This window comes from Nicrophorus vespilloides, unplaced genomic scaffold, assembly GCF_001412225.1.
Source record: "Nicrophorus vespilloides isolate i.1.1-1 unplaced genomic scaffold, Nicve_v1.0, whole genome shotgun sequence".
Classification (NCBI taxonomy): domain Eukaryota; kingdom Metazoa; phylum Arthropoda; class Insecta; order Coleoptera; family Silphidae; genus Nicrophorus; species Nicrophorus vespilloides.
Window position 1 is genome coordinate 53,261 of NW_017096075.1, and position 69,934 is coordinate 123,194.

The following is a 69,934-nucleotide window of genomic DNA, read 5'->3' on the forward strand; positions in this document are numbered from 1 at the left end:
GGTTCCCCTTGGCATGTCCCGTGCACACAAACATTGTAACATGTTCTAACGCAAGATTTTCGTCCATCGCCTATATATCCCCTGCGACATTGACAACTAAAAGAACCATCGGTATTCGTGCAAATTGCTTCCTTGTGGCAGTCGTGCAGACCGAGGCCGCATTCATCCACATCTGGGCATTGAGCATAGGCCCATTTTGCGTTCGGAGTCTCTATTGCGATAGAACAATTTCCGCGTGGATTGTTGAAATCACCCTGTACGCATTTCCCGGAAATCGGGTTGGAAGAATTATAACACCATCCGCAATTCAATGAACTCAGACACGTGGAACAATTGGTGTGATGAGAACAGGATTTGCATTGTTCATGCGGCCTGGCAGAGGCTATTATGTTGTGATCTTGCGGAACCATAGGAAATGCCTGATCCAACCATTCCCTGCACAATCCGAATTGGTATTCACTGGTGTACACGGAGAAGCTGAAACATTGCTCTGTTGCCTCGCACCAAACGCACCGTCCTTTTTGTTCCAAGCAGGCGCTGCAATTGGCCCTTTTGTGACATGGCATTGGACATTGTTCCAAAGAAACGGCCGATTCACTGGATAAACCGCGCCTGGTGCACCTAGCATCTTCCACCCACCATTCGCACAGTCCTGAATTCAAGCAGCTTTCGCAGGAAATGTAATTGGAACAATTCGAACATGCACTTGGTTGGATTGTTAGGTATCTCCAATCGCCGTCTTCCGCTACGCAAGTGATACTTTCATCTTCCAAACGAGATACGCAAATATTACTAGCATCGCACCATCCGCAATGCGAGTCCGTCAAGCAATGCAAGCAGTTCCTGTATTGACTACAGCTTCCATTTGCAAAAGGCTCTAAATATTCAAAAGTAAAAACCTGAAATCATATTATCATTAATTTCCTCAAAATAAATTATAATTATTCATACTATATAAATTATAATTTCTTCTTTTATACGTAAAAGTAGAAACACTCGGTGAAAGTTAAAATACGTTCGTGAATATTAAATAAGAACCCACTAATTGCATGTGTAAATTAAGGAACGAGAATGAACAACATATTATTGTTGAATTTTTCGCGGTCAACCGTGACATACGTTTGCGTATTTTGAATTTAGGATTATCAGAAATGTGTAACATTTGTTTCCAAATCTGTGGGTCAAAAAATGTAATTGAATGAAAATAAAAATATACGCTTGCATTCTAGTTATCCTTGAATATTTAATAACGTTATCCGACCGATTCAAAGGCCAACGATAATTTGTTATGGACTCAAACACATTATCTGCTGAATATTCTTCGTGTTTCTTTCTGCGGTTTGTTTATAACGATTTGCGTCCATTATTTATTTGCTTACAGTGTGCTCGGTTTGAATGAACGAACGAACGAACTTTCTAATATTGAGATATTGACTGATATGAAATTCAGGTCATCCAATATTTAAATACCAATTAGCTAATGTGCATTTGCATCGAACAAACCTTTGCCTTCTCCTGGCCCTTGTAATGTTGCAATTCCATTTTACTTTGTGAATGATGGGAATGATAAGCGAAGCTAACGACTTTGTGCGATTCGAAATCGATCGAAACCCTATTGGAAATCTCTTGTTTCGGCCAGTGCTGTGGCTCGCATCTTTTCTGCTCTGCCGTTAAATTAGACAATTGGTTCTCTCCGATTCTCAGTGTAGCGCTGCAAAAACTTATGCAGACTTTTAACATCTCCTGCCATTGCGGCGGCGGTCTCAGAAATCCCAAAAGACGAGCTACCATTTTCCCACCGGAATCTGTTCGCAAAAGTGGATTCGCTGGACTGTTGAAATCCACCTGGAAAATAAAAAAAAACGGAATTTAAAAATTTTATTATTACTCGTTTTTTCTAATTTAACAGTTCGATTACTTAATTATTAAAAATTCACGATTACCAAAAAAAAGCAAATATTAAGTGAGTCATGTAAGAAATTTGTATTTTCTACTTTAAAATTATGAGCAATTGACCATTGTGTGTAAGCTTGAAATACAACACTCATTATCATATAATTAACATGTCATTTTTTTTGCTCACATTATTATCCGACAAGGTGAAATTTAATGACATTAAAATAAAATTATTCTATAATTGTTATTTTGCTTTTAAGATTATATAAACGTGTACATTTACTATAAATAGATTGTTGCTTTGAAATTGCAAAATACTAGGTCAAAATTGATTAAATGAAATAATTTGGGTTCTAAATGCACCAATAACAATGAAATAATAAAATACTATTAGATCTAAATCAAAATTGAAAAGTTGTTATAATTATTTGTTTAAATTTTCTAAAACAGAATAAAGTAATTAACAATGTAAAGGAAGTTTTATAGAATATGTTTAAAAATGTTTTTAATATTAGTTTTAATAATTTTCAAAATTATTGGTATATTTGGTATAGAATAAATTTTGTTTATTATTACTTAATAACATAGTTTGAATGTCTTTGTTTTTTTAGAAAGTTTCTACAGTAAAATGTTATGTTATGTAAATCTATTAAAAAAAAATCGAGTAACGTAATAAAAGTCATTGAATATAAAACTTACTGTAGTTGCATTTATGATGGCTACATGGTCGGGCTGCGTGAAATTAACCGGATGGAAGTATTTAACGAAAGTTAATCCAGGTCTTTTGTCCAATTCCCTGCATTCTTGGGGTCTCAACACCTCGGTCCCTTTGACACCCCACCAGCCAGGCATTTGGCTAGGACTATCCTCTCGAGATCCGCACACACCATAATTATCATCCTTGTGGTGACATCTGGCATTCTGCACGCACCAAGTGCATTCAGCGAGTCCAAGCTTATGAGCTGCAGACTTTACATTAGCATTACCATTATTGTGACCGTGAATTAAACAGGAATGGCAATCTCCCAGAGCGGGACAGACTCCAGGACACCGTGTCGTCTGTAAATTGGTAGTGCAATTCGCACCCACCGTTCGTCCGTAGCATAATTCATCTGCAGAACACCAACCGCATTCTGGGTCCGCAGAGCATTCAGCATAATTTCTGTGCCTAGGGCAAGCTGCTTCTGGTTCGTAATTTTCTCCTGCCTTTACGGCGACCATGGGTGGAACTGTATAGGCCAATAGATCACCATTGACGTTACCATGATAGCCACCAACTAGGAGTAAAGTGTTTCCATTTCGGACAGTAGCTGCGTGAGCGAACACGCCTTGTTGCTTCGGATAACGCGAATCGTTTGATCGTCCCAAAATTTCTGGATTGACCCATGTATGGCATCCTAAGTGATATAAATACATTTGGTTGTCGTAGCATATTTCTTCTTTGTTGTGTCTGTGCGAGTAACCACCGAAGACGATCAAATAGTTTCCAAGGATGTTAGCGGTGTGAAAAGCACGTTCGCGCGGCACGAATCTATCTCTTAAATATTCTCTGGTATAATGAATCTCAGACCAATGTCTGCTATCTAATTGGAATGCAAACATACGATCCGATAATTTAGAAAATCTTGCGACTCCAGCCACTATACCGCCATAAACCAATAATGAATTAGTTACCGAATGGTAAACAGTCGAATGCGCAACTACGCGAACATCTAACTCCTTGCCTCCTCGTGATTTAACTTCTATCCAATTCTCGGAGAGATCGTCCTCTAAATGTATTTTAAATAGCTTGGAGGAAAACTCTCCGTCTTCCGTACTTCCGCCAAACAGAAATATCTCATCGTCAGCTGCAGCAGTTAATGTATGCCGAGTCAATTTCGGCGGTCGGATTTTTGATTGCAAACTTCTGAGTTCCCATTTCATTGTAAATGCGTTATAGAGCCAAAGCTCGTTCGATAAACTACCGTTATCCAATTTTCCCCCAAAAATTACAAAACCTAATTCAACTTTGCAAGCAGAATGGCCATACCTAAATAATAATAATAATAAAATAGTAAATATCAATAAATAGATATTATATAAAATATTTACCTAGGTAGAGGTTTCTGGTGTTGAGGTTTTTGTGAATGCCTTTGTATTCTTTTAGTCACATTTGAATTTTCACTTATGTACAATAGATTTCTGAAGAATGAGTTTTTAGAGTTTATACCCCATTTCTTTTCCCATGGTCTTCCTGCATGTTCAATCAACTTTGCCACAGATGCTGGGTCTACAAAGTTTAACAAACTGATATGTGGTAGTGGATGGCCATTCTCATCAATCCATGAGCTATTTTTAAAATCATATATTTCTAAATCTCCCAAAATTTTATTTAAGTTATATCCACCAAATACATAGAGAGAATCAGTTTGATCCACGTAAACAGCAGTATGAGCTGCTCTTTTTGTGAGACCTCCTTCAGAGTGAGACAACCAGTGCCATTTGTTACCCAACACATCTTCATCACTTAAACTGCATGCCTGTCCAGAAAATCCAGGATTGCAAATACATGTATCTTCACATCTTCCTCTCCCATGGGTAAATCCACAATCCTCAGGGCAGAGTTTCTTTGAGCAATCTTGTCCACCCCATCCACTTTCACAAACACAGCGATTTTTAAAACAGTGTCCTTGAGTTTTTGAGCAGTTATTTGGACAATCAGTTATAGAAAACTCAGCGCGGAAGCCATCCAAAACATAATTTGTGTCACTGTACAACAGAATCAGCATATATCCAGATGAAGCTATCACTTGCTGTGGTTCTGTTTTTCCACTGAAGCTTCCCAACAGTGGTGACTTGAATGAATCTCCATCATAAACAAATACATAATCATAGGAACATTCTGTTCCCATACTTTGGAAACTCAAAGTAATGAACTTGTTGGTGCTGTTCGCTTTTATTAGCCATTCACAATGACTGTCTTGAGTATAATTGGAACCAATAGGACCGTCAGTTATCACCCCCCAAGAGCTAGTAAACACTCTTCTCGTTTTATCACATGGTATAAGATCTACAGCAGCATTTCCAAACAGAACAAACAAACAAACAACAATACCGGATAATGGAAAATTGATTATTTCCAGTTTCATTTTGTTACTATTTCTTAGTTACAGTTCAGATTGCTGTTTGAGCAAGCTATTAAAGAGATATTACTAAAGTCCTCCACTTTTTATTCATTATAAATATTGTTCCATTCGCGGTCACACGATAAACCAATTAAAAACTAACATTGCGAACATTAAACTTATTGCCTCTAAACACAACTACTGGAATGTAAATATTGCCATTCTGACATTGACATTTCATTTATGTGACAAACAGTGTGCAAAACCATTTAAACTTTAAATCTAATATTCCTACGTTGGTAACAGTGACACATAATTTAAATGGACTTCGCTTTTATTTTACGCACTTTTTCACATTCAACGTATTATTTTACGTTACTTAAAGATTCTAGTAACTTATAGTAACAAAATTTCACATCAAAATCCATATCATACCAATAATTAACAGCTATGCATCCATGACTCTGTTGCACATGATGAAACCACATACTTGGCAGATACAGACAATCCCCCTTTGATACTCTTACTCTATGCACATTAGCTTTTTGAAAATCTGAATTTAAATTACATTTTTCATTTAAAGGATCATTAGCAATCCAAGGTACATGCTGAATTCCATTGCTGTCTCTGCACAGCTTTACATTGAAGCCACTTTGGTAAACATCTTCATACTGTCCCATTTTATATGTTTTATAGTTGATGCATGGTAAATCAGTAGGTGGTATTAAAATAAAGTCCTTGTGACCATCTATTACACAATAAATGTTTTCATAGAAATCTTTATGCACTAAAAATAACAAAGATAATAAAAATATTTTTGAATGATAAATTATACTTACTACTGGTAACTGCTCTTTCATCACCCATCCAGAAATTGACTGCATCAGGTTTCTTATTGAAAGCTTTAGAAGCCCATCCAATATTTAGTGGAATATCATTAAATAGTTCTTGAAAATCTTCAGTCAAATTAGAATTTTGCCTTTGAATATAACAAATTACATTTTCCCTACAATTCATCAAATCACAAATGTTATCCCTTATACATCAACAATGAGCACTTGCTTTGGATTCTGTATATTATTTAAAAATTCGTCCATTTTCATGATTCGTTCTTCAGGCAAAACAAATATTTCCTCATCTAATTCAGTCTCAGGATTCCTCCAACTGGCAAGTCCATCTGCATACCCATTTGGTGTTATTGCTACTGTTACATCTTTTTCTCCCAACATTGACCTGTGTATTCATTAATTTGTTAGAAAAAATGATAATAATATTTGAAAGTTTTAAATACCTGAAATAAGTTGAATCCCATTTTTGGGTTGCCTCAAAATGCTTGCATCCCCCTTTAATAACCACTGGTACATTCTTTGACACATATTCTCTATAGAAATTAAGAGGCCAATCTGGATCTGCAGTATCCACTTCAATTTCAATCGCTTTGCAACTAGTAAACAAAAGTTCTGAAACAAAAGAAATAGGTTAAGTTTCTTTTATTTTTATGTAGCAAAGTCTATTCGAGAAACGTAAGTTATTATTTACTATAAATATTAGAACCAACCTTTACATTCTTTATAGAAATGATTTAGAGATTTCGTAATTTCTATATTCATATTGATTTATATCTATGTATGTAAGTATAACAATTCTATGAGTATTTTTATATTTGTTAGGTTATGTTTCTATTGTTATATATTTATTTAAAGTTTTATATGTTGAATTAATGTTATATTTTTTTTTTGTAGAATGTTGAGGATTCCTGCATTGCACACAACAAGGAGATGCTACGCTTCTAAGGCCGATTTGGATAAAATTATAAGAGTTGATCATGCAGGAGAGTTGGGAGCTGATAGGATTTATGCGGGGCAAATGGCAGTTTTGGGAAATACAAAGAAAGGCCCTTTGATTCAGCACATGTGGGAGCAAGAGAAAAACCACAGAGCCAAATTTGAAGAGCTGATTAGGAAACATAGAGTTAGACCTACAGTAATGACACCAATTTGGAATGTAGCTGGTTTTGTTTTAGGAGCTGGAAGTGCTTTACTTGGTAAAACAATTTTACAAATTGTAATGTTCATGTATTTTCTATTTATTTATTTTTTAGGAGACAAAGCAGCAATGGCATGTACTGTAGCTGTTGAAACTGTAATTGTTGAACATTATAACGATCAGTTGAGAACGTTGATGGATGATCCGGATGCAAACAAGGAGTTATTGGAGACCATCACAAAATTCAGGGATGAAGAACAGGAGCATCATGATCACGGTATCGAGCAGGGTGCAGAGCAAGCACCGTTCTACAAGGCTTTTTCGGAATTAATTAAAGTTGGATGCAAAACAGCAATTTCCATTTCGAAAGTGATTTAAATAATTATGTTGCGATAAAATAGTTAAATAAAAAATTGTGATAGGCAACTTATTTTACCAGAATACGCAACATGTGAAGCATATATAATGAAAATATATCTAAATCTTGACCATGTTACTAACTATATATTTAAAGGAACTTAATATACTGATTGAAATATAATCATTTAATTCGCTTATATATTTATCGATTTATTTTAGTCGTTATAAAATTGTTTTTTTTCTTCTAAAATAAATAACAACTATATGGGAAATATATAATATTTCTTGAAAATAAACTAGACGTTTCTTTGTATTTTGAATGTTATTTACATTATGTGTTTGCTCCTATTAGAATAATGTAAAACTGAATTACACTATTGGTATGTGTTTTTATTTATTATTCGCGTGTTCAACGCGAGTTTTCTTAATAAATCGACATTACGAAAGAACGTTATATAAAAGACATGCAATTCACTTCATTTACTCGTCTGATTATCAGTTAATGAGTGGCCGCTAGGGAGGTAATCGCTCAAAAATATTACACTCGCCGAAGATATTAATCAAAGACAATGTAAACATTTTATCAAATACTAATCACATTTTCTTATAATAACAATAATAATAGATTAAAATACTAAAGAGTAATTACCTTTTCATTTCGATACCTTCAATTTTGTTATTAAACAGAGTGTTTTTAGTTGAATGCATGTAACGTCACTCTCTTCTCATAAATTCATATATAGAATATTCTTATTTTAATTAGAAATCGCGATTTTAGAATATTATATAAATCTATATACTAATTGCAATAAATTACTTTTTTTTCTCAGAAAATTGATTTTAAAAATGAAACAAAGTCTTGAATGTTCCTTATTTTGCATACAAAATTTCGTTTTAGAGGATTAAATAAGAAAAAGAAATAAACCAAATTAATGTTACTGTCTTAGGCCAGGACAAAGTTATTACTTCAGGTTCTTAATTATATTTATTAATCGATTTTTTCCATAGCATTTTTATTAAAGTTATGTCTTTTTTTGTCGCTTTTTCATCACAGTAGTCAGAATCATTTGGATATAATTTTGATAATATAGATCAAGATAACTTAATGATCTCACTTTTTGAAGCAAGTGAAAGAAATATGCAAGACGTCTTTGTACAAACGTTCTGTGGATTTTGTAATTAAGTAAGAAGTGTTACTAATCACGTTTGTCTTCTCTCTTGAATTCGTTTGGTAATCAAGAATATGACTTAATTCCTTCCTGATTTTCTCAAAAACCGTTTTTTTAATTATATAAATTTCTTAAAAAAATCTTAATTGATATCTATAGTGATATATAATGATGAATTAGTTTGTGTATAAGAATTGCAATGGTTGATTGCATAATAGGGCATTACGTAATAATCGGTTTACGGAAGTGCGAACTGGGCATTTAGATTTCATAAATTTGATGGTAGGTTGATAACGTAAAATCTGATAAAAATCGTCCGATGGTGCTGCGATTAAGTTGCAGATGCCGCATGTCCATATTAAGAGGCTCGCAAAGTATTCCATTGAAATGTGCGCACGTGGTCGTACATGTGTATGTCCATTTTGTATTTATAATTTACCATTCCAGCCTTTTACAAAATTAGCAATTGGGTGGCCCATATATACATATAATTGAAACGGAATTTACATACTTCCTTAAAATTCGTATGTAATTGATACAGGATGCGTAATTACATGCATAAAGCGTCTTACTTTACAAAAAGGGTAAACGCCGTATTGTAATTTCATCCAATTATATTCGTCTTCCATTTACTTTCCAAAAACTTTGCCAAACGCCGAGAAATCGTGTAAAACACACTCAGTTTGATATATATTTATATTTACGCATCGGCGAATTTAAATCTTTTAACCCGCAGTGCATCATATGCTGATGATTTAGTCATTCGTTATCGCTAAATAACCGGTAAAGCCTAAAGGCACGGAACGTCTGTAGCAGATGCCTTCCTCGTGATGGTAACTGAATCATATTCCTGGCCGCATACTAACTACCATTCAATAAACCTACTTGCATACGATAATTTTATGTCTTCATGCTGCAAACTTCTCGTTCAATCTGCACAGAAGGTCCAGGGAAGCCGACACGGAAACTCGATCCGACTAAATTTTACATAATTAGTACACAAGAAGAATGCAGACAATTTTCACGCTCCGATTCCTAAAAGGATAAAACCTCTTCTTTTTTTTCTTCGTATTTTGTATATCTTTGATGACGTAAATTTGTACCCTTTATTATAATTGGAATGTAATTTGTTTTCAATACATTCCATAATATCTACCATTGTTTAATAACGACTATTTGGTTTCAATTCGATAAAATCTATTGTAATGAATCCCAATTTATAATTTTACATGCATTATGTGTTCTTCTAATTGGAGCTTATCGATTTTATATGTTTATACAATTTTTAAAATAATGATTTATAATCTACCCTTTGGTCCAATAAAAATAGTTAAATGATGACTTAAACTAATAATACAAAAGTAATTACAGACAGAAAAAGTAAGAAACGAAAATCAAATTATTTTTTTGAGTGTATTGCAAAAATTGGCGTAGAAATTTTGTAAAAATATAAATAAGTTTCAATTAAATATTTAAGATTATGTCGAGAAGTTGGAATATGTTGTTTGAAGGATGTTTTTATACTTTATAAAATATAGTAAGTAGATAAAGCGACTGAAAGATGATGATAATAATAATGTTAAACAATTTAAATAACAAGGGTTATCGTGTACCTTAATGGCTTTCTTGTCCAAATTAAGAGATTGTAATTGGTCTAATGGTACTCTCAGGTTTTACTATATTAGGGTTAGAATGTTTACTCGAATAAACTAGTTCATTTTACAAGAATGGATCAACTAATTGAAAATTTATAAATTCACATTATCCTTTCAATTAAACAAACCAAAAATGTATTTGCTTAAGAAGAAATGGTTTATATTATTATATGATATCAATAATTATTATTTATGTCAAGTGGTGTATCTGCTTATTGTTATTCATATTATTATGTAAATAATATAGTTGTATATTATTATATGTAATGTGTGTTGATGTTCCGAGAATTCGCTTTTTCTTTTTTAGGTCTGAAAAGAAGAGAAATGTTCCCAGAAGCTGTGCCTTTGGTTTTCTTTTTACTTTTATTGTTGCTGTTGTTGTTATTTATCTGTACGAAGCGACGAGTATTGTCTCATTGTGAATGCAGGAGTTGTATATGAATCTCGTATAGGAAGTATTGTATATAAATATAAATATCGATAATAAAATGTTGGTTGTTGGGCAAAAAAAGGGAGACCACACATAGCGGAGAAAAAGCGAATCGAAAATAATATACAAGGAGGCAGCGACGGAAAATGCAATCGATCCATGGTACTGATATGAGTAGCTGAGAATAGAAAAAGCAGTTCTATCCAAAACATTGTAAGCGCATACCGCGCTAGAATACATATAGACATTAATGACTCGAACGTATTTAATGCGTGGTTCTTGTCCAGAGATCATCTGAAGCTGGAATTATATTAATAAAATAGGAAGAGGAGAAGAAGATGAAGAAGAAGAAGAAGTTCCTCCCATGGACCAAATATAGATGTTTCACTTTTTGCGTGCGCGCGTAATTGATTTTGAATGCAATCTAGAGTTCTGTATGGACGATCTGCCACGATGATGTCGACATTTTTATATGCAGTGTTAAAAGTTTAATTGCGTCAACCTTCCATTCGCACGTTACGTTTCTATTAACATTTTTATAGAGCTATTATCGACGGATATCAAAAAATGAACGCGTTTTTATACGCGGGTCGCGGATACGGCGTTCGCCATTGAGAATTCCAACAATCACGTCGCCACCCGTTTTCTTTTCACGTACTATAATAAACTCGGACTCTTATTTGAAAGTATAACGAAAGCTGAGCCCTTTTTACGCGGAGGCATAAACATCAACAGCAGCGCTCCAAACTCTGCCAGAATAACTTGTAGGAAATAATTGATTTTTACGCATTGTTTAGTTAATCATACAAAAAAAAATATAAAGGACGAAGAAGCGGACGAAGATAATTCAACTTTTTTTTTCTCCTTTAACGTGGTAACGGCTGTTTAAGTTGCACCTGTAATATTATAAATTATTCAGAGGGAACTCTAAAGGAGGAAAGATGTATATGTATAAAAGCCATACTTAATCGTATCTGATTTTATTTATATGCCTGTGTTTTGGAAGGACCTCTCTTTCTCTTTCTCCGCTTTCCGCATTGGAATTGATTCGCCTTTTGTTGACCGCAATTACCATTTATTATTATTATTCATCTCCTTTTGGCGGCCACCAAAAGCCAAATTCTGCTCATAACATAATAACACCCGTTCGTTCATTTTCGCGTGCACCCGTGGCGATTTACTCTTACTTTCACATTTCCACCACTCTTCTCCGTATTACCATAATCATTACAAATGCTTTATTATGCTTAAAGCTTCTCTGCTCTCCATTTATTTTCCCAATAAAACCCGCAATTAAGGCGAAATGTGTACGTTTGCGATCGCGATAAACGTCGCCATTTCCGGTTTTAACGGTTTCACCCTGCAAACAGATATAAATACATATAGAGATTTCAATCGGAAATGCCAATTTAAGCTGGTTATCTGCTTGCCCAATAACGTATCGAATCCGCATATCTAAACACTTTTGCAATCTTCCACCATTGATTTCATACCTACATAATCTTCAAAACAACTACAGTTTTACACATTTTTGCGATTTTCAAAATACAATCTTCCACCATTGATTTCATACCTACATAATCTTCAAAACAACTAAAGTTTTACACATTTTTGCGATTTCCAAAATACAATTATTATATAGCAAAACCTGCAACTTTCATATCCATATTTTGAGTCTATTCAATCTATTATAGTTTCGAGAAAATCCATAAAATATGAAAGCACTGTGTAAATTTTTCATTTTTTCAACTTTGAACGCTAACATCCAAACATACAGTCGTCATATGCATATGAATCCATTCAATCTACTATAGTCTGTCATCGAGTCGCCTGCTATGAGCTGTAGAAATTGAAAAAAAACACATACTTACGTCTTATACATAACAGAGAAATGACGGTTTTCTTGTTTTTTGTTCGACAACTCCTAAAGGTAATTAAATCATAGACCACTCTTATGAAAGCTGAAGATCTTACCTTTCCAACGCGCCTACATACATCTTTGTAGTTATAAGCTGAAGAATATTTTTTTCTCGTTTTTTATTCAGTTTTTACAGTTTTTGTGAAAATAACTGAAATGTGAAAAATATTGAAATTACATCTAAAAAATGTATGTATGTGTTGGGAGGGGTTCGAATTTCCAAATTTTTATGTGTTCGAAATATATGAATGTTAACCTAAATGTACAAGAAAAAGGTAAATAAAATTAGAGCTACAAACGGCGGTAAAGTTTCGATGGTCGGCGTTCATTTGGTTGCGAGTAAATGGATTACTATAATTATTATGTATTTAGCGATGAGAACTTAGGTTTAATGATGTACGTATCGTGTCGTACATGTTAATTAAGAATTAATGTGGAGCGAAACGTAATATTTAAGGAAACGAAACTATAGTTAGTTTCAATATAATTTTCATCTAATTGATTATAAATATATATCAATGTAATTTAGTATCTTAGACTTTAAGTATTGTGTCTAAGTTGCGTAAAGGATAAGACGGCTTAAAGTTAGTTGATTTGATTGTAATTGCAGATTCTGCATGAATTAAGAAAAAACTGATTATTTTATGATTAGAATTGTTTTAAATGTTTAATATGTTTTCTTTTGCGTTAGTTACTATAAATTATTGTTAAACTAACAATAATAACAGAATAAAAAAATATATAAATATGTAATTTGTTGTGGAATTAAAAGCTTGAAAGTTAATAAAAACCTTAAAATTGATATATTATGCGAGATAACGCATAATAATTTAAAATGAATAAAAAATTCAGGTGCTATGTGCATATTAATAAATTATAAAACGGGGAGCAGTGAAAAATTAAAATTCAGTGAATATTAATATGTAAATAGATCACGTCGGAAGTGTGTCCATTTTGAAGTGAACTAAAAAAAAAATATATAAAATTTTATATATTGTTGGAATGGCCGAGGAAAAATGATTATGTGTGTGTATGCGTATGCATACTTAATGCGCAATTGCAATTATGGTGCATGTGATGTCCTTAAAAGTCGTAATTTTATCGATACTTTGGATGATTTACTCGCTCGGTGGAGGTGACAGTGTACACATGTCGGCACTGCGGACTCTCATATGCAGATGCTTCTTGCTGCTTCTTCGGCTCGGTTTTGGCTCCTTCCTCTCTGTTCACGCCAATGATTCGATGATCCCAAAAAATATCGAGTTCGAAGAAGAAGCCCGTTTCTCTAATTAGAATATAATCCACGGCCGAATCAATTATTTGGACGCGTTTACAAAACTGTTAACATCTCAATTTCGTAAATACGTGATAAAAATAAGCAAGCTAAGTAATTGCTTAGCACATTTATTATTCATCGTATATTGTATCCAATATAGATATTTTATCTGAAGATCTATAACCTATAGATAATTTTCCTTATTTTTCTAATAACGTAATAATCTTTAGTTAATTATCATTTTTCATACAGTAAATTCAAACTTTACTTAAATTTTATGTATTACGCGTGTTCACTGTTAAAACAACAATAATTTAAATATTTACTGAAAAAGTAATCTTTTCTAACTATTTATTTACTATTATAATTATGTAAAAAATTATTGAAAAAGGCAATGAATATTTTTTCTAATTTCATAATTGAAGTTCGAAAGTGAATTGGAAACTAAATCACTTAAATTTAAGATTATTAATTGATACTAAAAAAAAAATGTAACACAAAAATGTGATAAGATTTACAACCTCTGAGACTTTTTTATCGTGTGAAGTTGTGCTTCTATAATTATTCGTAGAAATTCTTTATCGCCTTTGGAATGATTTAGGAATATTTGACGACTTGATGATTTACTATAATGAGAAGTGTGATAAAGCTTTATATCTATTCTATAAGATTATATTCAATGAGATAGTGAACTCAATCTTAGCATTTAATAAATTATTAATTATAATTTTCTTAGATCGAAATATTCAAGATTTTTATTTTGTATTGGCAAATTCTATATATTAATCTCGACTTAATGGTTTGAGATACAATAGATTGTATTTACTATTACTAATTAAATTAGATTATAGATTTAAATAATAATGACGTATATCCAATTAAATGTAATGGTTGAATCGACTCATTATTATATTCATAATAGATTTCTTTTATAATAATTATTCCGTGTTGGTTCGTTGACGTTTTTATTTATAATCTTGGTATACATATTTATTGAATTATTTTGTAATAAACATAAATTAAGGAAAGAAAAAGAAAAAAAATTAAGTCCGTTTTCACGAATCGGCCAGAGAGGAGCAGCAACAGCAGCAGTAACAGAAACGGCAGAAGTCATACATCGCTAGGGTATATAGAGTGTAGGTATTTGCACCTGCCTACATTCACATTCATGCAGGTACAGGTGTCTCATCATCTACCAGCAGGTCAGCTCGTGCCCGAGATCGCCCCTAAAACATATACACTTCGGAGAGTATCAGCTGATTCAATTCTTTCGAAGACCCGGCCGGCCTCTCCATCCACTCCGCCACGAGTCTACTGCACATGCATGCATGCATGTAAAAAACGGATTTATGATTTCCTCGTTGTAAATCCCATCCAGAATTCGCAGTTTAGCGCGTGCAAGAGTATCGATTAATCCGCTGCTACAGTTTCCTTTCATTTTTGATCTCCGCCGACGGCATTTATGATCATTATTATTATTGTTGTTACACGCCACGTTTTTGCCGTGGTTCTCGGGTTACGTAAGGTCTGGGGCTCCGGGTTCCGCGAACTGTCCGAACCAACAGATGCTATGCGACCGAGCGAACGCACTATGGAGGCGTGCATCCTCTCCTACATGTCCACATGTACTCGTTCCATCCGTCCTTCTGAACAAATAAAGACACTATCATTAAATTATATCAATAACAAATAACGATGTCCACCCTTCAATCATTTTAATCGAGCATTTAATCAGTTGCTATAGACAACGCAATACTTGCCAAGTGACTTGTCTAGTATTTGGCATCATATAATTTCTTAACTACATATTATATAAATATTCATTATTCTGTCTAATTAGTGAAAATATATTAATTTTACAAAGTTTTATAGATAAACAAGTTAGAGCATTTAGAATTGTGTTTGTAAGTCCGAGAGTTCGTAAGTCGGGGGATACCTGTATTTGATAAGTTTCTTCACAAATAGTTGGTTGAAAAGTATCAAATAATTGAATGTCAAAACTTGTCAAGTACACGTTCTTTAAATCATGTAATAAGTAGCTTAACTAATTATTAGTAACTTTTACTCATTATTCTATCTGACTATTTGGAAATATATTGCTATATAATTGTATTTTTGAATTGAATATTTTTGAGTGATCTTTAGTTGTACTGTTACAAAGATAGATTTTATTTTAAGAAATCTCAGAGTTGTTCTCATTAGCGGCAACTGCGGCGGACGAAGAAGACAACAAATTTGGTGCGTCGTTGCAGCTGCAAAAGTGATTTATTCTCCTCGAGGAGATAAAGGTAATGGGCAAAGTGTCGAATGAGGAAGATTGGACATTTCTTTTTTCGCACGCATTCCTTTTCTGCCATATAAATTATCTTTATCAGCGGCGAAACTAGGTTTCAGCGCCGCTCTTAAATTTAAATTCAAAATTGCATAATTTGTATTGCATTTCTTTTAAGTGATGCATGCGATTCTTACAATAGTAAAATTGTTGATATAAGATTTAAAAATCATGCTTTTTACAATTTATCCAGTATGTATCAAGTTTGTAGATAGTGTAAAGATGGAAACAACACAGTTGTAAACAATATTTTAACATCTCATTTATTACTTTTATGACAAATAAATTCTAATAAAATACTACATATTTTTTTATATATAAATTATCGTGTTTATTGCTCAGTGTTCGTTAAACCGAGGCTCTTTGGCCTCTTGAGTACCAATTATCAAGTTAATCATAAATGATTACCAATCCGGGGTTCGTAGGTATAGAAAAAAGATAGTTGTAATTATGGAAAAAATGTATTGTTGCTTACTAAATTTATAAAATGAGGGGTACAATCTAGGGAAATGACATGTCGCTAATGAAAAAGGTTGGGAATCGCTGGTCTAGGCGTATGATTTTCACTTAGAGTGCGTCAGGTTTCAAATCCCGGACAAGCACACTATGTATCTTTTATACCAGTATATGGTACATATATAAAAAAAAGTTATAGTACTTTATATTTCATTTCTGGTACAAGGTTTTGTTTGTTTTCGAAGCTTTGGCAAAACAATAATTATGAATACTTTGTAATTTGAAGATATACACTATTTAGATTTTGACTAAAAAAGATACAAACGCTAAAGATTAGATAGACTCAAACATAGACAGATATGTTAATGTTCAAATTGTATTATTTTCGGTAACGAGATGTCTCAGATTCAAATCCTAATTAATCCATATAAATGGTAAAAATTCCAAAGATACATTAACATATCTTTATCTGGCTCGTAAACTGTGTACTAAGGCACACTAGTTTTTATGAATGTTATTAATTATGAGCATATAGAAATGTTAAGATTTCTATGTAACTTCATAAACTATACTCAATTTGTTCGGATAGTTATTTTATAAATATATGCATCAATGTTTTAAAACTGCTTAATCCATTAGTTGTGAGTGAATGACTAAACTTGAAGGATGTATTAATCCAGGGCAAACTAATCGATTAATCGAAACATTAACTAATTCACATTGGAAATTAATTGCAATTAGAAAATTAACATTTTATTGATTCTTGTCATATTGGTGTTATTGTGTTTATCAATTGATCCACAAGAAGGAGTTTAGACATAATCAAAAAAAAAATTGAATAAAAACATATTCAGTTTTCATCACCTACTGCGTTTGCGTCTATGGGATTAAAATTAAATTCTACATTATTCCCGGCGCATTCACCAAAAAACAAACAACAATATAATGTAATTAATACAAAAAAAAGTGATATTATTTTGTTGATTAATTTAATTGTGATAATCTATATATAATTTGATATTAATTCAAATAAGAAGTCGATTAATGAAAATGAAAAACACATATCCATTTCAACGCATTGAAAAAAGTGACAGTGGGAATATTGACATGAGGTGACTTCGTTTTTTGCAATCATATTTCCAGCTTATAATTAATAGATAAATTGCGGCTTCAATCCGTTGCGCATTTCTGTATTAGTGTATTAGAAAATAAATAATTTATTATTGATCACCGGAATGGAAGTTGGTTAATAATTCTCAGAGATATTGGAGTAAAAATGAATGATTCAAAATGCGTTTGAATAAAATATGATTTTAAATCTGTCTTTGATCTGATCTCACTTCGTGCACTTATCGTTACTTCACTTATTTCATATAGTTTCTTTTTTGTTTTTGCACAATATATTTATACATTTATTTCTGCGATTAATAAGATAGGATACGGGAAATATGAGTGCTCCGGCTACGTTTATTATCAATCCCGTAAATCTGCTTCTCATTTATGGTTGGAATGACTTCTAAGATGTGTGTTTCCACTTTTGAGCATGTGAGTGTATTATTAATATTTGTATACACATTTCGTATGCAAATGATAAACGGAATTGTACCAACAAAGCCATATTTTGTTTACATAAAGTTAATTTTAAGTTATTTCTTTTTCTCTTAATTAAAGGCCACTCGACGACCTGTTTCTTCTGAAAATATTACTTTCTTTTCAATGAATTATAGAGGCGCACCGATAATGTGTGATTACTGAGAGTATTACAGTAATTCGAGCACATGGACATGATTTTACACAATAAAGTAGATTTTATTCATGGAATTGCTACCTAGGAAATTCTCCTATTTGTGCTTTATTACTATATTTATGTTAGATTATGTGTATGACATTTCTGTCGCATAGTTTTTCTCATCATTTATTATAAAAATGTATTGATCTTTTCTATACTTTATAAATATTTTATAAAGTAAAAAAATATTAAGATTGTTTTATCATCAATTCAATAGTTACATAGAAGTATCCCCCGACTTACAAACTCCCGGACTTACGAATAAAATTCTAAAAGTTAGCGAACTTCAATCAATAAAATTAACTGTCCAAACAAAAATTGATAATTTTTTTAATAAAATATAACATTTTTTGAAGATGTACTGTTTTGTTGGATTTTTTTTTCAAATTTATGCAGTCATTAATACGACACGAACAAACGACGCACGTAAAAATTGATTGCGCAATAAACGCCGCCTCTCGTGAATTTTCATATGAACACACACACATAAATATTGCAGAAAACAATTTGAAATAGAAATAATATAAGAATTATTAACAGTACGTTTTCGTTAGAGGTTTTGTGAAATAATCGCTGATTTGATTTATATGGTAAGCAAATTTGCATACTGAATAATAATCTAATCATTCTTATTTATTTATTGATTTTGGTTTGATTCTTAAAAACGTAAAAGTTGGATAATTTTTATACCAATAGAAAGTTTGAAGTTGTTCCAGTTGGAAACGAATTTATTTTTGATATTTGGCAATATGATAATGATTTTATTGTTCGATGAGATAGACTTAAGAATTTCTTTAAAGAAATATCAAAGTTAAACTACTTTTTTTGATCCAATTGGACTTTCTTCCTACTATTAACTAATCTTATATTTTATCTCTAAAAATTTTATTTGTAAAACGATAATAAAATATGAATTTATCTAGCTAATTTGATGAGAAATTGATTTTGTTTTCATTTCTCTATTAAAACAAATAAAATTCCAAAATTTGTTAGAAATACCAAGATTAGAACGATTTAAGTTGTCATATAAAAATTAAGTGTATTGCAATTTGAGATATTATTAAATTATTAAAACCTAAGGAAAATGTGCATACTGAACTATAAGTTATTATCTTTGATATTCAATCATCGTATTGCAAGGTTCGAAAACTCGTTCAAAAGAAAGTTGTGCAAGTTTGGAAACTAGTCTTGTGTTGGTGTGGATTTGGGCTTGCAATAAAAGGAACGAATTGAAGCAGGACGTTGGAGATGTTCTCGAAAGGCTAAAAAGAGTTTGTAATACGGAATTTAACATATATAAAGGTAAAAACCATAATAAAATGTTGAAAGATAAGTACAGTTTGATTTTTTTTAAATTCCCCCGACTTACAAATAAATTCGACATACGAACAACTCTTTGGAACTGAACTAGTTCATAAGTTACCTTTAATAATCTAACTTAGATATAAATAAGTCGGCAATTGTTCGAAACCATTGATAGTTCTTGGAAAGTGATGCTGTACAATTAATTTCAATGTAAGCACACTTTTATTAATAAAAAAGTAGTTATTCAATTGCAATTTTGTTTGTAATTTTTTCAGAAATCTTTTAGTTTAACTAAATTGTTCTTTAACTTATTTTATTGATTGAAATAGTATATTCGCTTAGTTATTCAACCAAGATTAACTCTCTTTTTATCTCATTACTATTCTATTTACTTTGCTTGTTTTATATTCTAATTAAAATTATAAGATAATGATAAATTGGGTGTTTTTAAGAAGTGTTAAATATGTAAAATTATAAAATTAAAATATAATTATTTGCCAAATCTCTTCATTGCTGTACATGAATTTACATACAGAAGCTACATTATGTGTAAAAGAGTAAAGATAATAATTTGGAATATGCATGCATTTCGTGTTTAAATAATTTGTGTTTCTATCACCTAAATGGCAGGTGCAAATCGTAAGTACATGAGCACGGACGGAGAAGAAAACAAAGAGCGGGAGTAAAATATGTAAACACGCGAAAACAATTACGATATATAATAAGCACACTTTTCGGCAAGGAATTGCAAAGGTGTGCATTGTTTTTTTTTTATATAAAGCAAAACGCTTTGTTCGCATTCCAAAAAAAAAATTGTTAATTATGGGACCATCATAATTAGTACTATTATTTATTGTTTTGTTGCGATTTCGAGTCTATAAACGTAATGAATTTGAAGAAATTGTTGTTGTATTTCTTATAAGAAGCAATTCTAAACATATGCTGTCAATTCCAGGTGCACATTTCACCGTTTTACACGCGATCGAAATTAAATTTATCAGAGAAGAGAGTTTTTAGTTTATCGACTAATTACTGTATGTACAGGTAGTAAGTAATACAGTCGGTGCTCGGTGTTTCCCCAAAAAAAAAAATAATAATAATAAATAAACGGTAAGATAATATAATTACGGTGTGGGGATTTTCGTTACGAATTTAATTTCCCGAAAAGGGTTTCTCGATTGAAGCGAACGCGGAGTCGCTTTTATGAAGGGTGAAGATAGCAAATTAACGCACGAGACAGACGCGTGCCGAGCCAACTGCCCTGAAAAGAGAAAGGGAATCCAAAGGAGAACAATGATCTTTAATCCATCCATCCGAAAGACCACCATCACCTGCTGCCAGCCACTCGCCACCCATCTTCATTGGGCAAACCGGAACACCTATACCATTCTCCCTTTCTCACCTGGTTTAATAACCCTCTTCAGAAGAGAACAGTGTGTATTCCGCGTTGGCGAATCGTAAAACCTTTTTTTTTTATTTATATTTCAAGTCCCGTTAGGGAACCGAAACGGCAGCAGGTTGAACAACCCCAAAAATGATTTCACTCTCCGTTCGCCGTCGTTCCTTTTAGTTTTTTTTTTCTTTCTTGCTGTTGTTCGTTTCCTTAATTTGCCTCACTCCCTCTCTCTTGATTTCCAAGCAAAAGCTACTCGTGTTATTATGTTATTAACTATGTGGGTTCTTCAATCCTCTTCACATTCCTACTACCTCTTGTGCAGATGTTGACGAAGGGTTGCTAAATGAAAAAGAAAGGAAGTACAAGGAGAAAGGGCAAAAGACGGATCATCCTATTCTCCGATCTGACTACAGTTATATTAACAGCTCGAGGACGCTCCCAAACGAGCGGCTTTCGACCGCTGACAAACGACTTTTCGTTAAACAATGTTATTACCGTGAACCGTGTTAAATTTAATTTAATTTTTTTTTTGCTCTTCATCTTCTGCGATGCAATGCGGACGTACCTTTCGCAAAATTGCTTATAAGCCCATTTTTATTTATTACTACCGCCCGATATTCGCCTCCTCGACGAAATTGTTATTTGCAATCACACACGCCCTCATCGTAAATTCGTAATTCATTAATGTCTTATGAAGTCGACTTTCATCAAAAATTATATTTCATATCAGTTTATTACACCACTTATCGATTTTCTTGTATGCTTTACATTAAAAAAAAACAATCATAAACTTATTACACGTATACTTTATCTCATTAAAATGCAATAACGTGTTAAATACGAGGATAATAATCTTATTATATATCATATATTTTAAGTTCAATTGAATTCCAAGAAGTAAAACATTAATTTTGAACTCTAGCAAAACTTTGACAATTTGGTATAACTTTTGTTATACTTGTGGTTAATAGACTTTGAATTTATGTAATCAAAACATATTTGATTTAGAAGAAAAACAATTATTACAATTTTGAGTATATTTAATACAATTATTAATATTTTGTTTTATGCTTTAAAAAAATACATTTATTTGTCGACTAACTTTTGAATTTATTCATTTATAAAGTAATTATTTAAAATAATAAAAAAAAAACATGAGTAATGTAAGTTGTATAAATCTATCACGGTTTTGCAGAGACTGACAATTGTATAGTATTAAATATTTATGTGATCTACTTACTACGTTAATGACCATCTTTATTTCAATCCAAAAATATCATATGGTAAAAAGAAATACGTTTCAATAATAAATATAAATGTATATAGATTTTCCTTCATTTACTATTTATCTGTACTAATTTAAACATGAAACTATTCTTAAATCGAATATCGAAAAGTTCAGCAATAGTGCGGGTCTGAAATTTGAAATTTGTTTGAAACCGGACTAATCGAATAAAAGAGACTTGAAAAAAAATAACTTTGTGCACTATTTTGTTAGAATTTATTTAAATTTTGATCAATAAGGATTTAGTTTGTGTTGAAATTTTGAAACCGGACTGATCGAAGTCGCACTATATGAGGTATTTTTAATGTTTATACTATACTAATAAAATTAATTATTTAATTAATGGCAAGGTAAGAAAAAGTTATTGCATGAATGCCAAATTATTATATGGAAACAGTGTTAAGATATTTTCTGAAATATGAAGTAAAAAACAATATAGATAATTGAATGTGTTTGTAATTTACACATTTATCTGTATTAATTTAAACATGAACCTAATCTTAAATGTTAAATCGAATATCGAAAAGTTCAGCAATAGTGCGGGTCTGAAATCTGAAATTTCTTTGAAACCGGACTAATCGAAGAACTACATAAAGAATTAAACATAAAAAAAGAGACTTGAAAAAAATAACTTTGTGCACTATTTTGTTAGAATTTATTTAAATTTTGATCAATGAGGATTTAATTTCTGTTGAAATTTTCAAACCGGACTGATCGAAGTCGCACTATATGAGGTATTTTTAATATTTATACTATACTAATAAAATTAATTTTTTAATTAATGGCAAGGTAAGAAAAAAATTATTGCATGAATGCCAAATTATTATATGGAAACAGTGTTAAGATATATTTTAAAATATGAATCAAAAAAACAATATAGATAATTGAATTTGTTTGTAATTTACACATTTATCTGTACTAATTTAAACATGAACCTATTCTTAAATGTTAAATTGAATATCGAAAAGTTCAGCAATAGTGCGGGTCTGAAATCTGAAATTTCTTTGAAACCGGACTAATCGAAGAACTACATACAAAAATAAACATAATAAAAGGGACTTGAAGAGAAAAAACAAAACGACTTTGTGCACTATTTTGTTAGGATTTATTTAAATCTTAATCAATGAGGATTTAATTTGTGTTGAAATTTTCAAACCGGACTGATCGAAGTCGCACTATATGAGGTATTTTTAATATTTATTCTATACTAATAAAATTAATTATTTAATTAATGACAGGGTAAGAAAAAAGTTATTACATGAATGCCAAATTATTATATGGAATCAGTGTTAAGATATTTTCTGAAATATGAATAAAAAAAATCATTATAGATAATTGAATTTATTTGTAATTTAGACATAGTGTTTTTATGACATCTCCGATGTAGTAAAAACCAATTACTGCTGGCTGCTACTTATTTGTTCAACGGAATAAGTAAATGCAATTTTAATGTTTCCTTTAGTTTTGTAATAGTTCACCGGAACACATAGCGCGTTTAAATAATTGGTGAAAATATTACTGCAACGAAGGAGAAGAAGAGATTAAAGGCATTCCTTCAGTTGAATGTTGCAATCCACATAAGAATTCTCGATCTGCTTGACTCAGGAGGTCCCGATGCAATTAACACTTAGATCTGTAAGATCTTGGTGTAATGCGTTGAAAAATCCGTTTCCTTACTTAGTAATATCAGTTCATATTATAACATTTATAATTAAGATATATAAATTATGTTCGCATTTTCATTTATGTTGAATATAATAATAAGTTTGTACAATTAAAAATGACATTCTTCAAGATGTGTAAAATATAAAATTTATTCAACGGGAAATGATTATAATGAATTATATCTAATGAGCGATTAACTATGTCATCGATATTCAATTTAAATTGAAATTTTCTTTGACGTAACATATGTCATTGCAATGAGGGTTTATTAATACGATTTATAATGGTTATAGTTGATTACGTACAATGTAACCGGTTTACTTAATAATTAGTTATAAGTTTATGTAGTTTGATAAGAATTTCTATTGCTAAAATAAAATAATATGTCGTTATATAGAAAATTTATGACGGTCTTGTTATATAATTATGTATACATTTTTATAAATTACTGTAATTAGAAAGAAGACTGAAATGAAATAAAATAAATTTTACGAGTAAAAAATCTGAAGTAAACTAATTTGTGAGTACAGCAATACCTCGCATAGTGCGGATAATCGGTTTAGTTAACTGTTTATCACTGGATTAATCGAGGACTTTAAAACCGTACAAAAATTGAATTAGTTAATTCATCTTAAAAAAAACTGAAATTGTGTGTATTTTTTTGTTTGATTTTATCAATTAAAATACACTATGGGGAATCCGGACTGATCGAAGCAGCAATTCGCGATGTATTGCTATAATATTTTTATCAAAGTGGAACGGTTGAAACAAATCTAAGGATGGGTTTGTAGTTTGTTTTGTTTTCGGTTGCGTGAGCCGCCATAAAATCTTATGATTTCCTCGTAAAATTTAAGGTGGACATTCCGCTCGGACAAAATAGGCTAATTAATAGTTTTCCCGTCGATTTGCATTTGGACAGAGAGGCGAACTGTATTTAATTAAACGGCCCGAGCGACTTAAAGAGCAATATTCCGTTGCGTCGCCGGTTTCCCCATGAGGGTGCTAAATTTGGTATACTCAGCTTAATATATTCCATTGGGATCACATCCCGACATACGTATATGGTGATATTATTCGCCTTTAAACTTTATTAACCATTGCACACTTGCCACTTGAAACTTCACCGCTTCTAAGTTTGATTAATAGCAACAGAGAGAGACTGCATACGCTCTCACACTCTTTCTCTCTCAACGTGATGGGATGAGCCTAAGATCTGTTGGGTTTTGTACACGTTATAATTCTCATCCATTGATAAAATGTAGGTATTTTTATGGAATGTGGATCACAACGAACGCGTATTAATTATAAGTTGTGGCACTCGAAGTGCACACCATCACCATGTTTGAATCGCGCTGAATTGCTTTTTCTCTCTCTTAATTCACCTGCTAGACCATTTCATTGATGAATTATGAGGTGGATTTATGTACCGAATCTTATGAGAACAAATGACCGCTCCCACTTTGTAGCTACTAATTCGTTCTTTCTGGCACCAGGCAAAAAGGAATGCGGTGATTAGCCCTTTGTAAAATGCAGTTATGCAATAAAAATAATAGCTTGCTCACATTAATTTTCCTAATTTACTAATTATTATATCTACACACATGTCCTTTTTAGCTATTGATAAATACGCTACAGTAAAAGAAGACGCAGTAATTACATTGAATAACCAATTATTAAATTAATAATTATGTAATAAATTGACACGAGTGTGAATGATAATTAATAATAGTAATTAATTAAAAATGAGGTGTTTCACAGTGATTAAAGTTAATGAAATTATTATATTTTTAATCTGATACATCTTAATTGAAATCTAATACAGATTGTGGATAAGGATTGATGGTTTTATGGTGTGGAGATTCGAGGGAGGGTTGGAGAAATAAGAAAGTATGAATGATATTTAATAATAGTATCTAGGCGGTGGCTGGTGTTGCCTTCTTGTGTTCGTTACGTAATCGGCACCATAAAAATGTAATACGTTTTGAGCTGTTTTCCAGTTTTACCTACCTGGATGAATGTCCACGGCTTCCACATGGTGCGCCTGTTGTCTCCCCGGCAGACGAACTTTCGATCTCATTCTGTCTGCAACTAGGGCCACCGAGCCCCACACAACAGCAGCTGCTCTTCAAATACCGTTCTCTCTCTCTCCATGTTAAAACACAAACGTATTATTTTTTTACCTCCTCGTCACCCTCGCATTGTTTACCATGATTCCATTTACTATATAAACAAATTAATTATGAATGCGCACTGCGTCACCTCTATGATAAATGCACGTCTACTGGAACAGAGGGTGTCAATTGGAGGTCGTAAATCAAAATGCTTGAGTTTGCAATTTCGTTTTTTTTTCTTTTTTGTCGTTGCGTATGGATTTATGTCTATCATGTCTTTCGGGTTATGCCAAAAATATGCGTGGAAGTGTTAAAATCGGATGGTAGTAGTGCATATATATATATATAGATAGATATCTTTTTGGCCGGAGGATGTTGAAGCGGATGGGCGACTAAAAACTGGCCCGAAACGTGAAAGGCCGTCGCGCGGTCCTCTCCAACCTGAAAATAAATGCGTGCGTGTGCGGTGTGGTGTGTGTCTGCATTTGGTAATAATGTTGTCTTGCAAAAATCCCGTCCCTTCGATTTAATCGGTTCCATTCCGAGAATGTTCGGCCTATTGTTTGAATTTTTACCAATAGGCCCACACGTAAGCCAAAGAGTACCGATGGTGGCCATCATCATCGGCCGTGATTAAATGTGCGGCATGCAGAACCCCGGATCGAAGAGACTTTATACTTATTGGATTGGCATTCCGTCGGACCCTTTTTCACAGTCGTCGTCGTCGTCCTCTACTCATCCTTGCGTAACATATTAATCAGTAATTAATAAGTTCGTTATGTGACAACATATCACTTAACATTGTTCAAAATTAAACGCACACTTCGGACTTTTTCTTCTCAGTTTTTTTCTTTCTTTCTTTCATAATAATGTATATAAAGAATTTTTACAAATTCCAGCCGCACCACCAGGCCACGACTTCTTGTTGGTATTATTATTATTATTATTATTAAATACTCGTAATCATAATAATTGCTGTAAATAAATGCGTAAAATGACAAGGCACGTCCACATTATTACGTTATTGTTATTGCAACTGCAAAAGGCTGTCAGCCACATATTTACAATGACTTTTATACTGCAACTATATGCCGAGTTTTAGCCTTAATATTATAGCTCATGCATCCACCACCACTCTTTTTATTTTTAACAACCATAACCCGCATACATTACGTTTGCACTTCTTCTAACTTATCTCGAACCCCAAAGGTCAACAGAGTTCCTCTTACCACCGGTTACATTTTATTACATTAATCATACACACAAGTCAAACTAATCTTTTTAAAAGTATATAATGTAATTATGATAATTTATAACAGAGTAAACATCAATAATCTTCAAATTACGCAGGTATAACTTCGTATAACGAGCAAAATGAATTGTTAGAAAAATGACTCGCTTAACGAGCGATGTTTCGCATAACGAGTGACGATGAGAAGAGAAGACCCAGATTGCGCGCCTGCTACATCATTTTTATAACTTGTGTACACATTATTATGTGTATTTTTGAATATGTTTCACTAGACGAGTAAAGATCTGGAAATTTTGGAATGAATTAAACTCGTTAAACGAGTTGTATTCAATTCCAAATTCACTTTACTATTCCTATTCTATTACATATCGATATTTATTGTAAATTTAATATATCTACGTTTTCATAGTTTATCTTTGATAAATTATTAATAACCATAACAATATGTATTGTTGCACATGAATCATTAGTGTATTTACGTAAGGTGAGAATGAATTAAACCACATTTAACATTAGCTTATATCAAATATACTAGATTCACTATAGTCAAGTTTGAAAATTTCAAATTAAATTACATTTTAATTGACAAAAAATAAAAATAAAATCTACAAAAAACATATATTTTTATACACCTTTTGTGCAGTTTATTTTTATGCAATTTTAAAGTCTTCGATTAGTCCGGTTTCAAATGGTCAGAGATATTGGTTGAACCTTTTACCCGCACTATGCTTTTACAAGCTTAAAAGCTGTTCCAAAACAAGAAGTGTGTTTTTAGATGTATTAATTGGTAATGCTTAAAATTACATAAGTTGAAATTACATTTTTGTTGATATTAATTGAAAATGATCCTTTTCTAAGATATAATTTCTCTATGTGAACGCTTATTAATATTCTAAATAACATAAATTGTGTGTTGTGTCGATATGTACATTTTACTGCTATGATTAGTTTAAGTATTGAAACGTGGACGGGTAAGTAAATAAATGGATGTATGTCGATTTTTGTAAATTACATGAAACCACTTAACGGAAAATTAAAAGAGTTACGTGGAGGAGAAACGAAAGCTTCGCGTTATATTATATAAATATAAACACAAATACTATCTGCAGGACGTTTAATTCCATCGAACACGCGACCCACCACCAAAGACATAGACATATAGTATACATACACACACACATACAAATTGAAAAAAAAAATCAATTATTTTCCCTAATCTATGTGATGACTTGTAATGACACAAAAGAAAAATATTAATGAAAGGCAAATACGGATAATATTTTCGTTCGATTTTGACTACTGCTGCTACTGAACACGGCTTAAATAAATATTTATGTTTTATTACTCGTCGCGTATACTCTATTTAGACAATTAAAAGCGAAAGAAGTAGAAATACAAAAAGAAGTAACAAACACTGTTATACACCGACTATATTTGCTTTGAATTAGGTAAAGTGCATGAGTTTATTCGGAGTTCGATTCTGTAGGAAAGAAGTCACGTTTTTGTTTTGTTGTTGAAACGATCAAATAATAATTCATTTACAATTGTGCAATAAATCAGCTCATTACATTAAATGATAATTTTTCATGTTTACTCTCTTAATAAGGCAACGAAGAAAGTAAACTGCTTGTTCGCTTTTTTTGTTTGTTTCAGACGTCGGTGAATTATTTTACCAATTATACTGTCTCTTGTAAAGTATTATTTATGGACGTTACTGTTAAAATATAATTAATTGATAATTTCATTAATTAAAACAAGTTTTTATTTATTATTTTAATATATTTTTATTGTCTTCTAAACTTATTCAATGTATGTTTTAAAACCATTATTAATATTGATTAGCTTATATAAAATGTACTAGAAAAGAGATTTACTATAGTCAAATTTGAAAATTTCAAATAAAGTTAAATTATCTTTGTATAAAAATTATGTTTTTATACAGTCAAATCACATTTTGTGCAGTATATTTGTATGCATTTTTAAAGTCTTCGATTAGTCCGGTTTCAAACATCAGCTACTTTATCTGAAATTGCAAATTAAGAAATAACGAATATTTTTTTTAATGTAAATGTAAGTGAAACAGAACAAAAAATGACTAAAATTATATAAAATTCTAGACGTAATAATTCATAATATTGTATTTTCTTCTAACGTATTTATTAAATAATATTAATAAATAAAGAGTGAAAGAACATAGATTTTAAACTTCACTTTTCGGGAATATTATTATGATAAAAAACTCCTAAAATCCAAGTGTAAATATTTTGTTTATAAAGTGTATTCAATTTTGTCTATTATATAGATCAGGATTTCCCAAACTATGTTTCGGGAAAAACTGGTGTTCTGTTAATAATTGTTCAGTGAAAACTAGGAATAAAATAATTACTAAATACATATATTTTTCTAATTTCATTGATTATGAGTTCTATTGTAGGTAATATAAAATAAACAAGCTGTTCCGTGAAAATTTCACGATTTACAAAGTGTTCTATTGCAGGAAAATTTTGAAATAGATATTTGCGAGTCATAAGATCTCTACTTTTTTCAATTATATCTGATATACCAGAAGAATGAGTACTTGAATCTATTCTTAATTTTATTGGTTTATCCGAAAAGTTCGTGCTGATTTTTCACGAAAATTATAAATCAAAACTTTTTGATATCGATATATAAATTATGTATTCATCATTTTGATAGATAAATATACCTTTATCTTTCACTCAATTTCAATACTCTCAGAATTTATTAGGTTTTTATTAAAAATAACTTTTCCAATTTGTTTTTGTAAGTCCACTAAAAATTAAGCGTTCTTGCACTTAATGAAATTTGGCAAATACCAGTGAAAATTATGTGTCCCAAACTTTTCCTGCAACAGAACACTTCGTAAATCTTGAAATTTTCACGGAATTATTGTCTGATATATTCCTGATATTGTCTGATATTGTCCTAATTATTGTCTGCTAAATTGTGCAAAACTCTTAAATGTTAACGGTTTATATAATCAAGCTTCAAAAGAATGCTCATTGTGCGGATTATTCACGATCAGTGTCTTGATTCCATCATTATTACTAGCAGATCTATAAGGTTGAAATTTTCTTTTTGCAAAAGCAACATCCACGAAATCAGAATATATCTTAATTATTGCTTCAAGGGCACTTTATTTTCATCCATCTTTAAGAGGAGAAAAAACTGACACAAATCATTTCATCCAAACTTTTTTCTAAAGACGGTTGAAATGTCATCTTTCCGAATATATACACAAGTTAATTGTTTCCAACAATTCTGATATTTCACTGCCAATATACCCGTAAACCGATATAACATATTATGAATACGATAAGTGATTATCAAAAAAATAAAATGTAGGCAGTCGGTTTACGCAGGTTTCCAATTTAATTTAATTTCAATTTGATGCGTTCTTCGTCTCGGAATTATTGTTACTTTATATAGTACACACTTATTGGCGTTCGTAATTCATTATACTTTTCGTTAATCCATGTTTCCTGCGTGAAAAGAAAGTTTCGCAAAAGGACCGTTTTAAAACGTGCACAAAAAATTAAATTTCTCGCACGTAATGTAATGATGAATGCATGTAATGGCTTTTCAGTCATAAGCAAAAGGTGTCTCGGCAATTGATAAGATTTTAATATTTATGAATTTCTGCTATATTTATATGTATTATATTTTTGTGCGGATTCGATTAGTCCGGATTGAAAACAAATATTTGAGCAAAATAAAAAATAAATTCTAAAAAATTAGTACACCAAATTATATTTGTTCTTCATAAATTATTGTTTGTTTTTCTTAGTCCGGTTTGAAGTAGTTCGGGATATTGGTGGATTGCCGTACTATACGAGTATTTGTTTAAAAAATTTAGTTATCTTTATATAATTATTTACTCATATTTCATATTCATTTTTAAATGAATAATTTGTGTTTGTCTGTTTTTTTGCAATTTAATGTTTGTTGCAATACATTTTAATATTTTTAAAAAGTAGTAGAAGAATTTATCTATAAAATAATGAGTTTCGGAGCAGAGAGATCATTAAGACCTTTTTTTTCTTTCTTCGTGTTAATTAGTGAAACAACGGAAATAAAAACGGTGGCCACATTTTGAGAAGTTGTTGAGGTCTGTTTCGGACTGGCAATGATTGATACCACAGAAGATTCAGCTGGAGGTGCAGAAGTATTTCTTTCCTTTTTCTTTTTTTTTTTAAATTAATCAATTTTAATTTGGTTGTTTCGACAATAATTGATTTACCAAAAATCCTTCAGAAAAATCCCGGTTGAAATATTCGGATCCAATTTACTTTTAGTTCAATCAACTTAATTAATAAGAACAAACAGAATAATGTAAACAATAATACAAGAAATAATTATAAATTTTAACTTATATTCGTATTGATTTATATTACTTCAATTTCATATTATTAATTATTGTTTACATAATCTGAAATGTTCTATGAAATCATTATGTAAAGCATAGTCATATTTCGAAGAATTTATTAAATTTCATGTATTAATATTAAGAATATTTTTTTATTAGATTTATTCAACACAATACAAAATTAAACCTATTGTTTATTTCCATATATATATACAGTGGAACCTCGCTTAACGAGCAAAATGAATTGTAAGAAAAATGACGTTTTGCATAACGAGTGACGATGAGAAGACAAGTCCCGGATAGTGCGACTGCTACATCATCATTAGTTTATATGGGAAAAACTGTTTCACTACACGAGTATTTCACTATAGGACTAACAATCCGGATATTTTGGAACATATTATGTATTATCGTTAAGCGAGGTTCCACTGTACATGATTTATTTAAAATTTATTATTATATGTTCAATTATATTGCATATTTTATTTATTTACACATTTTTATAAGCTTTTTTCATAAGTTACTGATTGAGTAGAATTCATTCTTTAAAATAAAATGGATTACAATATTTAAAATATCTGTTTTTTCTTAAAATTTTTCTAAATTTTAAATTATTGAAAACTTAAATACTCTAGTTAATGTTAATACTTCGTACATGATAAAAAAATAGACAAATTTTATTGAATTTTCTAATAAATTCTTTTAATATCTAAGAAAATATATAAACGTAATCATACTTATGATGTTTATTAGAGATGCAAATCCTCGTGTTGTTTGTAAACATAATTGAAATGAACAGTTATCACGTTAGCAAGTTCTAATTGTTAAGCTGCTATATACTTACAGTAATTACAATACCGAGAAATGATTGCGTCGTTAAAAATAAGTTAGTGTTAATTTAATATAGAAGAGAAGCGGGTTTCTTTATAGATTTATGTGTAAATAATGCCTTATCGATTCCGTAATTACAAACGTTAACGCATTCGGTGATCTCAATAAAATACACCGTGGCGGCGCATCACCTGCATATCCATAAATAATTTAAACGTGGAAACAAAACCTCCAGGAAATCAATTTCTGGGATCAGATATAATCGGTTTTGTTTTTTAACTTTTTTAACATCTGAAAGGAAGAAGGAGAGAAATCGTTTTCTTACTAAACAAAACAAAAAAAAAAGAATGTATGTGTATGCGCATGGTGTTGATTAACATTAGTCTGTTTATATTGGATGATACCGTTGGATGAACCGTAGAGAGGAGGATGATCGTCCTGCGTTTGGTCGTTGGCCAATAAATGGAGGCTTTATGTTGCGACAAAAACGAAAGAAAACAAATAAAGAAGCGATGGATGGATGGATAGAAATGGAAACGTTTTGCCAGAAAACTCGACACGTATAGGTAACGTGTCCGAGGGAAAATAATACAAGAGAGATGAGGAGATGTGGTGTCGTGGTCAGTGATTGGGTAAATCTAGTAGGCACTAATTGCAGCAATGGTTCCGTGAAGCCATGTGCTCGTTGCTAATGGAGCTAATTAATGTCTGTGATTGTCGCAATGGGCGCTGCTATTACCATATCCGGAAAATGGAGATGGAGCGCGTGTAGCACAATACAAGGAACAATTAGTCCTGATTAGGTAGCGCCAACTCAGCCGAACTCCAGCTCCGTTTGCTGGAATGCACGGACGTGATTATTACTCCTCGGCGGATCGGCGCAAAGCTAAATACTCAAACGCACATGTTTTACCAAATGCATCATACACAGAGAACAGCAACAGCAGCATTAACAGCAAAAGCAACATCTTGAAGACCAGCAGCGTCTCTTAACCTTAGCTTCTGCATTTTGCAACTAGATCATCATAGCTGCTCATAGAAGACGATAATATTATTAGTTTTTCAAATCTCGTCTCTCATAAATCGAGCAGCAGAACGTAATTATCCTCGATGATCGAACAAATAATCTTAATGTATCAAAAAATTAATTAACTTAAAGCAGTCCGCACGGTGAATTTCCCATTTGATATAGTACCTCGGATGAACATCCGCGTGGCCCAATTAAGGCCCGTGGCGGTGGGGCGCATATTTGCACAGCGATTAAAACGATCATATCAAAAAGGCATTACATTATAGCACCTGTTCCGACGCAATCAAAAATGCATGCTTCTCTTCCTGCTACAAACGCCAACAACTATACCAACAACCAATAACCGGCAATCAAGAACAACGAAAGAGAAGACATCATCAGAACCGAATCCAATTTGTTTATATACTTCGACGTCTCCACCATATATTACTTCTGTCTGTCTCTGTGTGTGAGTGTGTGAGTTCGGGTTCTTCTCCTTTCTTCTTTTCCCTCTGACTGGCTGGTAGGTAGGTTGGTAGGCTGCTGGACTGACCCCACCGCGAGGCTGTTCTCTTTAAGGATCGCGCGGAATCTGCACTATGTCAGCCCAAAAACTCTCCGTTCCACCGAATTCGAATGTTTAATAGGCGTTTCTCGCATTTAATTACATTTACCATAGTTTTTGCTAAAGGTGAAGCTCTTTGTGATGTTGCTTTCCGGAAACCAATGTCGTAAATTACAATCTCAAAGCCAAAAGGAAATCTACTTAACTTAACCACTGCAAAAATAAAACAAAATTAACAGAGAAGGTAACTACTACTTGCCAGATTCTGATCTATTCATATATGATGCATACAATTATTTATTAAGTTAAAAAAAATCAGTATGGAAATAATAAAATAAGATGAAAATAGTTCATTTGGTGAAGCACTGTAAAAATTTAACAAAAATGATAACTATTAGTGAGATTCTAACCTATTCGTTGAAATTATTTTTAAAGTTAGAAAAATCTTTAATAAAAATAATAAACTTAGATAAATATAGTTGATTTGTTGAAGTTTTATTAAAAACAATCAAATATGTCAAAAAATGACGTTTCTCGCACTTTGACTAATAATAGTTTTTATTACAAAGTTAAGCAAATCGAAAGAGAAACAAATCTTCTTGGATTTTTTATAAACATAGTAAAATTTGTTAATTTATTTAAAAAAATGCATTAAAATCATTACAAAAATAATTATATGTTTAGTGAATCTATGAATTGTTGGTTCATCAATTTGACGCATGTCATTTGACAGAGATTGAGAAACGCTGGTATAAATACGACTAAAAATTAATCATATTTATATAAAAAAAAATAGCGTGTGTATTAATTACTATAATTTTATAAGAATTATTAAATGTATCTGAACTAGAATTTCAATGGAATGAAAAAGAAAAAACCTTACGAGTAAGAAAATCATCAGGATTCAGTTATTATTTTTTTTTTTAAATAATAGAGAATAATAATTATAGTTATCAGGAGATTTTGAACGAACTAAAATTTACCTGAAAAGCGGCGACCTTAAAAAGTCGTTCTCATTTGCAATTATTTGTGATCGCATTATTGAATTAAATTTCGTTTTTGTTTGTTTGTTCATTATAGAGAAAAAAAACCGGTTAAATCATTCCGTTGCGTGTATGCAAACTTCCTCATTATTAATATATTATTATTATTTTTTAAAACTTTTATTAGAAATGAATGGCGTGGATTGAAGTGTAATTGAATTCCGTGTCGATAATGTAATAAAGAAATTGATTTAGGGCCCCGCCGCGTCGCAAAACATAATCTTTTACTCGATGTAATGATGCACATAAAGCAGATATAATTTGGCATTTTGTTCGGTTTTTCGGTGGAAAAAACGGTGGCCCGTTCATCGGGTTTGCACTGCTATTAAAGAGCATGTAATTATAACGTTTCGTAATATATGATTTCGTACTGCATTATCTTTCACCGGGTGTACACATATTACAGGGTTTTGTCGGACGTACAAATTATGCCTAAAATTATATCCCACTGGTAGCCATGAATTATGCATACTTTATTATTAAATTTTCTTTTTATCCGAACATTAATCGTTTTAAACAATTCTTTCTCTGCGCAAATTTAATCTCTTTTTATTTTCCACCTACTTCTTTTTTTATCATCGCGCATTTATCACTACTATCATTTTCTTTGATTGCTTTTACTCATAAATAAGTAAAATTTCTTTTTGTTGTGAATTAAACAACGAAACCGGTTCACACCAACTTTTACGTTATTCTTACAATACTTTTCTTTATTTTATTTATAATTTAAATCATCTTACTTTTCATTGAATTACATTAAAATTATAGTTTTCGATAAAATTTTCTTAACAATTCTTGTTTTAAAATAATTCAACTATTCAAGTGTTGCTCAATAAACTGGATTTCTTTGAATTCTCTCTCTATATATATATATATTTCTGATGAACGAAAATCAACAAAGTTTACGTTTTCTATATTTAAACTTGGTTTATACTTTTCTTTTTTAAGAAAATACAATCATTTATCAGACTTAATCTCAGCTCGAAATTATTATTTGTCGAAAATGGAACGAATTTTTAGTAACATAAACCTAAATAAACTAGAGATGTTATTTATGTTAGTTATGTATTTGATGCTCATTCTAATATAATTTTAAATCTGCTACTATACGGTGAAACCTTGCATAATGAAAATTTTGTTTAACGAGCAATATAAATTGTTAGAAAAATGACTCCAAAATGGAAACGGATTATCGTAATTTACATTAGTTTATATGGGGAGAATTGTTTCAATATACGAGTAAAAATACGGAAATTTTGGAACGGATTGTGCAGCGAGATTGCAATGTATAAATATAGCTTTTTGTTATATTAAAACAACAATTTTAAATAACGTTTACAGTAATAGTCAAAAAAATTAAACACAAATAAATACGTATTTAATTCACCCAAAATTGTTTACTGTCAGTGAATGATGAATGTGTATGATTTTAATATAAAAATTATAAAACTGGAGGTTAAAATATCTAACTATAAAATTAACATACAACATTGAAAATAATGGATGATCTTTTTTTAGAGGTTGAAATAATCTAAAGTTCTAACATATTACAAACAAGTATACTTACAAGCATATTTATGATACATTTCAAGATATTAACTAAAATTTATGTCTATTGAGTGAATGTGCATATTATACCTTAATAATAGTAACTGAATCATTTAAATCTTTGCTGTCTGACTGCACTAATAAGTAACTGAAGATTTATGTCAATATTTAAGTTATAAAGAGACGTGAAACAGACTTAAATACTTGTTGGTACTTTAATGTAATCTTTATATTGTATACACAAATGATTTGTTTTGCAATTGGAAACACAAAGTGAGTATAAACCTACATTCAAGTAATACTTATAATACCTATACATTTTCTTTATGTTGTAAGAAAAAATATATAGCAGAATGCCATGAAACAAGTTTATAAAATAATATTATTACTAAATATATATACAGTGGAACCTCCTTTAACGAGCAACTCACATAACGAGTATTTCGCTTAACGAGCAAAATGAATTGTAAGAAAAATGACTCGCCTAACGAGCGACGTTTCGCATAACGAGTGACGATGAGAAGTGAGGTCCCGGATTTCGCGCCCGCTGCATCATTTTTAAATCTTGTGTACAATATATTATGTGTATTTTTGAATATGTTTCACTATACCAGTAAAAATTTGGAACGGATTAAACTCGGATTAAGCGAGGTTCCACTGTATATAAAAATTGATCCGTTTTTGTAATATAATTCACTTATTATACGATTTAAGTTTAAAATTGCTTAATTTTAATATGTTTGAATCCAAAGGAACATTTTGTTTTTTTTTTAAATTATAACTATGTTCAGGTAACAAGAGGATAAGTTATAAAGATTTTACATTTGTTATATCAATATCAATACCAAACTCATATGATCTTATAAATTATAAATTATTGTTTTGTGGACTGAAATCTATATACAGCAAAAACTCGCACAGTCCGGGTAATCGGCTCTGTTTGAATTAAAAATAAAGCACAAAACGAAAGTTTCTATTTCTCAATTAGAATTTTATTTTGAATTTATCAAATCGGACTATAACGAATCCGGACAGATTAAGACCGCACTATTCGAGGTATTACAAGTTATGACTACTACAGTAACAATACAGTTGTTGGTATTCCAACAATATTTAAGCAGTTAATATAATATTAGTATAGTAATGATATAAAATAACAGTGTAATTTGACAAGATTGTGGTTTGTTGACTTTAAGGTAAATCTCTTAGTAAAATTGAATAAGTAATTGGGAGTTTTCGATCAAAAGATTTGTTTACGTTCGCGTGTAATAACTGTCCGTTTGTGTGTGTATNNNNATGTACCGGGAATTCAATCAGATTTTTAAATCGGCTATGGAATTGCAGACGTGGCCGTTTCGTAAAGTGCATTTGTAATTGACCGATGATTACAAAGTGGCTCAAAGGGAATGGAAAAACGGACGGACATACAATATTATGTTTTTTTTTCTTATATGTATGCTGTGTAAATATGTATTCGAGACTCTTGTAATTAAGGAAGTTCGCGAACTGTAAATATTTTAGTCGCGCCGAGAGCAATAAATAAACACAGGGTGGCTATTACACCAATATGCAAATACACGTGTGTGTGTCGTCTGTGTGTTCCAATTTAAGTCGGATTGATTTGTGATTCAAAAAATCGTTTACAATTTAAATTGAAATTTACAACATTGAAAAACTAAAAGTGTCCGGCGACGTTTCTTCCTTCCTTCCATACATTACACTGATAATTGTGAGCACAATAACGTATGAGTTTGGTGGCACGGGTTAAAAGCAGGTGTATCTTCTTCGGTGCGCGCCGTATTTCCGTCTCTTTCCGTTTCGTAGCATTCACCAAATTTATTTATTATACATACAAATCTTATCGTCCTTATTCCATTCAAACAGACAGATGTTCTACGGTTGTTCGATATCTCTCCTTCCTTCTTTTTTATTTCACTCTTGTTCTTTTTCCTCTCTCGTTTCCTTCATTATTTTATTAGCGTAACATTTCATTAGATTCGGAATTTAATTTAAAATACACATTTGGGAATACATTATTTCGTATCGTTAGTCCGCAGTTCGTGGCTGCCTTTCTAACCCTACGTGATTAGTAAGCGTCGAGGATAAATTAAACAGTATTACTTTTAACTTTCTTTTTAGTTGCATTTATAATTTAAATTATTATCATTACAAAATAATTCCTTACCATTAATTGGATTGGAGGCAGATGCCCACATTTATTATTTGTTATTATAAAAACTAACACATTTAAGAAAAAGGTGGTTATCACACATGAACTAATGATATTACAATTTATATTATATTCTCAGTTTGTAGTAAATTAATACTTAGATACTAAACTTTCTTTTCTCTCGTAAATAATATATTTTGTTCAAGGTTCCGACATGACCGACAAAACTGATGTTGCATTAACTAACTGGATTTATGATTATATTGAGTGAAGTAAAAAGTTTTGAGTCTTTTTTTTTCTTTATTTCGACGATGAAATTAACAAAGTTAGAATTTTCGGATTTAGATCAAATATGCTACATTTTATTCGATAACTTTTGTCCAGTTTGAAGTACCCATACATCGATATTTTTCTTAGAGTTTTCTGGCTAATCTTCAATTCCTCGTCCGACTCGACGACTTCCATGATTTTATCAACATTTCCGACGATTGGCCTACCAGAAATGTCTCATCTTTGACGTCCATATTACCGGAACAGAAGCATTGGAATCAACGCTTTGCTGTTGCATTCGATAGTGTATTGAGTCCTTAAACAACACAAGTTTTTTTATACTGAAGAATGTATCGAATTTTCTCTTTTTTTACCTCCAATTTGGAAGGCTCTAACACAGAACTCAATTCACTAAATACAAAACTGTTAAAGAACTTTTTGTCACCTTTAATTCGCGTTATAGAATAACAATATGCAAAGTATACATCGTGAGATATGGCTCACTAAAGCCATCTAAAGAAAAAGGCTCAGAACTTTTACTTCACCCAAAATATTTCGGTACAAATTTTGTATGCAAAGAATGAACTTTAATCAAATTTTACCATTCAAAGAGTTTTGCTAATTTCGAAATAAATGGTAATATGATGGTCAGCGTTATTTGGGGATAAGACATTGCTTCTTAAATTAGCTCAAATAAAATATCAAATATGTGTGAGGATTTGCATTGTTTTGGGTGAAACACGATTTGCCAATTCTAGCAATTTTTCTTTGATTGCTTCCTTCAGTTTCATTACATATACTTCATATATATCTTGATGGATATCAGCAACTTTCTTGTCTTTACGGAAATAAAAAAGTAAAATTTGTTGAAATCGTTCGTTTTTGCACTTCTGTTAAAATTGTCTCTAAACTAACAACTGCAAACAAAATTACGCGTAATTGGCTTCTAAATAAAGCCAAAAGTGACATCATTCAAATGACAAAATGAAAAAAACATAACATTTACAGAACACTATCTATTTGTGAAAACTCAATATATTTAAATAAAACAAATACTATAACTAACCAGGACTGATGCACTTTAGACAAAACTATATAAATTTTACATAGATTTATTAGAAATTGTGTAATTTTCTTCACTTATGTAAACATGCAAATAGAAAAATCTAAATGATTAGTGAAAATTTGGACAAAAAAATATACTTACTCTTAAATCAGCATTAATTTCTAGAAACAAGTAAAATAATAAAGATATGCTGGAAAATAGTCCATTTTATGCATACATGTGATATAAATTGTTTATGACTAAATTAATTTACTTATCTATCTACATTAAGTCTACTTAAAATAGATTAAATTGTAAAATAATCTTAATGAATATAGGAAGTCTACTTTAGCCTAGTGTTGATAATTGGACTGTTTGAAACCGTACTAATCGAGGAACTAAATGTATGAAACACAAAATAAACCCACAAAAAAAGCAATCAATTATACTTACATGAATAAATTTTTATTTAGCCAACTAAGCTAACTTTAGCTAACTAATTCAATTCATTTTGAAATCTTCAAACCAGACTATAGTGAATCCGGACTGATCCGAGTTGTACTTTGATAACGTATATATTTTTTTTTTGATTAATTACAAAATTTGTATTAAAAAGTTGCAACTTATAAAAAATAGTTAAAAAGATAAAAATAAGTAAATAAAAACAAAATTTCTGTTTATGTCTTATATGTTTACTTCAATTTATGCAAAATACTTCACTGTTAATGTTCAAATCACAATGAATCTGTATAAAAATCGGTTAGATTATAGTTAATTTAGTTTAATTTCTATTAATATTAAGTTTTGAGTGTGTGTTTTTTAGTGTTTATGGGGTTTCAGGGTATTTATAGATTAAGAACTATGTATAATTTAAACTTTATTTCATTTATTTTCAGAAAGCATAAAATAAAAATATAGACACAAAGAATAATTACAATATTATTTAAACATACACAACATGATTATCGAACAGAATGGAAATTTATATACTGCATTCGACTATACACCAACCGAATATCGATTCAACAATAAGCGGGTTTTTAAATAATAATTAGTATTAGGCTAAGAACAGAAAACAAAAAAAAAACATGATTTCACTATTACCTATATGTACAGTAATCTTTGGTTTGTCATAGCTGCATGAAAGTTTTCCAAAGAGTTTTTTTTCTTTTAATATAAATGTATTCCACATCACTTCCGCAATAAAATGATCGTTCAAGCTGAATTCGTATTAATTTATTTGTACATGTGTATTATTATTATTCCACTTCACGCAACAAACTCATCATCGAAACGAAAAAAAAAAAACTCGTTGAAAACTTTTGGACAAAAGAAACATAATAAAAGTGTGCAAATATATACAGTTTACAAGTGCTCGAGTTACTTAATTTTTATTAATTTTTTTTTTGTAAATATAATTTAGTTAATATACAAAACAATCATTTATAAATTTTTTTTTTCGCATAAAATTTCTCCAAAACAAATTTCTGTAGTATCTATTTGCACCTTTTTCAAAGATGGATTTTTACCTTTTTGATTGGATCAATTTCATTCAAATTTTTTTTTTTGAAATTTTGAAATGGTTTTTATTTGTTTAAATCTAGACTAGACTGGTCCACTGTCCCCCAAAAAAAAATCATTCTCTTCTTTTTATTTAAAAAAAACATTTTTTTTGTACAACATTTATAATATATAGTAATAACATTTTTCTGAACGGGTCCACGTAACTTTGGTTATCTTATAAATAAATATACACCTAACTTACTAATCGATGATCCATTTTCTTCATCTCACAAACAAATAACAAATTGGACGGGATCACATCACATTTGGACGGTTTCGACGATACTTTTTAGTATTATTTTTCATTTATTATTCTTCATACCAATGGCACACGATTCACATTGGATTGATGGCACAATGGTTGATTTGTTGTTGTTACATTTTATTTGACTATTTAACTACTGCTCGTCACTTCCTGTTTCACCTCGTCGGTCTGCATGTACTCATCGCTCTTGCAGACTTCCGTGGGTCTGTAGGTGTTGACGATGATCGTGTCTGGACCTGCAGTTGGATGCTGGGATTCCCGATGTCTCCTAAGATCGACTTTCCTTTGGAACGCCTTCTCGCACAGACCGCAGGAAAAGGGTTTGTATCCGGTGTGTTTCCTCATGTGCGTAATCAGGTTCGATGATTGGCTGAAAGCCTTCGAGCAGACGACGCACTTGTGCGGTTTTTCACCTGAAAAATATAAATAATGGTGGATTTAGAATCGATATTTCATTTCTACGGGTTCGGCAATATCGTGTATCTACGTTCGTTATTTTATTTTGTTACATGTCAATGATAATCTATCAACCTCATTTAGAACCTTGGATCGGCTTGATTGTAGTAATTAATCGTGGTGTTGCCCGGATAATGCAGATAATCACGGTGTAATGGATGAAGGTTTACGAGCCCGCATACAGCGAAATCGAAGTGTACATATGCAAGACTATTTTACCACAACACAACCAATTCAAAGACCCGTTTAAAAGTTGCTTGCTGCCAACACGTATTAGTTAATGGTAACTAATGCATACGTAATTATCTATCATTTAATAAACTATATTATAAAGAAAACATTCCACAATATTTGTCTTTAATCATCATTTTCCATACAACTTTAATGAGTAATGAATAATAGAACAGTCGTCAAAAATTGGAACTTTCCAAGTTCCAAAAACAACTCTTAATTGTGTAAATTCATATTTATACTTTCAATTACTTCAAATTCAATAAATTGAAATTGTTAGATTTTATAAATTCAGTGGAGAATTATAAGTAAATGCTATTATTGGCTAAAGAAGCTCGTAGTTTTATCTAATAAAGAAGAAAACACGAACATCGAATTGGAGCTATCAGTAATTTAATTATTCGGCTTTGAACGGAATCAAAATGATAAGACAGAAATCAAGCCATAGTGTGGTATGGTAAATCGCATTAAACGAAGCGAAGCGCGAAGGTAAATGCGGTGCATTGTGGATTGGAAAACGTGGTTCCATCCACATCATCCATCCGAAGAGCCATAAGTATCGTGCGAAATATAATTCGCTAATGAGCGGTTCTGTTGTAATAACACGCAAATAAAACGCGCTCTGATTATAGTGATCGGACTGGGCCGTATGCAACAACACCTTCGTTTACATTAGGCTCTTTTTTTTTACTCTCGTTCCGGCCATTATACATCGATAAACTACGTAATAACCGGCAATTTCGTGATTTACAAAACTAATGTAGTGATTACGCAACTGGGATCTTGTGCAATAAAGAAATAATAAACGAGTTCGTATGATCGAAACTATTCATATTCAGATATCAATATTCCCAAGAAATGTATTATCAATGTTTTCCTAAGTTTAGGTTAAGATTATGTTAATGCATGAATGTATATTGAACTTATATCCAAGGTTTACCAGATCTTTAAATTTGTATGAAAATTGATACTGTCTAAACCAAATTACTTATGGATCATAAATATTGAAAAATTATCCGTAATATTTGGATAAAAAAGTTTGTAAATTACTAATACTTTCAATTAATTTTCATAAAACTATATTTAACAATGACTTCTAGAGTAGTCATGGATATACGCATGTTCTTTATACAAATTTACACTATTTGTCACAAGTTACATCATTGATGATGAATACAGGTAGTTTGTCAAATATCAAGTGATGTAAAGTGTTTCATTCTATAATTTTATATTATTGCGTGTTAATACAAGTAAATATGTTGTAGCGAGAAACTACTTTATACAATACTTGACAAGTATAAGTTAATGAGTTTAAACTTGCGTAACCTTTTTTCGTAATATAATTGCAACAATTTTTGTCAATTTCAATAATGTCACGCAATCGCGACTGTAATTGCCGTGCAAAAGCAAACAACAACTAATTACTTGTGTCGCACAGGCTGTAATCTGGAGATTATTTAAACGAAGCCTATTTATAATTATTTACCGATGAGTGCTGGCCTTTAACATACTTATGCAACGGTTTTCGTCTTTTAAATTTTTGTCGTTTGTGATCTCTCGCGACACACTCTCGTGTATAAAAATGTTACACATGCATCGACGTAATTGACGTGTAATGGACGCGTAATTGCGTCTGAAATTAATAAATAAACTGCGGGGAAATTTCGCAATTAGTTAGGACGTACATGAATGCGGAATGATCTCGAAGGCAAATGAGCTGCGTAAGTGATGGCGGTGAGGGTGGTATATCGCCACGTGTGAAAAGGAAGTCGTCCGAACAGTTGCTTCACGGAAGGGGTGAAGTAAGTGAACTTCCGGTTTAGCACGCGTCCATATTACGCCCTAAGCACGCGCATCGCCCCTAATGCACCTGCATTTTTCATATTAACGATGGGTTCTGCTTTGCTAGTTCGGTCGCTCGCTCGCTCGCTGCGAGCATCCCAAATGTCCTAAAAATTACCATCGGACACATGTCATACTTTCATTAAATAACGAAAAAAACAAGAAAAAACGTGCACACAGCAACGCACACACACGACCATCGAAAAAGGACGAACACACTTTGTTTTCTGAAGCAACGGACGAATACATAAAAATGGAAACGTTCGGCCGATACCTTGTAATTATGCAAGAGCGGACGTTTACTGTGTGCTCGTTTCGAACAAGGGCGGATCTCAAGCCCGAATTATGTTGTTCGCGTAATCAAGATTCCTCCGCAAACACGCGGTTTCCTCAATTCACTTGAACTGATTCTTTCACCCTTAATCTCCTCTGATTCCTTTTCATCTCCATTACTTTATAATTGAATAGAACAAATAAGAGTAAAGATCAAAGCATTTTCCCCTTTCCTTTCTACGAAACACATGCTATTATTGAACCCTTGCTTGTTTTCTTTTTCGTTGTTTGAAAATTGACCTAATTGAATCAACATTTAAATAATTATTTGTTATAACAAATTAATAACAGCTATATTTTACATATGAATACAACAAAATATGTAATTTTATTATCTGTATTTATTAGGAAGTTAAAATCGAAATTAAACCAAATTTCAAGCATTATTTCGTGTAAATATTAGTTACTTTAGAAAAACGTACTCAATTAGGATATTTTTTATTTGATTATTAAACTTCAAGTGTTATCACAATGTTAATAGGATTTGTAATTTAGTAAAAACGTGAAAATTAACCTAATTGAAATTCTTTTACTAATATAAATCTGCATTTAAATAATTATTTGTTGTAACAAATTAATAACAGCTATATTTTACATATGAATACAACAAAATATGTAATTTTATTATCTGTATTTATTAGGAAGTTAAAATCGAAATTAAACCAAATTTCAAGCATTATTTCGTGTAAATATTAGTTACTTTAGAAAAACGAAAACGCAATTAGGATATTTTTTTTATTTGATTATTAAACTTCAAGTGTTATCACAATGTTAATAGGATTTGTAATTTAGTAAAAACGTGAAAATTGACCTAATTGAAATTCTTTTACTAATATAAATCTGCATTTAAATAATTATTTGTTATAACAAATTAATAACAGCTATATTTTACATATGAATTCAACAAAATATGTAATTTTATTAGTTGTATTTATTAGGAAGTTAAAATCGAAATTAAACCAAATTTCAAGCATTATTTCGTGTAAATATTAGTTACTTTAGAAAAACCTACTCAATTAGGATAATTTTTTATTTGATTATTAAACTTTAAGTGTTATCACAATGTTAATAGGATTTGTAATTTAGTAAAAACGTGCACGAAATCAGATTTCTAAGAATTATTTAAATAAAATGTATATAAATTGTATAAATAATATATTTTAGTCATATTTTTTTTTTATATTTATGAATAAATAATGATTTGAAACGTGCATTATGTATGCACGTATTAATAACACAGATTAAGTAAAAAATAAAATAAATGTAAATGAATAAATAATTATTAATCTACACTGTACAAAATAAATATACAAATAATATTTGTTGTTTATTTAAATTTATTTTAAATTTTACTTGGTTATAGAAAAGTATTAAGTTTATGAAATTAATTAATGTATTTTTATTTATGTTAAAGAAAATAAGTTGCTGCAGTTATGTTTGCAGTTTTTCTTTTTTGTACGAAGAAACGAACGGATTGTCCGCACGTAAGTTATGATTAAATGTACAAGAAAATGAGCGGCGAGTAAATAATGTATAAATCTGATTGACTGGTATTTGACAAGTATAAATGATGGTACAACATTATAAGTCAATTCGAAGCTATTACTTAACGTCCGCGTCGCATTAGCATTAATAACAGAGTGGACAAAACAGAAATCTTCCTCTGGTTGGGTTTCAGGTCTTTGTTTCAGGATCGCGACTGCATCGATCGGGAATCAATTTATACGTTGGAGGTCTCAACCTCTTTATCGCGAAGGCAATCGCCGTCCACCAATACCAATAATAATAATAATGTAATATCGGAATTGGAATTGAATTCCTATTATTCCATAACTCGCTGTGCAAACATTTCAGTTGTGCTCCATCGAATAATTACAAGCACGAACTGTTTGCTTTTTCCAACAAACACAAATCAACACATTTCCACAATTCCCTACGTTATACACTGTCCTTTTATTATTCTCTATATCTTTCTTTTTTTTTCGTTAAATTTACAAATCGATAGTAGCGTTTTATAATGTCACCTTTTTAATAATTTATACGAATAAACTACGTGCGCTTTGTTTACATGTGTGCAGCTTTGCGCCATTCAACACGTTATTTAAAACAACAACAAAAAAAAAAACATCAATTAACCACGTTTATTTAATACGAAACAAACGTATTCACGTGCAGTTCACGAAATGGATGTAATTTAAAGTTTTATATGGGAAATTGCGAATGTGTAATTTTGAGCAAAGTTTCGTTTCTACAAAAAAAAAATATGAATAAAAATAACAGCGACCATAAGATAATACATGTAATTTCATGTTCCAAACGTAACGGAAAGAAGTGAAAAGAGAAAGAGAGAAATGAAATGTATTGTGGAAGCAGGGCTTTGCTCTTCCACGATGCGTGCATTATTCATGCAAATAATGTAACACACCGTTCAATATAAATTATTGCTCAATGTAGTATCAGTCGCATGAATTATTTAGTATAATATTTGTTCGTGGAGAGGAAAAACGGTGTATTTATGACTCTCCTCCGCAGTTCGATATAAAAGATGCATGCAGGCAATTAAATAATAGATGTACTCACCGGTATGGATGTAGGTGTGCTTCTTCATGTCCGATTTCTGATGGAAACGTTTGCCGCAGAACTGGCACGGATAAGGCCTCGTGTCCGAGTGGATCAGCAGATGGGTGGACAATGTCGAAGACCTCTTGAAAGACTTTCCGCATTGTTGACACTGAAAAAACGCGTAAAATCGAAAAGAATCAGACAAGGCCAAACCACACAATTATAATTTGTAATTATACTTAATTTCATTTAATCAATTATACAAAGGCAATTATACAAAGTCCGTTTTGATTTCGAGTTATTTATTCCCCCCCATGTAATATTGCTAATGGAAAATCATGTTTCGTCATCAAATTGACTTATTTGTACATCGAGGAAGGCGGTGTTTCAATATTCAGGTTAAATTATAGTTAAATTTACAGAGACATTTGTCATCGATAACATTTAGATGATTAATTTTCAGTGGCGATTCGTAAAAATTTCGTAAGCAATAAAAACATTTCCTATTATATTGGAGTAAACGCTATATTGAAAATCTTAAATTGTGTTTTCATTTAATGTTCCGGTTGAAATGCAAAACTATTGAAAATGGAAATAATTTGTAGTTGTATAGTTTTTTTTTGTTGCTGTTATAATGATTTGCAAACAAGGATTTTAATTGTGAAACGAATGTCAACAGCATTGTAATGGGCCCGTAAATAACTTGCAGCGACGTATGGATTTCAGTAAATACATGTACATGCCATCAATAATGTATGCGACTCGATTCGATTTAATAATGAAATTCGATTGATTTTAAGCGTTCAGCTTAATATTTCGCCACGTCGGTGTGAACAAAAAAATAAACAACAACAGTAGATTTTGCCAAAACTGGAGGGAAAGCAGCGAGTCGGTCTTTGTGATGTCCCTAAACGAAGAATGAAATGAACACACTTTTGGTGAACGCGAGACGTGTCCCACGCAGAATACTATGCAGTTTGCTCATATTTGGAGGTGTCTGTAAATTATTTGGATTTGAAGAATTGCTGCTTACGAACGTTTCCTCTTTGAAAACTTCAATAGTCTGACCGTCGCTAACATACATGAAGCTTGCGCGTGAAAACGTAATGTATTAATCCAAATTAAATGGTGAACCGGGAAGAGGATCACAAGTATCTAAATGGAACTTATTACTCTCCTGTATATGTATATGTATTTCCAGTTTATCGGCGGTTTATGCTGTGAATTATTTAGGAGCGAACGTGTACGACGTTAATTTGAGTTACAAAGTTTTCCCCACATTAAATCTACATCAGTTCTAAATCATAGTCAATCGTATAATGATCGGCGGCGTACATTATGAGATTAATCTATTATTCAGTGCAGAAACCGCTTCGAAACTTCTCCGACCAAAGTACGCCGCGAGAACAAATGGTCACCGAGCTCATCAATAACAAATAGCTTCGAGTTCGCCGGAAATAGAAGAAAAACAACGAAAAACGAACGAAGAAAAGTCCGTCTCTTTCATATTTTCTTTGACGATTTTTGAAGAAAGTCAGCTGTTTCCGCCAATTTCAACCACAGTAAAAAAAAAGGCCGTAAAACAATATTTAATTACGGACGCAGATTTCCAATCACGCATATTTACATTTTGTTTTCTCTCATAATAATACGCATATTATATTTAGCAAATTGTTTCTTTCCTATCTAAAATAATTAATTTCTAATTTGCAAACAAAAATAATTGCTTGATGAAAATTTTATAATCATTTTCCAAGTAGGCACAAGTCATTAAAAAATTACTGCATTTTTTTTTTAAAAAGAAATAAATAACGAGGTAATTATTTGTGCCATAACTTTGAAAGCAAATGCAAAACCGTATCTCTAAGAAATAGTTTTAATCTATAAATAAAAAAACGGTCATCTTGTATGTTTGTAATGTAACTTACTTAAGTTTGATTAATTTTTACTATTACTAAATTTGGCAATAGTTGTTACTACAAAATCAGTGTTTCTCAAACGTATGAGATGCGTAATATGTTTAATGGGTTATGAAATGACAGCTGTCACCATGTGTCAAATTGAGGAACTAACAAATGACATATTGGTGCTGATTGCTTGTGATAATTGTTGTTAACTTTAGTAAATATTTTTTTATGATTTGTTTCAAATTGTGAGAAGTGAGAATTACTTAATTATATTAATGAAAATGTAGTTAGATATCAAAATTTGTAATTGCTATAAATTGGTCGTAAAGTCATCACGTGGCATGTAGACAAGTGTAAATGTAAAAACAAACAAAAAAAAACAGAAGAGAAGAAAAGGCTGTGAGACGAGTCTGGGAAATGATGATTTCTTGGATTTCGTCGGATGAATAATGAAGTCGACGGTAATGAGTGTGCCCGTTGTCCGGTGTTCTCGCGTTTCGCTTCTTCAAAGCAAATATTGTAATTAAGTTGGTGGATAAATAATTAAAATCTCCCCGTTTTGTAATTACAGCTCGGCAGCTCGTTGTTCGTTCGTCGTTTAAAAGAAAAAAATAATAAAAACAAGACGGCTACAAGTTGGGTACGTACGTACATACGTAAAGCACTGCTGATGATTACAGGTGAAATTCTCTCATCTGCATTAAAAAATTAACACGGTGGTTTAGTGGGATTGTGGGTGGGGATTGTTTCCTTCGTAATGAGATGATATAATTAGAGAAAACCCTTTCTCGTTTTAATAATTAAAAAGACTATTTTTCGTCAGCCCGAAAACTTAATGGTTAAATAATGGATACTGTGTGTGTTGTAATAATTTTTGCTTCTGTTGAATGTTGTTTTAATTGTTCGGTGTGAATTATTGATGGATGCCTGGGACGGACGGAGGACGGGTGAACCCTTCCTTCCTTCCTTCCACTTCCGATTTCTGTGTGTGCCGTGGATTTAATTGTTTTCTAATTACCGATGAGTCTCATTTGTATACATTTTATATTTTCTTTGCTGAGGCGGCCGTCACGCTATATCATTTTTGAAACTTTAATGAAATTATAATACCGCATTGGGCAGAGCCAAACACTGCTGCATTTCCCACACACTTAATTGACCGCTCTGCAATTACCTAACCTTACTCGCGAAAAGACCACCACCAACAACTCTGTGTATATTCCTGTACGTGCTTATGAAATGTACAAACTATAGGTGAATACATATATAAGGTATGATTTCAGATATATGTTTTGTTTCTATATGACGTCAATTATAGGAGTACAAATGTCATAAGTGACATCTGTCAAAATTGACAAGTATTTCACCAATAAGATAACATTCGAAGTTCAAGTTTCTAATGTACTTGATCAAGTTGTCAGAAACACTAGTAAATGTAATCCAGTTTCAATATTGATATTATTTATTGATAGATTCATTGTTTTTTTTCTAAATAAAAGAAATTGTATGTTTGTGTGAACTCACCGTAAAAGACTTTTCACCGGAAGGTCCTATCGTCGGCACTTTGGTCTGTCCATCTTTGTCGGCGTCCCACGACCACCTCGTGTCCGTCGTCTGCCTGCCGTGCCTAATAACCGATCCCTCAAGGCTCGAGTCCGGTCTCATGCTAATTATTTTCATCTCCTGCTCGCACAAACTCCCAGGAGACCATATGCTTTGGGACCTCGATCTTCCTTTCATAGACAAATTCAACGGCGCATCTTCGTCTGCGAACAAACATTCATTTATGCAAATTACGGCACACTCGTACATGCATACACATCATCATGATAATGATGATCATGACGATAAGTGCGGAATGGCACACTCACACACATCACAACACACGTAAATTACGGATCCTCGATTATCCGCGCTAATGCGCACCGCGGAATTGCACGGTGCATATGTCAATGTGTTAATGACGGTGGAAATTTATTACTTTCCTTTCGTATCCGTTGCATCTTTTATTTAAATTTTTTTTCTTCTTCTTTGAGCTTTCACTCCTCCTTCAACTCATCCACTAAACTATTTGCAACGTTAATTACTCAATAAGAGACGAACAAATATTTATCAATCAATAAAATCGTAAACGTTCATTTAGTAATCACTTAAAAGAAGATTTAATCAAAGTTACTTTTTGAATGAGGAAAAGTTGCCGAACGTTTTTTTAATCTATACTGATACATTTTCCATAAATAATAGTGGTCCATCCTAAGCGACGAACCAATTAAGGCAATATAAACTATATTTTTTTAATTATGAAACAAATCAGAAAACGTATAATGATTCTAATTGAAAATCTCATCCACTAAACATTTTGCAACGTTAATTATTGAATAAATACGATCAATAAAATCGTAAAAATGTAATTAGTAATCGCTTAATAGAAGATTATTCCAAATTAATTTAATTAAGTAACCTTTAAACCGGGGAAAAGTTGCCGAATTTAGACCACCCAAACGTTTTTTTAATTTTTATAATAGTGGTCCCACCTGAGCGAAATCTCATTCACTAAACTGATTATAATGTAACTTATATAACATAACAAATAAATAGTAATAAACTAAGCAATATTATGTTAGATTGATTGATTATGTTGTATTCTTCATTTAGATTGTATGTGTATGGAACAATGATAAAAGATTTAGTTAATTATTGTATTGGAACTTACCAGCTTTAGATTTTTCTGGAGTGCATCCTTGTTCAATGACTGTCGCTCGATCCGGACTAAGGGATTCCGGTCTGTTGACATGTGAATAAGGCAGAAAGAGTCCTGGTAAATGAGGCCACATGTAAGGCGGATAGGCGACTGGGACTAGAGGGTTATTGTACATTAATGCTCCCATTTCTGTTAGGAATTAAACGAAACAAAAATTAAATTATTTAAATAAAAAACACATTGAACTGATGTATTCAATTACCTCTCATAGAAATGTAGTCTTTGGGATGCAGATATCTGGGAGAGACTAAAGAGAACGCGCTGTATCTGGAATTGGGTAAGGGCGACCTGGGCGATGAAGGACTCGCACTCCTCGAGGACACCCCGGCTTGAGGACTACTCGACGGCGATATCGTCGGGGATCTCGGGGGCGAAGAACTCCTTCCGTTGTAGGGGGTCAGGACAGATAATCGTGGCATTCTGGAACGACGGGCAAAATCACACATTAAAATTGATATTTCCAATTTTGCTAATGCCCCCCCCTCCCAAAATGGGGACTACCTATATGTGGATGAGCAACCGCGATGTTCATTTCTGATAACAGGGACGGAACAAGAAACATTACAGCCCTAACCCTAACTGCTACACGGTCTAACTATATATATATATATATATGCAATGCACATATTGGAAATGGAAAGTATACACCGCAGCTCACTAATTACGTTGCATATTTAATACAATAATTGTGGCGTACATGTGGGGTGTAACGAATCTTGTCAATTACCACATAGGAAATGAAAATAGGATACGAATAAAAAAAGAATAGAAACAGAAGCACACACACACACACATCAACAACAACAACAACAACAGTGCGCACGTTTTCTAGGGGAGAAAATTAAAAACGCACAACTTAAATTGCGATTATAGCAGTAGCTATGAGTTTCAATTGTTTCTATACTTTTCGTGTTCATGTCGTCTGCCATATTCCGTGTCGCCTATTGCCCAAAGCTTTCTCGACGGCGGGAAATGAGGACGAAATTTTAGTGGTCTATACACAGCAAACACCGCGATTTAATGATGGCATAAATCAATGCCCTGCTGGACTTCGTGTGTGTACGTCTCTTTTGTATGATTGCAAGTGTATGAGTGTGTGTGTGTATGTGAGGGAGGACGACTCATACACATGCATTATGTTTGTGGTGTGTATGGAAAGTCCGACCGTCCGGCCTAATGCTGTTTACATCCCTAAAAGCAAAGCGATCACGCGATTATTTCGTCTATTGATCCCCCATTACCGTGATTGTCGTGTAATAGACCACGCTGGACGCATTTAGTAACAATGCTATGCATGTATACACACACATATATACTGCTAGTAGATTACACGTAACTCAATTTTTATTAGGCGACCAGAAACTGAATAGAACAAAGGTAAAAACGCGAGTTTTATTTTCCTATTCCCTCATCCAAACAGTTATCAATACGTTCATTGTAGAACCTAACAACAAATATATTTCATTTGCGAACTGCGTACGCTTCTCCTAATTAAGTACCACCTAGTTTACTCGATGTTATCACAAGGAAACATATAATAGGCATTTAAATAGTCACTATCTTCGGTTATTTCCACAGTGGAAGTGCGCAATCTTTAACATTAGTTGCAATAATAACAAACAATCTTGAACTGATATGGAATTTACCTGCTTATAATTAATGGAAACAACAAACAGTTTATCAATTTCTTTATAATAATCATACATTACTTAAATTAATTAATTAATTAGTGAAGCTAAGCTTTTCTTTAAAAAAATAATAATTTGTTACTTAATTACAAATTTACAAAGTTAATAATTTCTTCAACTTCCTTAGTTTCGTATATATTTTTGCAAATTAAATTAACTAAAAATATTCAATACAACAGGGAAATGGACGTAATGAAATATTATTGAAAACCATTTGTAAATTTAGTTTATCCATTTCATAAAGATTAATTTCATAAAATTTGCTTATAGACTACATGCATAGTTTATTTCAAAATTTCAAACACAAAATATTATTAAATGTGTTATAAAATACTATAATGTTTCCTTATTGTTATTTTTATATTGTTTCACATTGCTTTTATATACATTTTATTGTAGATTTCAAAAAACCAAATTGGAGTAAAATCTAAATGATATAGTTAACTTTAATTATTTCTTGTATAAAAGCATGTTTTATTAGAGTAAATCAATTAACTAATATAATTAATAATTGGTAATCGATGACGTTATAAAAAAGATTCAATTTGTAGCAACTATAGCAAACATCGATTAGATATTGAAATCATTTTATCTCATTCATCATTTTGTAAATAACATTATTAAATGTTATGGCTACGGATTAACTTTAGACTACAAAACACATTGTAAATGATATCAAGGATTGACGTTATTGAATGTTACTTTTTTTTATTGCATTGACGCGTGAAATCTTTACGAGGATCAACTTTACAGAAACTACAATAAACGTCTCTTCAAGAAATCTTAAAATTGATGCCAGTAAAACCATAATGCGATTATTATTATTAACCCATTCATGGTGTATGCGGCGGTCCCCCTTTTTTAAAAGGATTATATTTTATTACCCGAAAGGAAACATTTTACGGACCATTCATGTATAAAATATATGTATATATAAACATATTTTTTTCCACAGCGGAAGCACTTTTTACCTACTTAAAAGGATTTGTAGACGGCTTCCGAACTTTACAGTTTAATGTTATGTTATTCTTTCTCAAATACACATAATTAACAACACACAAATCTTATTTGATAAATGTATTAGTTAAAACAACATTATACATTTAATTAGTTTTTTTAATTACTAAATACTTAAATCGAGAAGTTTTATAACAATATAATAGAATAATGTAGAAACATAAGCAAATAAATCTATTAGAATCTAGAATATTAATTCTATAATGCTGTAAAATTACTTTATTACTTATTAAACTTCCAAACTTATTTTTTTTATTATTATTATTAAAAAATAATACAAATTAACAGAAACTTTTATAATTTAAACTTAAAATCTCTATTTTGTAATATTTTTCTTGGTTGTTACTAAGCAATAATTTATATTTTCGATATTTTACAACAATTATAAATTAGTATATAAAGTGCACATTACTTAATAAATTTCTAATTGAAATATATTATTTAAAACATAAAAGTTATTATTTTGTAATTGAATTTCAAATTAATTGAAAAACTGAATCTTTTTTGATATTAACATTTATCTTTAGATTTAGTATACTTTTTAGAATATTGCAACACCTGATTCTTGTAAAAACGAGAAACATGTTGTTTTTTTTATATATATATATAAATAATAGTATAAGTTTGTTTTTGATGTCGTCTATTCTACTTTTACGTCGATTGAAATGCAACAAATTATGTCAATGCGAAACTGATCACCTTCTCGATAGAGAGATGTTTCTGATCAATGTTACGACTCCGATTTAATTTCTATCATCATCATCATCCGTCGATTTATTTATCGCTAATTGAAAGCGTGCACATCGAAATTTCACACTGCCGGCATAAAGAAGCAAATCGCATAAATGCAAATTTAATGCGAGTATTTCCAATATTCGAAGTATGCACATTCCTAACGACATCGTTAATAATTGTATTGTTTGTTTGCTTGTTTGTAAAACGAGTTTAGTTTGTAAAATGAATTAGTCTTATTGGAATTTACCTTGCGTCGTTTAAACGAATCGTTTCAGAGATGATGCGGATTCATATGCATAAATGCAAAATTGTCTTCTTCTGTTTAGGCACTAGCACTGTAATCAAAGGCACTTCTCACTAAGCCACTTGTTGATTTATTATTGTTTCAAAGTGTTTATAAATATAATATTTGTTGTTGTTGGATTAAACTTCACGTTGTGTTTTTGTATGTGTATATATGTATAAAAAAATAAATAAATATGTGTAAAATGTTGGTGTGTTGTTGTTTGTTTGTCAGGAAGGCTCGCGCCTCGACGTTGTGTAACACCTGACTGACACGAACTGATATAGTATTATCCAAGTATACCGGCACAAGACAAACTCATCCCTACCAGACACTCAGGTAACTTTATATCCCGAAGGTATAAACACAGGTAAGTGCCGGCACGTGCACAATGTACTCTGCGCCTAAACACACCCACTTTTCACCTGCGCCATACTGTTATTGGATAGGCGAATAGAAAAGGTGTGGTTTACTCGTTTTTCAACTTTCCATTGGACGGATTAGACCGTCATCGACGGCGTACGGTTTTCACTGATTAATCCCTCTGATTCCCACGAATAAAATAAACGCTCCGGCAACATTTCATTTCATTTACCTTCTACTTCGTCTTTGCTCTCTCTCTCTCATTTTTTCCCATAAGATTTTTATCTGCTAATAAATTCTTTAACAATCCTATTACCATTAAGTCGTGCGCGTTTATTTACTGCTAATATTAATTGAAAACGATAAAAATTCATGGCGATTCTGATTAACGATTGATAACTTTTAGGTATTAATTTATTGCTTTCTCGTTTGCAATCACATCGCCATTTTGGAGTATCTACAGACAATTATTATAGTTTTTTTCTGTGTTTCTGTGTATATATATTTCGAATCATTTATTATGAAGTTGATAAAATCGGTGAACGTAACGGGGCTTCTTCGCAGATTCTTCCGTATGCACAGTCCAATTTTTTTTTGTTTTTGGGTTCGGTTTGCGCCCATTATTTCGCATTCATCGCTCTGTTTTAGTACTTTCTTTCTTGCTGCTCTTCGTTCTTCCTTTCTTGACTGGCAAGTGCTAATAATTCTGTAATTATGTTTTTGTCAAGTCTCGAAATTTGCTCTCACACCATAATTAAGTACGATAACGACCGCGGCGAGGATTTAATCATTTCTCTCTTTCTCTCTCTCTCTTTCTCTCTTCCCGCAGGAAAAACAAACATTAATAATAATGCCATTAAATTTTCGACGAAATGCTGTAGTTTAATTATTATTTATCGATTTTTTCGCCCCCGAGTACTTCACCAGCAACAATAATTACAAGTTTCTCTCGTGAAACTCATCTTTTTTATTTAAATTTTTCTGTTGCATGCAATCTGGAAACAATGTTGCTGTTATTAACGCGACAGTTCACAACAAAATTCCAACAGATTCATTATAATTTATTCATTTTTTAAGGATTTCAAAGTAATTTTTCGGTAGATAAAAAAAAAGAAGAATTTATGAAATCAAATACTCAAACAGCCACGAGCACTTCTTCAGCAGCAATAATTACAACTTTTCTCTCATAAAACTCATCTGTATTTTTTTTTATTTAATTGTTTTTCTGTTGTGTGCAATCTGGAAACAATGTTGCAGTTATTAACGCGACAGTTTGCAACAAATTTCCAACAGATTCGTTATAATTTAATCATTTTTTAAGTATTTCAAAGTAATTTTTTGGTAGATAAAAAGAAGGTGTTGCTCAATAACTACATTAACTAAATTGTACGAAATTTATGAAATCAAATACTTAAACGGCCACGAATACTTCTTCAGCAGCAATAATTACAAGTTTTCTCTCTGAAACTCATCTGCATTTCTTTTTTATTTAAATTTTTCTGTTGCATGCAATCTCGAAACAATGTTGCAGTTATTAATGCGACAGTTTACAACAAATTTTCAACAGATTCGTTATAATTTATTCATTTTTTAAGTGTTTCAAAGTAATTTTTCGGTAGATAAAGAAAAGAAGAATTTATGAAATCAAATACTCAAAAAGCCACAAGCACTTCTTCAGCAACAATAATTACAAGTTTTCTCTCTGAAACTCATCTGCATTTCCATTTTTTTACATTTTTCTGTTGCATGCAATCTGGAAACAATGTTGCAGTTATTAACGCGACAGTTTGTAAACAAAATTCCGACAGATTCGTTTTAATTTATTCGTATTTTTTTTAAGTAGTTGCTCAATAACTATATTAAATAAATTGCATGAAATTTATAAAAATCGGTTGCTGAATTTATAAGAGGGTTAAAAACAACAGTATTTTTTTTATTGTTTCCTTTCGCTCGCTTCTTATGTTTTTTCATTTTTATTTCCATAATTACAAACATTTAATTTAATGGAGGGTAATAACGCGAGATAAGATATCTTTTTTTTTGTTTTTTGGTCATCTTCGCGTGTTCACGTGGCGTTTTGTCTCTTCCTGGTCTCTTCCTCCCCCCTATCGCGAACAGTTAGATGGTCTCGAGATTATGCAGATGAGTTTTATATAATATACTGCAGGAAGATTGGAATCTGCTTAGCGATGGGTGAGATCGTTGGTGCCGTTGTGCCTCTGTCGTCGGCTGCCTGTACATGTAAATGATATATAAACGTGGATTTTTTGGGCACGTGCCATCTGTTCCATGAATCAACATCACCCAGCAACCAACCAACTAACTAACCAAGCAACCCTGGGATGAGAGCTTTCTTTTTTTTTTTCTTCTTCTTCTTCTTTCGTTCAGAGACTAATGACTTTGGTTTAACATATGCCTGTTGCAAATGTTGGTTGTCGATTCCGCATTTGATGTCGACGTGAAAACAATAGCAGCCACCCCCATCGTTCGTTGCATTATTTCAGATGGCATGAGGGTAGGAAGACCAATCGGTGCGGGAAATTACTATCACCTTGCCACACACACCAACACGTTTCCATTTCTTCTTATAAAAAATTCGAAACCCCTACTTCATAGACTTTATTAATTGATTCGTTTCATAGATTTTGAATTTTTTGTTAATAATAAGTTTTTATCTCTTTAATAAGTTCTATCTCATAAGTACTATAATTGACGATGAATATCATTTGCTAGTTCAAAACTAATAATTAACAAAAGTTGAATACATTATCAAAAAAAAAATTTACAGCCAATATTGATTTCATATTTACTCCAAACTCAAAAAAATTTTCTTCCAAAATTCATGTTTGAAGTACAATTGAAGAACTTGAAATTTTTTGGGGATCGATTGGTTTCACTTTCAATTTTCGAGTACACAAAAAAATACTGCAATTTTTTAGCAAAATTTATTGGAAATTTTAATAATAACATTATATAAATTTAATTATTAAAAGTAAGAATTTCTCATAATATATTGGGTGGAGTTTTTTGCTTCTTCTTGTGAGCAGTCTTATGCGAATGGTTCCAAACGGTTTTCTGGCTAATCTTCAGTTCCTGGGTAATGGAATAAGTGCTCGCTAAAGCTATCTAACGAAAAACGCTCAATTTTTTTTACTTTACCCAATATTTATATGCAATTACTCTCATATACTAATATACTATGGTTAAAGAAAATATACAATAAACAAATCGATTTATATGGACGCACTTTTTATTGTGTTGTTCATAAAATCTAACAAATATTAGTTTCATTAAAATAAGTTCTATCTCCTAAATAAGTTAAATAAGATATAAATTGATCTGAAAAATACTGTATAAATAAAATGTATTCATATTTATAGTCGAAAACATACAATTAATTATCTAAATTATTCTTTTACGAATTTATTAGAATCAAATTTAATCTTTATAAAATTAATTACATATATCAAATACTAATTAATTAGATCAACTAATTCCTCAATACAATGTTTATTCATTTAAAATAAACATCTATAATTATTTAAGTTGATATTTACTTTTTATATGAATATTAATATGTTTAATTGGTCGTACGACAATTTGGATATATAAACGTGAACTTCTGTACAAATTATTTTCGACAAATCTATCCAGGCACGGACTGGCCATATGGTGGTTGCTTCTGGTGAAGAGACCAGATGGGCTAATACGACGGAGGCAAGGCAAATATTCGGAGATCACGGATGTAAAAAAAGAAGAAAAAAAAAAACGAAAATTGCCGGATGCATTAAAACCGCCACCGAACAATTAGCATTCGCGCAATTATTTCCGATTTTCGGAGATGATTTTACCTTCATTATTAACATACAGTATATTTAAATAATTATCTAAAAAAACAACTTATTTTTTGTATACACTTATTATTTTTCTTTAGTTATTTGTTTTTACTTATATACCATTCTTTTATATTAATCTACAATTTAAATACGTCTTGTTTTAGTCGATTTGCTTTGTCAATAGCAGAAAATAGATAAATTTAATTATAAAAATACAATCAGACGTACAATTATAATAATAATAAAACATAAGTTACGTAAAAAGTTCTAAACTATTCAAGTTTCGAAGAAATGTACAAATAACTGATAATTTTGCTTTTGTCTTATCGATAAAACACATACCTTTATATTTTCATGATTTTGCACTTGTGCATTGTTCAGATGAAACAAATAATTCAATCATATTTACACGTATTACCATAAATAACACATTAAAATAACATAACGCAGTGTTATCACTTCAAAATAAAATATAAATCAATTCGTTTTTTTTTACAAGTCCAGACCAAAATATATTACAATTTAAAATTTTCTATCCAAACACTAAACTTAATATGTCTCATAATAATTAAACTACTTATCATATTCATAGTTATAATTCAAGTGATTAAGGAGATTATTGATGAAATTATTCTATAAATTGCAAAGTTAATATTCTCAATTTGTTGCAAGAATTGAAAGTATGTTAATAATGATTATTTCGAATAATATTTCAAGAAATATAATGAATCTAAATATATTTATATTAGTGAAATAATTGAAAAACATAACAAAGTTCTGAATCTATTGAAATAACACGAAAAAAACTAATTTGTTGTTAAGCAGATCTAAGCAAGTTGAATTTGTTTTTTTTTCAGAAAACACAACTATACCTTGAACTATTAGATTAGGAAGTAATTGCATCATTTCAAGCTTAATATCTACGTGAAACATTAAGCAATTTTATTGAACTGGAGGATAAAGATAGTGAAAACTACACTAGTAAAAATGCAATTGAAAACATTGATTGTTCTTGGAAAAAAGTCACTAAGAAATGTTTAAATAAAGTTTATCTATTGCCAAAGGTTGTACTAGAAACATCCAAGAAATTAAACACAATTAATAAGTAAATGTCGATAAAGAGGATTTATTAAAAACAGAATATGCTGATTTTTCAGTGGAAAATTTAGAAAACTAATGTTAACAATAAAAGATTTCAAAATGACAATGAAAATGTTTATTTTTGGTGAAAATGTTCCTGATTTAAGAAGAACAATTCTATTTTCTTCAACGCACTGAAAACGAAGTTTCGCTTAACGAAGTAAATCATCCAATTCGTTAATACGTACAGTTACATTGATTTTATATAACAATTAAACATGTAGCAAAAATTATATCTTAAGTGCTTCGATTACAAAGATCGATTGGTTAAAATATTTGATTGATATGTATGTTAATTATTGTTGTTTTTTTTGAATACTTTTCCTACTGAATGAATAAGTAATTACTGCTTGTAAATGAAAAATAAAACTTATACGAAAAATATACGTTGAATCATTTCGTTGATTAAATATACGCAATAAATTCACTATGTAATATTTGCGCTCGACCCATATATAATGATGAAGACATCACTTATTGAAGACACTGACATCCCGCAATCTAAATACGCATGTAAATCGCGAAGGAAGGTGTTTTGGAAATGAACGTATAATAATACGTCCTCTGTACGTGGAGCCAGTTATGCAAATCTCGATGTGTAAATGTATCGATTCAATTACGTGTCAGGAGTTTCATCTCTTTAAACTCTTATCTCCCGAAACTTTAATTGACGTACAAACGGAATCCAAGCGAAGTGTTGTTGTTAATATTATTATTATGGCTAGATGTAAATTATTTCCAGCTGAACAGATAAGGAGGTTTCACTTCATAAACTGTATGCATTTGGGTCAATAGATCCGACGTGATAAATTTATTGACAGTCTGTATTTAAATTTAAAATTATTTGAAATTGTAGCGAAACGATTGTAGTACATAATATAATTTTTTTTTTCTATTTAGTATATATGCGAGCGAACACGTTCACGTTTAATGTGCGAGGGTGACAAATTTCAATTTGATAAAATAAAAATAAATTGTTATAGGGGGGTTCGGAAACAATAAAAATATAATAATAATAAGGTGGCGTTGGAGGGATGTGCAAGTGACCCCTCGAATTAAGGGGCGAAGACCTCCCTCGTCCATATACACACACTCACTCACTCACTCTTTCCTCATTTTTTCTTTACTGTTGTTGTTGGTTTTGGATGGCCAGGTGAGGTCATTGATTTGCACACATGGTGCTATTAATTACCAACGAACCCCGAACCACTGCCACGCTCTGCAGGACTACACAGAACTTCTGCTTTATTATCAGGGATTCCGATTGTTTATGTCCCAGTCCATACGAAACAGTTACGTTTTTTTTTTGTTCCATGCCACGTTGGCAATCATCTACACGCGACCTGAGCCCTCTACATACTAGTAATATATATGAACACAACACACATAAGATTGATCCTTCATAATTTTGAACATGAAATGTATTATTTAATAATTTATTATAATTGAAAAAATAACAACATTTATTGCAAATTACATAAATAATTACAGACAATTGCAATGGTCTAAAAAAACGAATGTATTTTCTTGTTTTCGTTCTATATACAAACAAATCTTTTAGCATAATTTATTTATATGAAATAGAAAGCAAACTGAAGATTCTTTGCCATCTTTTTGGCAACTTTATTCCGTGCTCTTAGATATGTTTTTCTTTATCAGCAAAAAACTGAGCCAAGTGCAATTTCAGGTCATCATAATTACTGAAAGTTTTAACATTCAAAAAGATTTGCAAACATGATGCAAGAACAAAACTATAATAGGGATGTGACATCAATTAAATGTTTGATTCTTTCGATGCACCTTTGTAATCCCAGCATGATCTTCTGAATTTAAGCAATTCCGATTTTGTTGTGGTTTATGTTGGTTCATCAAGCTTGGATCATGATCGTTTTTGTAGACTATTCATTTTTCATTACCAGTGATGATTCGGTTTATAAGAGTGCCGATTTTATTGCGTTTGAGGTGGATAAATGCAAATATTTAATACTAATTTATGAAAATGTTCGGTTTTGCACTCATGGTAAAATTTACCCTAAACTAACAGCTAAAACGATAAAATTACGCGCAATTTCCTTCTAAAGGAAGTTAAAAGTCACATCTTTTTAAATAACAAAAAGAAAAACTAATAACATTGACAGAAGTCCTTCAAAAACAAACATAACTCTAACTATTTGTGAAAACCGAAATTACTTAAATACACAAATATGTTACGCATTTATTTTTGTCGATAACTTGAATTTACTATTTCAACATATTCAACATATTTGTGATTTTGCACTTGTGCATTGCTTAGATTAAATAAATCATTCATAAAACATTTACACGCATCACACTGTGAAATATAGTTTTATAACCATTTTTAAGGTAAAAAAAACATATGTATTTTACCTTAAAAATATGAAAAATATTATGTGAAAAAAAGCCATGATTATATTAAATAAAACTATTTACTTCATTTTATTGCATATTGATAATCACAAAACATTTCAAATTAATTTTTCAATTCTTTACGAGATTCTTCAATAAATCTTATAAAGATTTACAATTACGTGAACTGTAATTATAATTTGTTGTATCACATTATTTGTAGATGTTTTCATGAATAACTAATAAATTAAGCAAAAATTGAAATAATCAAGTAGCCTGAATAAAACTTGATTAAACTGGTAATTATAATTAACTTGTAAATGAAATGAGTTTATATAAAAGGAAAGAAATGAGTGAAATCAAAATTGAATCTTTGTAAAATTATATACAAGAGTTCTTTGGAACATGTTATAAAAAAAAATAAATGAACGAAGAACGACTTCTCAGCTGTGCAAGTTGAAAAATTGTCTTGTGACGTCCATAATAAACAAACGAAATTGGTGTAAAATAAGGAAGAAGATGAAATGAATTATAAATTTGTTGTCAGTTTGAGGCGATGGCGGAGCGAGCAAAACGAAACAAAAAAAAATGTAATTAATTTCCGCGGCATCAGAAAGCAATTGAATACGGACCGAAAAAGTGACGTATTAATTGTGAGTTCGCGATGGCAGCAGTATGGGGAACAACACCATCATTTAATTGGTTAGCAAAGCCGTCGGAAAAGGAGTGCTCCAATGCGATAATTAAAGCATCCATCGGTCGTGCTTTAAACACGTGCTGCTGCTTTTCACATTCGAAAGAACGACCACGCCGAAAAGGCTTCCGAACGGTAATTAATGATAATATTATTAATGAAAATTTGCGCCGATGTAAGCCCATTTTTTTCTTTCTTTCACTGTTCGCAAGCCGCGCGACCACTTCGGTGCTCAAGTTTTAATTAGCAATAATTCCCGAAAATAATATGCGCGCAACGTTCATTTGCATGTTAATGAAAGCATAATTTTCATTAAGCCTTTCATTTAAGGAGCGTATTGATTGATTTGGAGACGTGATAATTGAAATTGACTGAAAAAAGGAGTTTGCAGCATTTCACTCCTTACTTCGTTTCTTTTTATAAAGTTTGGTTTTTCCTTCATTAACGATGTACATAATGAAAAGATGTTATGTACATTTCGTTGGTTGTTGTTGCTGGTAATTCTTTTCAATGTTTCCTTTTCAATAACGATGTATTGGATGAAGAGATGTTCTGTGGCATTTTGTTTGTTGCCTGTTGACTTGTGTATGTGTGTGTTAAAGGACACGGATGAGGAATTGCAGTGTCGGTTGGTAGATAATCCGCACGTGCCGTCTACCAGATGACGCTCGTACCTGATGCCGCCCTTTATGTTCTTATTATACGCCCTATACGTATGCATTCTCCATCATCGCTCCTCTCCGCACATAAACGAATTAAATTACACTACGTGTTTCTGTCCATAACGTTATAGGAGGACTGCATCTGGTATAACTTACAGATTTCTACTAAATTTATATAATTAAATTTGATTTCTATTTAGGGTACTTTCATCCCACAATATATATAAAAAAAAGAGAAAGCTATCTAAGAAAAGCGACATTTTCGTCGTCAATATTACATTTTTTTGTTCATTCTTTTTATAATTATTATTGAAGATAGTACACGCCACGCAATCCCACCGACAATTTTCCCCCCTTTTCTTTGGACCACCTGCAATGTACCCGGAATCTTGGCAGACCACTTAATAATGTTTCTGTCCGTTGAAAGTCAATTTCCCTCGTTTTTCATCCACCCTGATGCCACCACAGATATCTTCGGTTCGAAATGTGCAAGTGAAATAGAAAGTCAGGAAACATAAATTCTATGAAAATGACATAACATCTAAATATTTGATTTACAATTGATTCCAATGAAAGAAATAAGAATTTTTATTTGTTTGTTTATTTATTTTATATAAAAATAAGTATAATTATGATAAAATTATCAAGCAGAGATAACAAAGTTTGTAAGTTTCATTCTTACTATACTTTTCAAGAAATTTGGTAAATTTTAATAACAAAAATCAGTAATTTCGATAATTTTTTTTGTAAGTGATCTTGTATATGAAGATGTTTTACAAATTATATCTAAAATCCGACAAGTGGAAAATTATTTCGTCGATTCTCAAGAAATCAATCAATAACAAAAATTTGAATAAATATTATAAATATTACTAAAATTATTTCTTTTAATGCATTTCAATTACCGTTTTTTTTTTTCTAAAAAAATATTTCTACCAGTACGCAAAAATTACTTTATAAATACTTTATTATTAAGAACAGAAGAATACAAATCTAATTAAGCAGCTTTTTTTAAACTTTGGTTGTTAACATTTTCTTGTTGGCTGGAACATCTCTTATTTCGTCTTGGCTTTCTAAATCTTCTACTGAAAAATAATCATCTTCTGCATACAATAAAAAAGTCAACATCGTTTCTTCATCGAAGTTTGGGAAACCGATTGATTGAATCATTTTGATAACTTCATTTTTTAATATATTTCTACCAGTACACAAAAATTACTTTATAAATACTTTATTATTAAGAACAGAAGAATACAAATCTAATTAAGCACCCTTTTTAAACTTTGATTGTTAACATTTCTTTTTTGGCAGGAACATCTTTAATTTCGTCTTGGCTTTCTAAAGCTTCTACTGAAAAACAATCATCTTCTGCATACAATAAATTGTCAACATCGATTCTTCATCGAAGATTGGGAAACCGATTGATTGAATCATTTTGATAACTTCATTTTTTAATATGTTTCTTCGTTATACATAAGCTTCGTTATACATAAGCTTCGTTATCTAAGCGAGATATGACTGTATATGACACTTTAAACTAGTTGTTTGTTAAATCCGAAATTGACATAAATAACTATAATATTACCTATAACTATTTACTTCTTTAAATTTAATAATCCTCTACACTTTTATTTACTTCATAAACTATAAAAAATAACAATTATATGACACAATTTTCTGCATTATCAATACGAAAAACTCGTTTTACAGTAATATTGATTGCAAATATGATTTCCATTTGGTTGTGCTGCATTATCAAAGCAATTGCTGTTTTTCTTTTTGCAGCCGACTCATAAATAATGAGTCCATTTAACGAGCAATGATTAATATGAACGTACATAACGAAGGCTTTGATAATTTTAATTGTTTTTGCTTTAGTATATTTATGTACACTGTATTTTCGTTTGCTTCACTGAATTGAAAATAAAAATTTATTTTTACCTTTAAAAATGCATTATTTCTATATTTTTAATCGAATTGTATAAAGAATAAATAAAGTTATGTAACTATTTTTTGTTTAATTAATATAAAAGTTAGTTGATACTGAGTTTTCAGTAATAAGGTCAAATTATTACATTTAGATACAGTAATAATTTGTAAGTAGATTACTATTGTCAAGTAGTTTACATCATTTCAGTTTTGTATTGTTTTTTTTTTGTTCGAAGATTAAATTGGATGGAATACACTAAATACGAAACTGTGCTGCATTAGGGGAAAACAGGTAAAACCTCTTAATGTTATTAAAAAAAATATTTATGTGTGAGTCGCGTCAAGAAAGCACAAGTACATTTATAATTGATTGCTATATTAATTGTCCGAGCATTAACTCATCCATTTATTACGTTCTTATCAAGATGCACAAAGCTCAAGTGTGTTGGATAACAACAGAACGTTTCCTCCCTTGAACGGCTGAAATATACACAAATGTGGGGCTTTTTAATTCATTACCCACAGCCGTATTGGAGAGGTTCTCACGCCATTAGACACATCGATTACAATATTAAGTCATAGAATATGCAAATGGTAAAGTTGAAATTCACAAGAGAGAAAGAAGAAAACGGTCGTTGAAAAGCGCCTGAGAAAATCAAATTTGTCCAAAGACAATGTTTCAGTTTATCATCATCATTATTATTATGGTTTTCAGTTGAAATGCGGGGCCTTCTGTTTTTTTGTTGTCTATGGGAAACTATTCATGTGGGAAACACTGCCCTCCAGCTGGCGAATAATGATAACAATAAAAAATGAAATAGAAATAAACGAAAGAAGTCTTGCACTTGTCTACTGTATATTATGTAATTATCAGCATAATAGAAAATAGTACTTACACATTTGAGAATAATTACCATTTGCTATTAAATGATGCAAACTGGCTTAACGTAAATACGCTCTTTTAATTATATAGTTGTGTTGAACCAATAGGTTTTCTTCTGCAGCCATTGGGATTCGTGGAATAGTAAGATTTTCAATAAGTACAAGCAATAGATTATCTTTGGAAAAAACGAGTTTGCGCTAACATAAAATTTAACGAAAATTTAGTGGACGTTGGCCCAGCTGGATTAAGAACTTCATTAGCAAGTTATTTTTTCTTCTACGTTTATATTCTTTGTAATGCTTCCGCATCTCTCGAGTTTCTTATACATCCTGTATGCTACGACTAATAATTATATACACCTAGCACTTAGCAGGTGTAGATGGTTTTAGCTAGTTTCTAATAAAATATATCCAGGAGGGAAAGAACATGCACGTGTGAAATGAAATAATAACGAACAATAATTATTTTCAATTTACTTTATTATTTGTATACCTATGTTTTTCTACATCTAAATCTTAAAAAAATTGAATAAATAGATTATATAATCATTATTTACATGTACAATATTAACTTTATATAAAAAGTACTAAAATTTATTATGTAAAAATTGCTTATTTATTAAAAATGAAGCCTAGATTCTTGTATTTGTTAAAGTGAATTATCTGTAAGAAAAAAGTTATTGCAGCTATTGTAAGTATTTTCTTATTATAAAAGGAATAAAAGTAGATAAGTCGTTCTATTATGGACAGGTTTGTCATCATGGAAATTCCGCAAAGAATATTTACTTTCCATATTTAAATCTGCATTAAAAAAATAATCTGAAATTAACGATCAAAACCAATACGTGTGTAATTTGCAGCAGAGTTTTTATAGTATGCATAATAAGTATGAAATATGAAAGTAAATTAAAAAATGCTAATCGCGCCTCTTAAATAGGATTATTATTGGTGTATTTTTTTTTGCCGTCCCGTTATCTTAAACATAAAATGACAGAACGTAATCGAGCTCGGGCAATTCTTACTTATGCTGCGGTGTTAATTAACATTAATTTCATACTCACCTGTTGTTAAGAGAACTCTTGTGTTTTCTTTATAAGAGACAAAGGAGAGCGAGCGAGCGGTGAGGTGAGGAGATGGGAGAAGGAATAGAGAGAAACAACTATAATTGTTGATGGAAGAACAGAGGAACAACAACTATCGATATATTTGGCACGCGCTGCTGCTTAGTCGGACACTTCTTGGACAGATGGTACCGAGAGATGGAAGATGAAAGAAAGGAAGCCGAATTCTGCACGAGACAATGGTTGCACCCTTGATATCTCGACGGGTCGTCCGCCGTGCAGGAAATTGCAGGGGAAATTAAGAAATTAAGCCTTCGACTTTGCCGTTATTATTATTATCATCAGCTTTCGGTGTGCGGAAGAGACGAGAAGAGAGAAAAAAATATGAAAGAAAGAAGAAGCAAAAAAAAAGAACAGGAAAGCAGACATCGCGTACAATTGGAATTCAACAAAAAAGAAATGCTATCAATCAATTTCAACGCGCCAATGAAGATATTATCCACACATCCACCAAGATGCATGCATACACACCGGAGAGTGCTACAAACAATAACGCTTCGTGTCCTCCTCTTCTCGCTCATTTAACTTTCACGACCGCAATTTTTGTTCATCCGAAAATTGCCCCTCAATCTTTCGCCGACTGCACGCATTCTTAATGAAAGCCATTTTTGGGAAAAACAGCAAATTGCACTTTGCAGATAGCCTATTTGGAGTTCCTCTTCGGTGTGTGGCATCGCGATCGCCGCGGAAGCAAAACAACAAACAGCTTTCGTTCCCCCAAAAAATATTATTTGGAGCAATATAATCTGCTTGATTTATATCGCAAGAGGAAAGTGCCGTTGCCTCGCTCGCAATCGTTCATTTTCAGAGTTCCTCGAGTTCTTCTACCTGAGCGCGGAAGGTCGGGCCGGGCCTGCTCTATAAATTATTGGTTGCGTAACACTTAACGGTCGAATTCCGGAAGTGCGAGCAGCTTGCGCGCAAAAATCTATCCGAAATCCCACCTAATTGCTGGAACCCTCTTCCGTCGAAGATCCAATCCGAACCCAAAGATGTTTCACTGTATGCCATTCAGATGGTAGACACTTTTTTTTTTTTTTGGCG

The 69,934-nt window shown here is 31.4% G+C and overlaps 4 protein-coding genes across 6 annotated transcripts in view; 1 reads left to right on the forward strand and 3 right to left on the reverse strand.

Annotated features, from left to right (window-relative positions):
• LOC108569389 (multiple epidermal growth factor-like domains protein 8) overlaps positions 1-5,037 on the reverse strand; it is a 12,644-nt gene extending 7,607 nt beyond the window's left edge. For both annotated transcript variants that reach the window (XM_017930919.1, XM_017930918.1), the window contains exons 1-4: positions 3,988-5,037; positions 2,596-3,925; positions 1,504-1,845; positions 1-899 (exon numbers count right to left, since the gene is read on the reverse strand). The exon at positions 1-899 is cut by the window's left edge and continues 185 nt beyond it. In XM_017930919.1, coding sequence (XP_017786408.1) covers positions 1-899; positions 1,504-1,845; positions 2,596-3,925; positions 3,988-5,024 — 3,608 coding nt within the window. In that variant the 5' untranslated portion in view covers positions 5,025-5,037. The remainder of the gene's footprint in view (positions 900-1,503; positions 1,846-2,595; positions 3,926-3,987) is intronic.
• A 310-nt stretch (positions 5,038-5,347) lies between these two features.
• Positions 5,348-6,639, reverse strand: LOC108569390 (jmjC domain-containing protein 7). The gene is made up of 5 exons (XM_017930920.1): positions 6,559-6,639; positions 6,292-6,460; positions 6,063-6,233; positions 5,840-6,006; positions 5,348-5,787 (listed from the first exon to the last, which is right to left on the reverse strand). The coding sequence occupies exons 1-5, from the start codon at positions 6,608-6,610 to the stop codon at positions 5,366-5,368; spliced, it is 981 nt and encodes a 326-aa protein (XP_017786409.1). The 5' UTR covers positions 6,611-6,639; the 3' UTR covers positions 5,348-5,365.
• Positions 6,401-7,412, forward strand: LOC108569391 (5-demethoxyubiquinone hydroxylase, mitochondrial). Of its 2 annotated transcripts, XM_017930922.1 has the most exons (4): positions 6,401-6,523; positions 6,576-6,630; positions 6,743-7,044; positions 7,102-7,412. In XM_017930922.1, exons 3-4 carry the CDS (start codon positions 6,744-6,746, stop codon positions 7,362-7,364), a joined length of 564 nt encoding a protein of 187 aa, XP_017786411.1. In that variant the 5' UTR covers positions 6,401-6,523; positions 6,576-6,630; position 6,743; the 3' UTR covers positions 7,365-7,412. The 2 variants fall into 2 exon arrangements, with proteins under 2 accessions (XP_017786411.1, XP_017786410.1); XM_017930921.1 differs by lacking the exon at positions 6,576-6,630 and having other exon boundaries at positions 6,403-6,523.
• Positions 7,413-41,975: 34,563 nt separating this feature from the next.
• LOC108569388 (zinc finger protein 626-like) lies at positions 41,976-56,041 on the reverse strand. The gene is made up of 6 exons (XM_017930917.1): positions 55,861-56,041; positions 52,376-52,593; positions 52,126-52,302; positions 50,937-51,178; positions 47,524-47,674; positions 41,976-42,494 (listed from the first exon to the last, which is right to left on the reverse strand). The coding sequence occupies exons 2-6, from the start codon at positions 52,590-52,592 to the stop codon at positions 42,211-42,213; spliced, it is 1,071 nt and encodes a 356-aa protein (XP_017786406.1). The 5' UTR covers position 52,593; positions 55,861-56,041; the 3' UTR covers positions 41,976-42,210.
• Between the last annotated feature and the right edge of the window lie 13,893 nt (positions 56,042-69,934).

Coding starts and splice junctions, on each gene's coding strand:
- LOC108569391 (XM_017930922.1), top strand. CDS start 6,744: ATGTTGAGGATTCCTGCATTGCACACAACAAGGAGATGCTACGCTTCT. Junction 7,045..7,101: donor AGCTGGAAGTGCTTTACTTG/GTAAAACAATTT, acceptor TTTATTTTTTAG/GAGACAAAGCAGCAATGGCA.
- LOC108569390 (XM_017930920.1), bottom strand. CDS start 6,610: ATGAATATAGAAATTACGAAATCTCTAAATCATTTCTATAAAGAATGT. Junction 6,461..6,558: donor TTTCTATAAAGAATGTAAAG/GTTGGTTCTAAT, acceptor CTTTTGTTTCAG/AACTTTTGTTTACTAGTTGC. Junction 6,234..6,291: donor TGGGATTCAACTTATTTCAG/GTATTTAAAACT, acceptor ATGAATACACAG/GTCAATGTTGGGAGAAAAAG.
- LOC108569388 (XM_017930917.1), bottom strand. CDS start 52,592: ATGCCACGATTATCTGTCCTGACCCCCTACAACGGAAGGAGTTCTTCG. Junction 47,675..50,936: donor CCGGTGAAAAGTCTTTTACG/GTGAGTTCACAC, acceptor GCGTTTTTTCAG/TGTCAACAATGCGGAAAGTC. Junction 42,495..47,523: donor GCACACCTACATCCATACCG/GTGAGTACATCT, acceptor TATATTTTTCAG/GTGAAAAACCGCACAAGTGC.